At 36.9% G+C, this 72,089-nt stretch overlaps 1 pseudogene; it reads left to right on the top strand.

The window, feature by feature from the left end:
* Positions 1 to 16,238: 16,238 nt before the first annotated feature.
* LOC145980460 (26S proteasome non-ATPase regulatory subunit 11 pseudogene) lies at positions 16,239 to 39,105 on the top strand (annotated as a pseudogene).
* Positions 39,106 to 72,089: the final 32,984 nt, after the last annotated feature.

The following is a 72,089-nucleotide window of genomic DNA, read 5'->3' on the forward strand; positions in this document are numbered from 1 at the left end:
TGTCACCTATAAAAAGCAAAACACAATATCAAGTACATTTATTCTGTAAAATCACCCATGTTCTTCTACACGTATTTTTAAAAATTAAATATAATATTAAACTAATTTTACATTAACGTTAACGTTAGCCATTTACAACACACATAAACACATAACGAACAACGTAAACAACAAGCGCTAGTAAATATATAGCAAATACCAATATGCTAGCTAGTGCGTGTGCGTGATTTACGTCAATTCCAGGAATCATTGTTTACTTATAAGATATTGAATAATTACAGTACCTGTTTTCAGTAACACGAAAAGCATCAAAAATTTTGTTTTGTGCATGGTCATGAAAATGATAATTATTATGTGAATATTTACTTGACATTTTTGGAAGCCATTAACACTGATAATCATAATGTTTTAAGCAGCAAGTTATTTGAAATAGCACCTTATACATATAAAACTCAGACATTTTATAAAATAATGTAATTATTTTCCGTCCATTCAATCAGTTCATGTTTACAAAAGAAAATAATTATAGCGTAACATTCTCTAAAATTCATAGACTGACTCTTTGGATATAATACTTTACAATGATGTATTTCTTTATTACGTCATTTTAGTTATCAATGTATTTCCTTATAATTTATGTCCAGAAGCTCTTTCATCAAATCATTAGTAATCATTGCTTACTTTCACTATAACGTTAATCGCTACGGTAAAAATGAAAGGGCGGAGGAAATTTTCAGAAATGAAAATAGTGTGCAATGAAACGTTGGTGGTCTTGGTTAAGAGGTTCATTCCAGCATTAATCTTCCGCGAGAGGATAAGTCAGGAAGGACCTTAGTCAAAATGGCTGGCTTCCAAGTCATAGCTCACGTCTTCTCAAATACAAGTCCAGTATCTTAGACAAAGGGCTAACTTATTCGACCCTTCAAAGTCAATGTTGTTTTTTTTGGAAGATTGTTGGCAAATCTATCCCATAGAAGAAAAACTATCAGTTGGCGGTTGCCATCTACAGGTTCAGCTAAGAGTAGACCGATGACAAGAAAACGTGCTATGAAGTACAAACCAGTTAGGCCAGATGCGTGGGTGACCATCTCTCGATAGGGTTAAAGGCATCTTATACTCCTGTAAAGATTTTAGCATTTCTTCATCAAGCCTGTGTGATCTTACTTTCGTCACAATTATCTCGAGGACCAGCATGCAAAACGTTTTCAAATTTTACATTACTTATAAAGGCTATTTCTAGAGAACGATTGTTCGATGTATTCATTGACTGAAACACATTCCGGTAATACGTTCATTTCACCCTTGAAATTTCAAAACACTTTCACTTTTGTTGACATGGTAACCTTGCGGCCAACCACCGTGTTCTCTATGGAACCTCAAGGTCAACGAATAAGCTGGTAGCAAGTGGATTGAAACACAGCTGGTGAGTTCATACCAACATAAAACAAGCTAAAGCCTTGTCCACCTGTAATGTTTTATCGTCAGTCTTGCATGATCATGGCAGACGGATCGAACAAAACATTACTTGTGGACGGCAAGTTTGACTTCTTGCAAGTGTGACGTTTTTCTGCGCGAGTCGTAATAAAACTATTACGTTTAAAATACGCGTAGAAAAGCATCACATTTCCTCCTTCGTCGTACGCCTTGCGTCTGTTTTGTGGTTATTGGTTGTGCGACATACCGCTAGAGATCTCCTCTGTTTTTGCTCAGTGCTGCGATTACGAGCGTGCAAGCACGGCAGTTCCGAACCAGCTGGCACTCACGAAACCTGCCAGCGAGCCTTGGAGGAAAAGAGAGACGGAGAGTATGTTGCGTGTTTAGAACGGAATAGGAACTCGCGGGACGAGACTTCGCTATTCGCCGTTGACTACGCGCAGGGCTATTGGACTGTCTCTATATTCGGACTATTACACAAAAGTGCCTCGTTTTTGTTATCACGTCTCTTGGTGCAAGACATGGAAGAACAGTATTTTTCGTAGAGAAGCGAAAGCCGAAGAGCGGAGTTTCGTCAGACCTTAGGACAGCTGGATTGCCGTATTCTTCAAGGTACCATTCGCCGCTAGGACCATTTGATTGCGGAGGACGTTTTGACTGAGAAGGAAGTTCGAGCGAGGTATCCAGAAACTACGTGCGAGGATGATGAGCGAACCAGAGGGACACCAAATGCCTATTTGATTCTATGGAGCCGGAGTTTGATTGATCAGAGGGACGAGTTCTATCATGGTGATTGAGGTATGTACTTTATCAACACCCTCCTTTTTGACATATGGTGAAAAGCGAAATGTGCTGGATTCACTTAAATTTCTGACACGGGTCACGAATTTGAATATTGCAAGGAACAAGATACGAACCGAGAAACCTTCGAATTACCAGGCAATTAACGACATAAATATTGTTGGTCAAAAAATGAGTCGTCGTCGTTCTTCGTAATAAAGAAACGTAAAGGTGGCGTTCGAACTTTAAATGTTGAGCAAGCAAGGCGTACACTGGCGTAATTTGGTAAATCATTTCAGGGGAGGGAGAATACTGTTTGAATATAACGATTGATTGGCACACGTAAAAGATAAAATAAACGGGAGCACCAAAGTTAAAAGGGATAATTGGTTGCAATGAAAAGAGCGAACATTAATGTACTGTTGAAGAATGACTTTGTTAAATTTTAGATGTTATGAATACAAAAGTGTTTTTTGAGGATTGTATTTCTTGTTCATCTCTCTCTTACGGTTTAATGTATAAATCTCGTAACAAAGAAGAGATCAATGTTGAATCTATTTGAAGATTAATTGTGGGAGTTAAATGGGAAGGGTTGTTAATAATTATCCAATGTACTTGTTATTTGATTGAAACGTTAATCGAGCTTCGTTGAGTGATTAACGTAATAAATTCAGACCTGGTGTCTCAAATTGAATATTGCTCTATTTTTTGGACCCTAATTCAAACAAATGCAAATGCGCCTCATTTAGAATTTGTAAATTAATTGATTTGTATTGCAACCAATTGTTCGGAGACGGACGTGTTGACATACGTACATACATACGTATACGTATTTCCACTCGTCAAGCTAGTGTGAATTTTCCCAGTAATCTTGAATGTATTTTTTGCTAGGTGTCTTTTGATGTATTCCATATTTTCAGGCATCTTCTACATTAAGCTTGGTTCTCATTAGAGACTGAGGAGACAGTGCTAAACACTTGTCAAAGGCCTCAAAAAACCGCGACTTTTGTAACTGGTTGGTTCTTTTGTTTTTTAGCGTACGTTTATTAAATTGATCCCGGACCAATTACACGCTTTCCAGAAATTTTGATTGCTTTTTATACGTACGCAACCACCACGTTACACAAGATATGAATGAATTGAATGAAGTTTGACGACCGTTCGAAAGACTGGAGCTTTGTGTTCAAACAAAACTGTCAAACTTTGGATAATGTTTTTCAGGTCTCGTTCATATTGGATTCAATTTCTGGGTTTACTAGCGTTAATAATTTGTGGTAGGTGTAGCTACATATCGATACGTAATTAATTGTGCCTATCATTATGTTCCTGTCGTAATACACAGAGCAAATTGATATGTGACAATTTACTCCTCTTAAGTAACCACTCTCAAAACCACAGTGAGCAATGAATATTGTTTGTTCATTATCACCTTATACACTGACATTATATTAAGGAGTAAGGAGAGGGAAATCAGAATAATATTTTGTCCACACTTGAGCACACCGAAACTGATACTGACTTTTACATTATCAAGTTATTCTGTATTAGCTCATATCTCTACATTGGCTCACCGTGGACCAGAAGACCAATGCAAATGTTTTAGGTAAAAGTCTTGTAGTGACAGGAGTCTGGTGAGTCTGTATGTAAGGTTTTAGCCCAACACCTTTTTTAATTCTACCAAGAGGAGAATTCTGGAGCAGTAAAAAGCCATTCTCGAATTTCGCGTCTGATGTTGAGATTGGACCGGTGACTGCAGACGCCTTCGTACTTTAGATGAAAATGGATCCAGGCTGTGGCTTAGTCTGCCCACTGAAATATGAACGACGTTACCTTACGGGCAACCATGAAATATTGTGCGAAATAGGAAACCAGAAAAGTTATTCATATTCTGTCGTTCCCCTAGCTATAGACCTGGCTTGCTTCCCTAGCAAAACGTTTCCACAGGAGATGCACATTCTCATCTCATATAGAATGGTGAAGAACGAAAAAATGATTTAAAAAAATGACTGAGAAGATTGGCCGGAAACATTTAGTTGCAGCTAGCAACTTTTAACTCTATGGAGGTGACTTGCGCTTTGAAATGAATGGTTGAGTTTAGGAATGTTAAGCCGAAATCTATTAGTGAAATATGAAGGTAAAGTATGAACTAACGCTAGAAATAATGTGGCATAAATGTAGAGATATATTATTCACAATTGCTTCACGAGCCGCCTTGTTATTGGTAGTGATTAACGCTAGCTCTTCGTATTTAAAGGATTTTATTTATAGTTTCCGGTGGGTATACTGCAGGGTGGGTCGAATATAGGTCCATTTTTTTTCGGTATTCCAAACCATGTAAGGCAAAGAAATTGCTGTGTAACCCTCTAACCAAGCACAGAAAAACATTATTGCTTTGAAATGATTTCTAGTCGAAGCACACTGATATTAAATATTCATTTCTTTTGATAAATTTTACACCTCGAAATAAAACCAGATATTTATTCGTGAATTTTAAAGATTATATATCACAAATCATGTGATCCTAAGACCCCTCAATGAAATATGGTTTTCCTTTTTAAAAGGTATGCCTCCCCGATGGCGCATTGGTAATTAAGGGTTCCTAGGTTCGATACCCTGCGGAGGCACATAGCGGTTCGGCACAAAGTGGACTTAAAACAACAATTCAATTCAAATCTTTTAAAAAAATAGGTAAACACGTTGCTTTTAAACACATTTTAGTTATTTTCATTTTTTACAGAATAGGATACTTAACGTCCAATTCCGAGACGATGAAAATATCTTAGGACAGTATATAATATGTAAATCTTTAGGTTATATCATTGATAAGACGTAGCTGCCATGATGTTCCATACCAGGTAGATCATTCAATATGTTAAGGGATCCATCTCCTCCATAGCGTAGTGGTAATATCGCCAAACAACCAAATGGTTCTAGATTCGTACCCGGTCGCACATATTCGGATCTCACATACATTGCATTTCCAGTCTCGAGTACCTTTTCTGTGCATAACGCAGACTTTCAACAAACTCAAAAACTCGTTCATATTACGCATTAAATATTCATTTTAACTTTTGCTACTTATAGCCATTCATTGGTATTTCTCTTCCAATCTTGCTTAGTTTTCGTACACAGTGCAAGTAGGTTCTTTCAATTTACACCAACATTTGTCACCCTTTTCTTAATATTAGGTTGGTTTTACATTATGAATTATTAATTATTTGACGAGCTATGAAGAAATTCTTCATACCTCGTAAAATAATCATTTAAAAAGCTTTCAATTTATATCCAATGAAATTGGAAAGTAAACGCCAAGTTGCATAAGTCCATACTGCATTTTCAATTAAGAATAAGATAATTCATTGAAATCAAATGCTAAGATACCATTTTTTGAACATCAATAATGTCCTAGCACTGACGACAATATTAGTAAGTCTTTCTAAAATGTACATTGTTGGCTCTCATGGTAGCAAGTATAGAATTAGCCACGAATCTTGCTGCTGTTGTTGTAGTCATATTTAAGGATATTTATACAGGGGACGGACAAAAATATGGAAACACCACGACATCGGAACGGGTGCTATCAAGCAATTGTTTCACTTCAAATCGGACGCGGTGCGACATTCTTTTGTTTTGCGCCGTGAGATAGGACCCTGTCGGACTGGTAGGAGTTGACAGTTGCACTGTAGATAGTGCGCAGTGCAGTTCATACTGATTCATGTCCGAGCTGACAGTGTTTCAAGGAGGGCAAATTGTTGGTGCCCGCCTTGCAGGCGCCTCTGCTACCAAAGTAGCAATGTTATTTGGCGTATCGAGAGGGACTCTATCCAAGATCATGATGACATAATAGTGTGTCCGGAAAGATATCATCAGATAAATACCTGCGTGGATGAAAATGTACACTAAGTGACAGAGACAAAAGGACATGAAGAGGATTGTGAACATATTTTACATAAGAACTGTGCAAGATCCCATTATCCACCAACAAGGACCTGTATCTGTAAATTCCTTGGAGAATGCAGGCCGTTTTGGAAGCTAAAGGCGGTCCTGCACTTTATTAGTTCTAGCATTCCGACTTTTCTTCGCAGGTGTTTCCATATTTTTGTCCATCCCCTGTAGCTCGAGTAATTAACACCTGACAGGGGAAATGAGTTCATGGAGAGGGAAACACAGGTGCAGTTACCCCACAGATTTCCGAGTGAAGATGTAGATGAATGTTCTCGATTCTCGGAAGACGTGGTTCGGATCTCCCTTTAAACTGTAGGTCCAGTCCCGATTACCCTATCTGTGCATAAAGTAAACTTGTATGCAAAGTTTGACAGGCAAGTATCAAGTACAAACTAAGATAACTTTGTTTTCTGAAACTGAATTATCTTTGTGATTGTATAAAAGATTGCGATCCGAACCAATATGTGCCTCCACAGAGTATAGAACCCGGCACACATTGATTACAAGGCGACGACGTTACCACTACGCCATCAGGAGGCCTTGTTTGAGATGATTTCTTGAAAATCAAAAAGTCATATACATGCAAGGGGTGCTAAGAAAAGCCAGCCAAAACCCCTGCTCTCTACGACTGCATAGAACATAACGAAAGTCCTCACCACTTCAGTCGAATTATTTCACAAACTCTAGATGTGCAGAGAATTACTCGAATATTTTTTCAGTTTAATTCTGTTAATAAAGATTGCTCTAGAGAAAGTGCTTTATACTTGTGTTAGCTGTTGTAGAATTGTTGCTCTCGTGGGCGGAACTGTTATTATAAATTCAATTTTACGCAATCCAGTACTACAAATTTCAACATTTCATTTTATTTGTCGTCCGGTCCGGGATGAAGAACTAGAGTCGCTGATAAGTTCAGCAAGTTAATTCTAACGATGCTACGGTAACGATTTATTACCGTAATTCAATTACGCAAAACCGTAACCGACCAAAAGCTAACGACGGCGCATCCTGGAAACAAACGGAACTTGCAGAGAGTCTGTTGCTGTGCAGACTGCGTTATGACTTGCAGTTTACACGCTTCCCGTGCTTACGTGTGGTCTTGGGAACAGCTCGCCTGAACTGCAACATATCTAGCAATATCTCTCCCCCGGCAACAGTGTTTAGATTAAAAGACGTGGACTGTAATTCTGGGTAATGCAATCCTCAAGATTAAACCTTCCGCATTTAGCGCTCACGTGCATATGAGGAACCCCACAGCCAGCACCTTCTTGTGAAAGACCCCGGCAATGATTCACCAAGAATTGGAATCTTATTACAATAAAATTGTGAGCGTTAACGTCTCATGATGCGATACGATGGGGTACTTCCGCCATGCTTCTTCGGTATCTTCTGATATTATTATGAGAATTCAAAAGGCGTGTTTATGAATTTTAATTAAACAATTCAAGGAGCTACCTGAAGTGTCACCTTGGAAAACTTCAGCCTCTGTTGCTAAGTGCTTGTTGGTCCTATTAGAATCTGAATCGTGGAAGAGCAATAAAATAACTTCCTCACCTTTATCTTCAGAGAATTATTAACAATTCTCACACAAGATGGCAGTGTAGGAACCAGCCCTGAGCTGGTACTAAACATGGCATGACTTATTTATAAATCAGTAACATTTTGATGCAATTAAAATTTTAAAAAATTCAACTGTATACTGCTAACAGATAAGTTAAGCATAATTTAGAAATTGAAGAATATTTTGATTAACATTTGCTTAGCTGCAGGTAATTTTCTAAATCATCTGTATATTTGTGCACGATGTTTACATGATGCATATCTATGTATGTCTGAAATTTAGGTTTTACGTAATTTATGAAGAAATACTGGTTCTGTCCGAAAGTTCCAAAAAGCAAGCTTGAAGAACGGTCTTGTCGGAAGTGACGTCACCTTGTGATGTTCGAGAGAACCAATGAAACGAACATTCGAGTCTTCAACGCGTTCCTCTTGTGCTCGTTATTCACTTCTTGAAATCATGAAAGTCGAAAGTCGGCCAGTTGTTCGTTGTAGTTCTATTGTGTGGAAATGATGGAAATGGAAATATAACAACTTTTTAAAAAGTGTTTATAACGCGAGATAAACAATGTGTTGGCAGTTTTATCTGCTGAACATATTTGGCGCTGCCGAAGTGAAATTCGAAAGATTTCCGCATCGAGTCACATGTTTCAACAACGATCTGCGAGACAACTCTTGAAGTGTGTTCGTTTCAAGTAAGCTTTTGTACCTTTCCGACACGACCACAATATTCACATAAAACTTTGACTATGATAGGAATTTAAGGAGTGACACGACCTTAGAAGGTACCCAATAGTAGTCCTTGCTTCGACTGTAACTGCTTCTTGCAGGCAACAAGGCTCTGGCGTCTGGAACCACTGCCAGAAAAATACTCTATGGGTTCATATTGTCCTGTGTTTATCCTTATTGGGTGAGTTCCCTTGTACAGTCCCAGTTTTCAACTAGGGCATAGAAAAGGTGACCAGGTTTTTTTAAAAAACGGGACAGCTTTCATATTCATGAAGGAAAAACGGGACAAAACGGAACGGTAAAATGTACATACGCGTATAAATACAATAATAATGTAAGATAAAGTATAGCCTAAACCTTGGCTCTACAGTCCTGAAAGGGCTTTGGCCTATATCCCGACTGCCAGTCTCCCTCCCACAATCCTGCCTAGATATGTGAAGATATTCAAGCGGTAATGGGGTGACGTGGGGTCAGCACGTCCGACCCTCAGCCGTTATAAGAGATTTCCCGGATAGGACTACGCTACTCACTTGTAGTTCCCCAACTTCCTCACGATGGTGAGTTGTCACCGGTCCTATACATATGTTACAATCACAGAGACTGAACCTGTTATTCAGGTAACTGATAATATGAAAACCGATGTATGTACTCTAGGAAATTGAATATTAAAAATTTGTACCTTTTCGGAATTGTAAAATATTTTTTTTCGAAATCGTACAGGTAGCTGTCAGTAACAGCTTTGTTATTAGTGTTTCTTCCCACAGTAAATTGTAAAAGATTTGTTTTTTTTTAAATTTGTTTTGAATACATCTAATCTAAAAGTCAAACAACGTTTGAAGAGTTTCTGTTGAGACGGCCCCCGTGGCGGAGTGGTCAGAACCTCGCGCTACGATGCCAGGGGTCCTGGGTTCGAATCCTGGGCCGGGCATGGATGTTTGTGAGTGTTCATTAATAACTTTCATCATATCATCATTCATCCCCATCTTTGCAAATTCACCAAACGTGGCATAAAAAGCGACGTATAATAAGTAAACCAATCAATCAATATCTATTGAACAAACTTTAGCTGCCAATAACTTCTTCAAGCTTTCGTAGCCTTTGGTGAGTGCACTTAACACCTCAACCCATTCACAAAGGTTCACCACTGAAGAGCAGTAGTTTCGTTCCTACTGGAAGCCTAAAACGTATAGATTTTTTTTATCAAATGAATATGCATTATCTCTATGCATGACTAACACGCAAGCAAGTTTACGAATGGAGGGTGAAGTACGACAATGGCTTCAGTTCGCAGGCCAATGGGTGGAAAGACTTTCGCAATGGGCCATAAGTGACTGAATGTGCAACCCAAAAGATTCTCCTTCCAAGATATACACGCAATATCTCAAGACTTGTGGATCAGCAATGGACATATACTAAAAGCAGCAAACTTGTGCAAGTCTACATGCAGAATTGTACTACATAATATACGAAACAAATTAAGGTTTCATTTGATTGTTGCCTCGTACATCGTGTTTTATAATTAAAGTTTTGGAACATTCTTTGGAAATTAGAACATTGCTTTGCATGAAAAAATTATATAGAAATCCCTACATAGTACATATCATCTGTGTGTTTATGTAGAAATTCCTACATGGTATATCTCGTAAGGTAATAGTTTTGTGTGTTTGCATTCGTGTACTTGAGTGTCCAGAGAGAGAGAGAGAGAGAGAGAGAGAGAGAGAGAGAGAGAGAGAGAGAGAGGTGCATTTTCTTTGAAGTTGTACTACGTAGGCCTATATGTTTTCCTCAAATACTTCAACAATATTGCAAAATGAGAAGCTTCACTAATGCATGGAGCTAAAATATGAAGCCCTTTCACCACGTTCGTTACCAAGAAAGAACAACATAAATAAACACACCGGAGAACGGAGCATGGCTATGTATAGACTCTAGATGACAACAATCTCTCTCTCCCTCAGTGCTCAAACTCATGTGATGTATATCCGTGAATTGTACGCAACCCGCAGAACTGTAATATTTTTTGGGTTGTCTACAAGGAAGGCGTTACACGATAGGATAGTGATAGAGCCGGTACAACTAATATTTTTAAAATACGAACTACGAGGGCGTGCTGAAAGGTAATGCTTCCTTTTTTTTGTTACGGCGTAAATGTACTTCGGATTTTGAGCAACCATGCATACTCATAAGACTTTCCTGCTTCTCCATTGCGAGTTTCATACTTCTATCGCCAGGGGGTGAACTGTAGCGAGGAAAATGGCAGCCGGTGCGCCTGAAGCAGCGTGCGGTGATCGAGTTTCTAGCAGCAGAAAATGTGCCCCCAATTAACAATCGCCGCAGAATGAAGGTTTTTTACGGGGATGAATGTATAGAATACTGTACGACGTTGCGCTGTTCTTTTTTGTAATGAAAACATCAGCCTAAGATTTCACAATGTATGAGACTTGGAAGGGAGTGAAAGGCCGCGCACTGCAACTGATGAACCGTCAAATAACCCAGGCAGAGATTCCATTCAAGTGTGGCATAACACGGGAGCGAGTGTAGGCGATTTTGGCCGATGTGTCATATCGAAATCTTTGTACACTTTGGGTACCTTGGAAGCTCACTCTTGACATGAAACAGATGAGACTGGACATTCGTCAACAATTGCTTCAGCTCTACGAACTTGAAAGTGACGCTCCAAAGCTTAAGGGACACTTCAGAGACAGAAGTTCAATTTGATTTTGATGAACCAGTGCAAAGAGGAGTGAGGCTGTTGCTCAGTCTTCACCATCAACAACTCTACAGTGACAGCATTAAGAAACTTGTCTTTCGTTGGCAGACGTATATTGATCGCCAGAGTGATTATGTGGAAAACTAATTGTGTATATATGGACAGTAGAATTCTAGTAAAATTACTTCCATTTTTTATTCAAATAAATTCAACCGTTTTCGAATACAAAAATAGGAGGCATTTTTCAGCATATGTTAGGGGAAATATACATTTTCTTCTTGAAACATTTTTCGAATAAAGTGCATATACATATAAACTTTGAAGGAGTGACTTAGAAAATTTAAAATGTTAAGGGTATTATGAAAATTTACTTGATCCATACAATTCATCACAAATGAATTGTAATGAAAGAGGTTGAGATTTCGCCACTGAACGTCGAAGAGCACACATAGGTGCTTCATCCTTATTAACAGGTTTTGACAGGGAATTAGAAGTCATCTACATATAATTACAAATCTCACAAAAGTTAATTTAGATAAAGCATAAAAGTGTGAAAATTACTGGCTTTGAAGTAGTCTTATATGAACCTGCCGCCCCCTTGGCTGAGTTGTTAGTACGGCGCTCTAAAGTGCCAGGCCTGAACATGAGTGTTCTTGGGAATTTCGCTTCATCAATTTCATCATATCATCACTCACCCTTATCTTTGCTATTAGCTACAAGAGCCAAGTAAAATAGACCATATCAAATCTAAAATGGACCGAACTTACAGAAATTTTACAACAGAATTTTGCAACAAATCCGTTGCTAATTGGCAGGTTTCTTAATGACAATATCTTGTAAGAAATATTTATTATAATATAGGAAAGAGTGTGCAATCACTCACAGACTCATTAATGACCAGTGTTTGGAAGTAACTAGTTACAAGTAACTTAGTTACAAGTAACAGTTACTTTTCTTGAGAAAATGTAACTGTAACTAGTTACTTTTAAAAGTGAGTAACTGTAACTCAGTTACTTTTTACGATAGAAGTAACGTTTTAATAGTTACTTTTACAGTTACTTTGCAACGCTTAAATTGTTATATTCGCGATTTTGGACTCAAAGTGAGCCGAAATTTAGATCCTGCTGTGATATAAACGCTCATCCTTTGATACATTAATTTTTTCAAACAGTAATTGAAGAGGACAATAGAAAGTTGTACTAAATTTAAATCCTGGCGGTGGTCAGTCGGTAGGCTCCAGCCAGGTCCCAGGAATTTCAAGGTTCATCGTATGTTTAATCTTTCGTTTGGTAGACCTGAATTCCAAAGCGATGTACGCGCCTCGGAAGAGGGGTGGATTTCGCAGAAGCGGGAAGATAAGCCTCTAGGAGAAAGATTCCTTCCCATTGCTGACAGTTTGCAATTCTCAGTTGTGTGCTGTGAAGTGTCTCTTGTTTCTGTAGTTTGTTCTTCTGTGGTGTTCCTCTGTGACCTTATAACTTTCCCCTTCTGTAAGCAGCATCCGATAGCGTTTTGTCCCTTTGGTATAATATCGGATTAAGCTGAAAAGGGACTTAGTACAATATTCCAGTGTTTTTACGAAATAATTCAACGATATTGGTAGTATGAACGAAACTGAAGAAGACGAGAGTTAGCAAATCGCATTTGAATGGAAAACAATGTAATTGTTTCCATGTGACTTTATTTATCTCAGTTCCTCATAATTTAAATATGAAAGTAAAAATATTTCCGTATAAAAATTCGCTAATTTATGATTATTCAGCATTTCTGGACATTTTAAAAAGTAATGTATTTTGGTAAGTGCTATTCGTTTAAGATTGAAATGAGAACTTATTTTCTTACAATAGCAGATACGACAGATCTCACCATTAATATTGATAAGACAGTGAATTGAAACACTCTAGTGGCAATCGAAGGAATCAGGAAGACACTAGCCATCATTCTCGCTTATTCATGTAATCGTCTCAGAGAGAATTGAAGGGGTAAGTTCACCTTCATTGATAACGCACAATTATAGGCTACTACATTACATTTTGTATCATTTTCTTGTTCATAAACACTTGAAATTGTGCAACAAATTTATTTCTCTCTGGTACGCTCTTTATGCGAAACAGACCTCCCTTCTTAGAATATATTCTACGTGAGTAATATCTCTCTCTTTTTCTATACAGTTTATTGAATCCCACCCCACTCCAATGGGCATTCCTTAAGAACAACAATGATAATAAATACAAATGTTTAAGTCACAGTAGCTCCTGTCAACCTCCGTGGCGGAATGGTTAGCACAACGTACTATATGTTAGGATTCCCGGATTCTAGTTCGTTTCGGACATGGATGTTTGTGTTTGTTCCAATGAGAATACAGAAAACAGAAAATTGACATAAGTGAAAACTGAGATAAGGTTAATTACGGGGGATACTACTGCATATGGGTATTCATTAAAAAAAAAGAGTCGTTTGGATGCCAGACTACCATGCAAGACACCCCGGGTTCGATCCTCGGTGGGGAGAACCGAGATTCTTTTCCACCTGTTAAAGCAGCTCCAGCGACCACCCAGCATCGTATAAAGTTGGTATATCAAGGAAACTCTGGTGGATAAAGGATGCCAGGAACGTGATGCTCATCACATTACCCCCACCTTCGGCCATGGTCAAGAAAGTGTGGGGCTCTAACTCCACACCCCCTATATGCTTTCGTGGCGTGGTGCAAAGCACAGGAGAGCACTTTATTTTGTAATAAATATAAATATACAAAGACTTATATTATGTACCAGGACATGTTAGTCTTTACAAAATATTTTATTACAATCAATGATCGATTTGTGTAATTTTCAGCAGAAAGAAACTGTAACTGAGTTATTTTTTAAAATGAGTAACTGAAACTAGTTACCATTTTAAAAGTAACTTTCCGAACACTGTTAATATCCAACTCAAACACCTTGACCAAGAAACCTGAAAGTTTAAAGGATTCTTCCCCTCATGACCTAAGAACCAGCCAAGAATGGATTTTCTTCACATCAACCCCTAAAGGGGCGGGAACTAAACTTCGTTTTTGTTACTATGAAAATAAAAATAATACATTGTCATAACAACATATGAAAATAGTTAGGCTAAGTCCAAAGTTCCACATTTGTGCAATATTTATAATAATTTAGTCATATGATTACTCAAAATTTATTCATATAATGCAATTAAATGTCTGAAATTATTATTTAAACTAATTTTATTAAATATGATGTTTAAAAAAGCCAATTTGTATATAATGACAAAATTATCAAATTGTGCAATATGTTGAATTCATATTCATAACAGTTATTTTTGACTGACAAAATGAAAAACAAATATTTTAAATCATATGTGTTCTTTCAGACAAGAAAGATATGATACATTCAAATTTATAATTAAATTTATTGAAATTATGTACATTTGCATTGGCATCAAGGTTTATATACAAAGGTCAACTCTTTAAAATTGTTCAATGTATAATATGATGTCATACTTGGTATTTTGTATCAATATTCAAAAAATGGTAATTGTAATCATTAGATAAGTATGTTGTGATATACATAGTAAAATAGCTGTAACAGAGCAAATATGTACATTTACTACACAAACATTCAAGCTGTTAAGCACTTATGGACAAAAATATAAAACAAAAACAATTGAAGATAACTCATACTAAAAAATCTGGCTTGAACTAGTTGCTCTAATACTAGTTGTCTGGGACTTTAAAAGGATCTCAGGATGGAAAAAAGATAAGTACAGATTTAACAATATGGAATGGTGATATATTTGTACAATAATTGTTGCTTTTAAAGCATTAAACTGGGCAATGTTATAATAACTTGGATGTTTAAGTTATATAGAAGCCTTTTATGACTCGAATGAACTTTGAATATGATATAATCTTATAAAGATTCGAAAGTTGTGGAATGACACTGATATGTATAATAGATGCCATGTTGAATTGGAAGCAGTGAATAGGTATCTGTTTTCATCTTCCTTAACGGGCAGGCTTGTAAATGTTACAGTTCCTCAAATGAGTGCTTTGAGGAAGGTCGCATAGAGTGACACTTATATGTTGTACGTTTGGAGGTGATTTGATCAGATGATGAATTTCGAAAACTGAAGCTCAGAATTGTAGATACAAAAACTTGCTTTATCCTGGAAGGAGATAACAAAGATACATTTTTTTTATGTATGGCATTGATATCTTATAAATGTTCTTGTAAACATATGCATAATTTGATGCTATTGTAATTTTGTTGTTTCTAGTTTTTTTTATTTTTATCAATATAATAATTATAAAGTTATCAGTATATGTAAATTTAAATTTCCTTTTCAATATAGCACCATAGCTACCTATTGTTCTGATACTGAGTTTGAATTATACTGACAAAGTCGTTATATATTTAAGATTATGAGACGTCAGGTGATTAGTTGAAAAGGTTCAAGCTTATAATAATCTTTGAATTGTTTTGCTTCTTGTTCTGGTTTCTGAGGTTAGGTGTTTTTACCTTTAAATATGTCAGATCCAAAGGGTGATTTCTGCTTGGCAGATGTTATGGCTGCTCTCAATGCTATCAAGGATGGCCAAACAGATCTCAAAGCTAATCAGGAGGATCTCAAAGCTAATCAGGAGGATCTCAAAGCTAATCAGGACAAGACTAATGCTCAATTGATAGAGTTGAATGATATTATTAAAACTAGTATCTCAGAAGTCAGAGTGTTCAGAGGTGAAATCAAAGCTACTTGTACAGAGCTTAGAGAAGAGATCAAAGATGAACTCGAGGTGGGCAAAAATACAAAAATGGCAGCAGTTATATGTGTGGTAAGAGCCCAGTCAACGTCAGTCTCGAATAAGTTGGACGAAATAGATGATCTGTCCAGGCTTCTGGAAGAACAGGAATATGAAAGTGAAGAAGATGCAATTCGTCTCAAAGAACAAAGTATCTTGAAACTAGGAGAGACTTACAAGAGAGATGGCAAAGCAAAAGAACTGGCTGAACTTATTAAGCAGACGAGACTCTTCCTCTGCACCATTAGTAAGGCGAAGGCAGCAAAATTGGTTCGTGCTCTGGTTGACATGTTCTTGGATCTGGAAGCCAGCATGGGCAGTAAAGTTCCTTCGTGCAAGGAGTGCATCGAGTGTGCAAAACAAGATAAAAAGACTATCCTCCGGCAGTATTTGGAAGCCTGCCTAATAGCTTTGTATTTTGACACTGGAATGTTTACTGAAGCTCTTCACTTTGATCGACATTATTAAGGGATAGAGGTTCAACTTCTAGAAAGTAAAACTTACCATGCCTTGAGTAATCTTCCAAAAGCATGTGTAGCACTTACCTCAGCTCGGACTACAGCTAATTCAATATATTGCCCTCCAACACTACAAGCATCGCTTGATATGCAGTCAGGCATTCTTCATGCTGCTGATGAGATAAGACAGCATACTCTTACTTCTATGAAGCATTTGAAGGCTATGATAGTGTGGAAAGCTCAAAGGCTTTGACTGCATTGAAGTACATGCTGCTGTCTAAAATAATGTTGAACACACCAGAAGATGTGCAGCAGATCATAAGAGGGAAACTGGCTCTGAAGTATACCGGAAGTGCAATTGAAGCTATGAAGTTTGTTGCTCAAGCAAGTCTTAAGAGATCTCTGATATACTTTCAGGAGGCTGTGGATAAGTTTAAAGAAGAACTGGAAAATGATCCAATTGTTCGAGCACATTTAGACAGCCTTTATGAAACAGTGTTGGAACAAAACCTTTGTCAAATCATCGAACCTTATTCTCGTGTTCAGGTGGATTATGTTTCAAAATGCATTAACATACCTGTAAACCAAGTAGAGAAGAAACTTTCACAAATGATTTTGGACAAGAAGTTTCATGGTATTCTAGATCAAGGTGAAGGGGTGTTTCCCCAAAGTGTTTCAAATGTCCAGTTGAAGGATACAATTAGGAAAGGCACCAAACTTAAATTGAAACAAATTAATAAGACTGTTTTCACCAATTGCCCAGGTGCAAGGAGAAAAGTAACAACTCATCCTAAACATGTTCGTAAAAGAACATTCAGGCAGAGATGTTTGAAGTTATGGAGGAGAAAATTTCGTCATAAAGCATTCCATGCTTTCCCCTCTCATAATTGTATTCTGATTGTGATAGCATGCTTGATCATGCATCGTACACATGTACGCAGAAGATGTCACGATGATGTCATGAAGTTAAAGTTAACTTCAAAGTTGTAATGTCGGAGACTTACAGTTTAATCATTTGATTACTTACCTGTAACGTATCTTTTCAAAGGCATTGTTGCAGTGTGCAGACGTGTCTTACTATATTATATCAGATATGTGACTAAAAATTATTTGATCAGTAAAGATTGTTACATACTTATAAAGCTTATCATGTTACATACTTATAATGCTTATCATTTATGATTAAGTTTAGAATTACAGTAATATGAACTACAAGTGTTGTAACATTCTTATGTGGTTGCATATATTTGGAAAAAGTATGTTATGAAACATACATAGTTTTATTAGTAGGTGAATATGAAACATACAGTTTAGCAAAATAACTTTATTGTGTAAATGTAACATCTGATACGAAGAGTTATCTTGAATACTTTCACTATGACAGTATCAGTATATGTTTTAGTTTGGATATTGTCGATGGAGTTAGGTCAGTGGTTACATACATAGCTTGACATGTTGAGTCATGAATATAGTTCTGTTTCAATACTGAAATCAATCAATCACATATGCAAACCCTAAAATTGAAAAATATTATCAAAGATTCTTTGTTTAAAGAAAATAATTACACTTTACTTTGTTCTGTGTGAACATAAAGTATAACTTTGTGGCCTAAGGACAGGTTCACAAGCTTCCGATATCATGTGAAGTAAAGACATGTCGACTTCGAAGTGTTATAAGGGGATGTTGAAGAAACCGAAGACAGGTTTCATCCAAACACAGAAAAGTCTCGGAGCGTCAAGCCTTAAATGGTTCAATATAATAATTTGGAATTTAATATCCTTTATCTCAGATTGCACGGTGATGGTAGGGGGAGTAGTTAGAACACTCAAACCCGATGGTAACCTGTTGTCTAGGTAAAGTAGGGGAATATTAATATAGGGGTTCATGCATATTTATTCACTTCGTTCAGCAGCCTGATTCTTCTGTTGGAATACACTGTTAGCAATGAAGGTGCGGTAATTTGGGCACACGTGTTAACATTTGACCACATGTAAGCTGACAACTTATTATAGTTGTATACCCATCTGACTTTCAAAGCTTTTTAATTTTAACAAAGATTGATTTGCCATACAATTTAATCTATACTTACCATCCACAGAGTGAAATAACTCTAAGGGTTGGTTGGTTGGGAGTTTCTTATTGACTGAGTGTCAAGGGTGGTACATAAGACCTCAGTTCTTTACTTTTTTAATTATTCATATATTAATTTTGGCATGAAATTGATTATGCTTACACATTGTTTATTTTGTTGTTTTGAAGGACAAAATATACTGCTTCATATCACAACCATACCCATGAGAGTTGGTTGGTTGAGTTCTTCTCTTAGGCTGTTGGTTAAAGGTCTTACTGTGAGTCACAATACTTTATGCATAATTTTTCTATTGTCGGCTGTTAATGTCAAAATTTTCTCACTTTTCGTGCTTCTTTCCTTGAGTTTGAAACATTAGTTCAGGTGTGAAGTATTCCTCTGTAAAGTTTGCCTTAAGTTGATCTTCATGATCCGACATTGGTCCTCATTCATATTTCTTGATCCTTAGTTGTGTTGAACGGTGGAAAAATTTGATATAACAAATATTCTTTGTTATTTGTATTTTGTAGTGCAAAAAATGTATAATATAATGTGATGGCATGTGCATAATAATTTTGAATGCTAAGATTTAGCTTTGGCTTGAAAAATATTTACTACAGCACAAAGATTCCAAGAATTGAATCGTAGGCTCAAATAGAAATGAACTTGACAAAGAGCAAAGTGATTCACGTGTTGATCCAAGTTTCAGTCAAGTAGCTGTTTCCTTTAAAAATGCTAGAATGCATTATGGCTCCAAAATGTGTTCACAAAGGGCTGAATAGTAAGTTCGAGCCGTGACGCTGCGAGTACAGGAACAACAATTATTTATGATTTATAATTTTTGTGTGCACATCATAATTTATACATTTCTTGCATGAATTCATTTGTGATGTAAAAATATTATATTCAGCACTCCGTAAATCTGAGGATGTTTGCTTATTGATGCAGGGACTTAGATTTTTGTCTTGTTAGCTGATCTTACCAGATAAATGGATGAATTCCCAATGGGAAACTTAGTTGGATCAGATGTTACTTACTCTACATGTAGAAAATTATTATTAATATATTTTTTGGCTAAATAAAGATTAATATAGAAATTATGCTCTCAGGTTGAGAATGAAGTTCTGAATGGTGCTTCATGGGTTGACAATAAATAATAATGTTACGTAGGCACATTGTTTATGTAAAAATGATTCATGTGGTACTTCACTAGATAATAATTGTTGGTATGTCGAACTTGAATTTAATTTTTTCAATATTATTATGTACTAAAAATTCATTATGCATAGTTGCACTGTATTGGTTCATGATGAACAAGTTCTTGTTGTATTGTTGGAAAACAAATATTCAGTTATACTCAATTGATTATAATGCTAAACATGTAAACAGTTTGTAAATATAGAGGTATTATATTAATTATTATATGTTTAAAAGTCTCAGTAGTGCTCAATTCTGTTGTGGGTTCGTCCCTTGTTGAGCGCCAGTATGACAATAAAAATAATACATTGTCATAACAATATATGAAAATAGTTAGGCTAAGTCCAAAGTTCCACATTTGTGCAATATTTATAATAATTTAGTCATATGATTACTCAAAATTTATTCATATAATGCAATTAAATGTCTGAAATTATTATTTAAACTAATTTTATTAAATATGATGTTTAAAAAAGCCAATTTGTATATAATGACAAAATTATCAAATTGTGCAATATGTTGAATTCATATTCATAACAGTTATTTTTGACTGACAAAATGAAAAACAAATATTTTAAATCATATGTGTTCTTTCAGACAAGAAAGATATGATACATTCAAATTTATAATTAAATTTATTGAAATTATGTACATTTGCATTGGCATCAAGGTTTATATACAAAGGTCAACTCTTTAAAATTGTTCAATGTATAATATGATGTCATACTTGGTATTTTGTATCAATATTCAAAAAATGGTAATTGTAATCATTAGATAAGTATGTTGTGATATACATAGTAAAATAGCTGTAACAGAGCAAATATGTACATTTACTACACAAACATTCAAGCTGTTAAGCACTTATGGACAAAAATATAAAACAAAAACAATTGAAGATAACTCATACTAAAAAATCTGGCTTGAACTAGTTGCTCTAATACTAGTTGTCTGGGACTTTAAAAGGATCTCAGGATGGAAAAAAGATAAGTACAGATTTAACAATATGGAATGGTGATATATTTGTACAATAATTGTTGCTTTTAAAGCATTAAACTGGGCAATGTTATAATAACTTGGATGTTTAAGTTATATAGAAGCCTTTTATGACTCGAATGAACTTTGAATATGATATAATCTTATAAAGATTCGAAAGTTGTGGAATGACACTGATATGTATAATAGATGCCATGTTGAATTGGAAGCAGTGAATAGGTATCTGTTTTCATCTTCCTTAACGGGCAGGCTTGTAAATGTTACAGTTCCTCAAATGAGTGCTTTGAGGAAGGTCGCATAGAGTGACACTTATATGTTGTACGTTTGGAGGTGATTTGATCAGATGATGAATTTCGAAAACTGAAGCTCAGAATTGTAGATACAAAGAGTTGCTTTATCCTGGAAGGAGATAACAAAGATACATTTTTTTTATGTATGGCATTGATATCTTATAAATGTTCTTGTAAACATATGCATAATTTGATGCTATTGTAATTTTGTTGTTTCTAGTTTTTTTTTATTTTTATCAATATAATAATTATAAAGTTATCAGTATATGTAAATTTAAATTTCCTTTTCAATATAGCACCATAGCTACCTATTGTGCTGATACTGAGTTTGAATTATACTGACAAAGTCGTTATATTACGTTTCAAGCACAAATGTTGGAGTTAGAAATATAACTGTCTTATACGTGGGTCGTTCAATATATAAGTTTCCGTATGCTGTAAAAAAAAATATTTTTAAGATACATTAGAAAACTATACATACATGTGTAGGAGGATCCTTCCTCACTTCTCCACCTAATCCCCATAGAGATTCAGGCATTTGTCCCACCGTTGCACCAATTTGTCCACACCCTTTGCAAGAAAATCAGGGCTCTGGCTATTGAGCACTATTCTCACATTCCGCTTCAATTCTTCATCTGTTTCGAAACGGTAACCTTGCAATTCAGACTTTAAGACCGGAAAAATATGGAAATCATTCGGCGCTAAATCGGGGCTGTATGGAGGGTGGGGCAGCCGTTCCCACCCCAATTCTTCATTTTTTTGTTGTGTTTACACTGCCGAGTGGGGAGGCGAGCGTTATCGTCAAGAAGAATGACACCAGCTGACAGGAGACGTGGTCGCTTATGTCGAATTGCGTTTTTCAGTTTATCCAATGTTTGACAATAACGGTCAGCATTAATTGTTCTTCCTCGTTCCAAAACGTCCATAAGCTGAACATCCTTAGCATCCATGCTTCTGAACTCCTTATGACGCGAGCCCACATTTTCCGAACAAGATTTACTTTTCGCCCTTGAGCGCATGCGCCTTCATGTCTGATAATCTATCGATTGTTGTTTCTTGTAGACGAAGTATGGCGCTTGTCAACCATGTGCTTCTTTTTAATGGTATTGCTTTATACAATAGGGAAACTTATATATTGAACGTCCCTAATATTAGAAACGAAAGTTCAATAGATGGCACTGTGTTAGTAAAACAGCTCAATATGATTTTATTTTGCTCAAATCTATATAAACGGATTAATGAACATGTTTCTTATTATTATGAATATTAGCCTCTGATGTGAACTGATATTGTACTCGAATAATGCTTCACAATCATTGACATGATTACTACTTCCTCAACTTATTGATATTGTACTAACATAATGTTTCATAATTGTGTGCATGGGTTAATTAATTAATTAATTGTAAACTGTTTGTACAAGTTTGGCTATTTATGAAGTAGCATATAAATATAATATCAACACGGGCGAAACAAAAAGAAGGTAACTATTGTTTTACATTTGTCACATTTTTTAAAAAATATAAATAATCACTTCATAAGCATATTGTTGATATGGTTACGTACGCTTATAACATGATTGTATTTAACCTTAGCTTACCCGTACCATAGGAGAAACCTACTTATATACATGTGCAGTAATTTATTAATTATAATAATTACAAAAAAGTAACACCATTAATAAAAAATAATAAGCAATTAGTGTGGGAGTCTCTTACATTCATTTTATCATTCACTAAAACTCACAAAAAATACAATATCATTTTATTAATGCATTTTTTATAAAAATGCAATTGTTTATTAAAAATAATAATTGCAATAATTACCATTTTCCAAGTAGTTGTACACTGTCACTGCCGTGAGTGTCTCGAATAACACACAAAATAAACTAAGATGGCGCCTGATAGGCACTGTAGCGTATTTTGCCTCCTAATTAAATCATATTTATTTATTTGTGAACAAATGGAATACAGAAATATTGGGAACACCCTGAGGAACGATGTAATAAATTTTCATTTTTTATGAAAATTTACAGTTAAAAAATCGAAAATATAGAGTTGGTGGCCTGACAGCTTGAGTTAAAGTTTAAACCTGCTATATTGCATGGAAGGCTATTTAAATGCCTTTGTAAATGATTTAGCGTAAATTTTTTATCTCAAAAGTTTAAGTCGATTATTCCAGTGAGAGGAATAAAATTTCCTCAGTCATAAAAGTTAGAAAATAAATCGTTGAAACAGAAGGTGACGAACGAAATCTATTTTTCACCTCTTCATTTAAGCTAGGAGATTAAACAGCTTTCAAGGGTTCCTTCTCAAGTGCATTTTCCTCGCATGTAAGTGTGTTCTCTCACCCTCCCTCCCTCTGTCTCTCTCTCTCTCTCTCTTTCCCTCATTTTATGAACTCCTTATCACATTTTCGCGCTGCTCGTCTGCCGGTAGCTCGCTTTAATGTCCTGAACGTAATAATAAAATGCATGTGCTTTGTCACTATCGATTTAAACCAAAAGTAGGGGAGGAGGTGCGAGGGAAGGGGGCACAAGTAAGTGAAATATTCCAAAATCGAATTACTTGGTCCGAAAATAACAGGGTGCGGAAACTAAATGGGATTTAGCCCCGAGGTTCAGTCGACAGGCGTCCGTGGCTTCAGCAAATCTCATGTTGGAAATTTTCCTTCGAAAAAGAAGAGAGACGAAGGGGGCAAGGAAACAAGAAAAACCCGCTCACTTAATGAGAAACAACCATTTCGAATACGTATTAAGCAGAATAAAGAATTCGAAATTAGACAGTTTCGAATGTCTAATAAGTGCTCTTTCCTTTAAAGGCTTTTCACCGACTCCTGGACGAAGTAATATAATCTAGTTTAATCTTCAATAGGCTAACTGTGCGATTCTATATTCCGAATATGAGTATGCATTCGCGCTAATTCCAATCCGTGAAATATGAAGGAATTAACAAGAAAATTAACGCACAAAATTAGTAATGATTTTAAATGTACGGATGTATATAAATTGAGTAGACTGTTTCGAGGAAAATTTCAACGCTGCATAGCAATTACAAGGGTCTTTGCGTAAGCAATCAGTACGATAATTATGATTCGCGTAATGGTTAAAATACATTAGGACAAAAAGTGAATATAAGGAAAAGAGATACGAACGCAATGAAGAAGAGTAAAATAACGCACCATTTAGTTCAGTAAATTGCATATTAAAAAAAAATATTTCGTATTTTGCAGACTGATAATATTCTTATGCACTACTCGTGTAGTGGTAACATCGTAGCCCCGTAATCAAGGGATCCCCGGTTTGATACTTCGTGAACTCTCATAGTGGTTCTAATCCTACTTCGAACTGTAGGTCCAGTCCTGATTAACCCATCTCTTTATTAAATGGACTTAACAACAGCTCAGTGATACAAACATTTATCCATTTCCATTTTCGTGAATTTGCGCCACTTTTTATCAATTTCGTCAATCGCGACGATGAGGATAACTGGCCACCGGTTGAAGTCAGGACCGGACAATACAATGATGCTCAAATCGAGCCTAGGAACCTGGCTTCTTATTACGTTAAGCTGTCAACTGCGCAACAAAGACAAGAACAAAGAGTCAACTACCGCACCTTTACTTATTGTTTCTTCAAGTCCATTTTATGCACAGATAGGATAATCCGAACTGGACCCAGAGTTTAAAGAAATATCCGAACCACAATGTGCCTCCACCAAGTATAGAACCCGAAACTCCTTGATTACAAGGTGACGACGAAGGGGAGACTTGTAGTTTGAGAGACTTGATTTGAAAGCAATATGTTTGCACAACAAAAAGTTATATAAGGGTCATTCCACGTCAAATCATCCAGGCCACGTCACCCACCATCTCCGATTTTGATGAAATTCGGTATACTTATAGAACTTTTCATGCTAATTACAAAAATGACAACTTTTTTGAGATTGGTCGAGGGGTTCAGAAATTACGCGATTTTAAAAATCTCTGTGTACGCCACATGCGGCTCCACTTTGAATGACATGCATTAGGTTATAAATTCTAGTATCTTCTCTCAGGTTTGCCGTAGAAACTTCAAGTTTGATTTCTTTTGCTCAGGATACTGTACGCTTTCATTTAAATAAGTTTTCTGATCAGTGTATCAATAATCATGTATTTTATGTATAGTTTCATATATTTTTTTTAGAAAATAAATGACTAATTTCAAGAGCGAATTTCGTGCAATACCCCCCTTCAATTTCACCCAAATTTTATATACAGGTAGCTGAGAGTGGGTACTAATGCTTGATGGAAAAATTGGGATTCACAGACAGGGTGATAAAAAAATAATTTGCATTAAAAGTTAATCTTATTAAAAATACTTATGTATTTAGCACAAAGTCTGAAGTACAATATGTTTTGAGGTATAATATTCAAAATTTCTGTTCACTATGTGTGACGGTAAGCATAGGCGTAACCTGGTGGGGGCAAAGGGAATCATTTTCCCTATCCAAAATTTATACATTAATTTAAACCTACAAATAATAATTGCAGTGGAACCCTGATTTCAAGTTCCTCGATTTTACATTTCCCTGCATTTTATATTCAATATTGGTGGTCCCAACATAGCAAATTTTCCTCGGTTTTACATTTTATCGCATTCTAAGTTTTTTCACCTTGGTCCCCTGAACAACGTAAAATCGAAGTTCCACTTTATCTAAGTTAGTTGCAACTGTCTTCAATTTTTTTTTAAAAAATTATAATCATAGTCATTAGCATTCCCAAGCTTAGCAAATTTTCTTCGAGAACATTCTTCTTTTTGTGCATTTTATCTCAATATGGATCTTTTTTATACTGTAACGCCGTTCCTCGATGTCCCTAAAAATGGAAGCATGAAACAAAGTGGCCAATACGTGCAGAGGTATGTTTAGCGGTGAGAATATAAAATCGAGGAACCGCAATTACAATTTTTACTTGTTACGGGGTTTGCCGATATGTATACGGAATAATTCCCACAATAACAACAGTTTGAATAATACGTACGAATATCCTCACCCTTCTTTACCCTTCCAAAGTTTGGTAAGTTATACAACCAACCTTTACATCTGTTCCGTCGCCAATCATAACTCACACCAATGAAAAGGTATCACATTTAATTATACACGTTTATTTAACAATTTAGTTGTAGCAACATTCATTCACTATTTCATTCTAATTTTTAATACGCTTTCACAATAAAATTCAGTTTATGTACAACCGAAAATTCTCATTTTTTAGTATTTTTTTGGCCAGAATAAATTATAATAAAAAAAATAACAATCCAATTAAAAATACGCCTTTTTTGCCTTCGGCAATATTACAGGTAAAATTTTTACTTCATTTAAAATTTTTAGCACTTCAACATTCAACAGATGAATTTCACTAATTTGTAAATACATAAAACTGTAATTATTTAAAATTTAAATTTCTGCCTATTTATTAAGAAAATTAGATGCTCATGAAATTCTAGATACACTGTTGGTTATTATTCGTCTCGTTTTTGTTGTTGTTAGTAAAAGGACTTTCACTACGATGTCTTGAGGTAGAATGATTATTCATAGAATTGCAATGTTAGGTCAAACGTGTATCGGTTTCACCTTGGCTTACTGTTGCGACGCTGTTCATCACTATTACTTAGTACACGCACATGTACATATCTATTTCTCACTCATGATATTTATTTTATACACAGGATGCATTCAAAATCCCCATCTTTTATCACGTCTTTTTAGTAATGCAAAAATCACTTCCGCAATTCATCGATATATTGAAGTTCACAATTTTTTAACAACGATAAGTGGGCACGAAATCTCAAAGAATCCGCATTAATAGTAAAGTATGTGCCATTCAGAAAAAAAATCCACTGTTTGCAGTAAACAGGCAAGTATGAATTTGAGTTTTGTTACATAAGTTCAATTCACTATAACACACGTATTGTTACGTACCTTCGAAAGTTCTAGTTGCGAATTAGTCAGACTGTTCGTAATATCCAAGTCGTCAAATTGATGCGGTCAAATTCAAGCGTTATGGTTACGTAATAGATTTCGCCGTTACTTCCTGGTTGACACGTGCTCGTGCGGAAAACTGTAGCAAAGTGTATCGGATCTAGTTATTTCAAAGGTTCAATGCCAAGGTTCAATCTCCAGTTCATACTGACATCAAATACTTCTCACTTAATTATTTCGAAATAAATACCGGTCATGCAAATATATATATATATCTAAAAATGGTATCATGAAAATTAAAACAACTGGGCGTGACGATTACCACAAAAATGTCTATCGCAAGATTTTTTACATACAATGAAAGTTGGTTCTCGAAAAATAGATCCAATGCACAATTCCTTACTAATGTTTTCGTGACGTGACTCGTTGTTGCAAGAAACAATATAAGTTCAAAATCGCAACACGTAACGTTTAAAATGCATGCCGAAAAGTTCACAAAGTCTAAACTTACGATATAAGGTTGCACACGATACAATAAAGCTTGCCCCAATTGAGAATAAAATACAAATACGACGTTGAACCTTGAGTGGAATGTGACGAACTGTGATTTGCATACTTCCGTTGCTAGCGAAGAAAGAAAAAGGTGAAAAGTGACTGAGGAGACATCTATCGGTATAAATTGATAATGAGGAAAATAACCTCAAGGGGATTTTTGTGGATGCGAAATTTCCCGGGTGGGAAATTTTCACTTAATGTAATGGGATGACCTAAAGCGGGACTTACAAATGACAGATTCACGTCATCACCGTTACAATACTCTTCACGAAGATACGTAATATGAAGTAAGAATTAATAATACACATTTGTGCTGATTGAAGTTTTTCCAAATGGAGCTTTTCTTGCCACATACCAGAGAAAATCTCCTTGTGATTGGGTGGTTGGAACACTTAGAAGACTTGTATAGACATCAACAGTATCAAGTAACAAGTGCAGCAATGAAGTACCAATTCCATAGAAATAGCATTAGAGGCATAAATTTCTTATTGATCACGAAAGGTGAAATGATAACAACCCGCAGTACAATGTGTCAGCGATTGCAAAGTACTATACAACAGCACCAGGAAGATTAAGTATGCACTGTTTTGAACTTAGGCTACAGGTTATTTACAGTGTTCGGTAGGTTACTTTTTACAAGTAACCAAGTTTCAGTTACTCATTTAAAAAGTAACTCTGTTACAGTTACTGGTACTTTGAAAGTAACAGAGTTACTTTAGAGTTACTGTGAAAGAAACTTACAGTTAATGATCATTGATTTGTATAAAAATTACAAATTGTGTTTCTAGTACATAATCCGTATGTCAGCATAAACCTACATTACTACTGCAAATAAATGATGAAATACAGAATCAACTTTGCTTGAACGATTTTAATTAAAAAATCACTTGTATGCTGACCACGGTATTTTGAATATGGTGTCATTGATTCCACTTGCACCTATTTCTTTCTCCTCCATTACAAGTTCAACAAAATCCAAAGATCCACTCCTTCGACAATGACTTTTTCCTAGCTCGACAGTCCACCTAAAACACTGACATTTTCACCTACAAGTAGATATGAATTGAAGTAAATCGTGGATGAAGTTAGCATGCAACAAAGCATAGCTTCCTTGAAAGGCCGGCAATTCCAAGAAAATCCTTTTACGTAGCATCCAGAGAAGGTATAGATATATTATTTTTACAGTTGGGAACAGAAAATGTGAACGGCACAATTTATAGTGCATGAAATTTTGGCAATGCATAGAATACAATCGAGTAAGTATTTTTCGGTACTATCTTCATGGGCGTAACTTGGAACTTGGGAACTAACTTTGGTTGAGAGAATCAAAGTTTTCAGTCCCATAAAAATAGTGTCAAAGACTATTTGCTAAATACATTTAAAAAATCACAATAATTACTCTTTTTTCGTTTGTTCCTCAAGTGCCAGGAGGTTCACAAAATATATTTAACTTGTAGGTTTATACGCTAGCTAATAAAGTCAGCTCAAGGACTTATTTGGAATAAGGGCTAAGAGCAGATATTGGCTCAGTTATTATTACATACCTTTTGGTGTGGTACTTCGAGGCGCAAGCCGACAGACAAGCATTGAGGTTATGTGATAGAGTTGAGTCACGACACAGTTAAAGCGAAATCCTCACATTCATAAGAAGCATATTTGCATTATCGTAATTGTAATAAATAGATAATAAATCCTTTCATTTTACCTACGGCAGTAATGTGGTTTTATTCCTCTGTTCTGTGATTCATTGTCGTTACCTAACACTACCCCCTTAACCTGAGAGGAGTCTGTGTACTTCAGCGAGTCTTATCGTTCACCACTGAGCATTATTCAGTTGCATTATTAAATAAAATACAACCACTGAATACCAAATATAATGCAAATATAATGCACTTAAACTTAAAAGTTTTTATACACAGCAGGTCCGATTAGTCTGTCGTGAATATGAAGTGGACTTAAATCAAATTTTTTTAAAATTATTTTTCAAGCATTTCAAGCTTGTTAAATGACAAAACATTTAAGTTTAAAAATATAAAATAATTATAATATATATTAAAGTCTGGCAGTCAGGAAGGGCGATCGCCCTATCGCCCTCCCCGTGGATCCACTTCTGGAAACGCCACTGTTCACACAAACACACGTGTGGAATGCATAGAAAATCTTGCTTTAAAAATTCCTTCATTATTATATTTGAGACGGTAGTTCCCCCACTCTCTCCCCATCCTCCCCTCTCGCTTTCTCTCTATCCCTGTGTGTGTGTGTGTGTATTGTAATATTATGTAGACATCTGACTGCTAGCCAGGTTTCGATTCCCGGAGTGAGTGATTTAAGGTGGATTTTCTTCGAGCAATGTTCCTGTTTGGATCTGCTCGAGTTGCATCCAGCTTATAATAAATCGGTATGTGGAGGTAACCGTGCAGGATAAGGGGGGAGCGGAGCAAAGTTTCTGATCACATCACCTTCCCAAATGGCCGTGATTGTGAATGTGTGGTGCCCTACCATACACTACATCACACATGTTGCAATGTGGAGTGGTATCTTTGCAAGTTCTTCGATCTAATGAACCTTATCTCTAGCTAAAGATTGAGAAGTTAAATGTTGATAGCGTCTTTAGTGTAGATATGGTAATATATGCACTCCATTCTTGTTTAAATAAATACTCAAACTGGTACTATTTCTTTTCTTTGCAATTGAATCGTTCACAGGAACAATATTTTATCCAATAAAAAACAAATTCCACAAAACATAAAAACGATGGTAACGCATTTAACACTTGCGTCCATGACAGATAGACACTAAATATGCTGACCATGAAGTTTATATTTCAGAAAAATAACACTTGAAATGAGATATTCAATGACACAATAGAAACGGTACATGACAGAGTGGGATGATATTAGGCTGATTGGGAGGTAGAATAGAGAACTAGTAAGAAAATGGAAGGAGGGCAAGGAAATAGAGAAGAAAGGAGAAGACATAATGAACTGCAATGGAGGAATCAAGATCAACAAACAATCAAAGATTGTTTTAGAAAGAGTGGAAAGGATAAGAAACACGAAGGTGAAAAGATGAAGGAAGAAAAGCGAAGAAAGAAAAGAAGGGGGAAGAATGCCACGAGACGTGCAGACGTGAGAGGGAAATGGTGAGAGAATGTACAAGGCAATCAGAAGGTACCTGTCAATCACCTGTCAGGTGAGATGTCAGTTATCTGTCAGGATTCTCCACATGCAGAAATGCCTGGAAAGGAATATCCAAAATGAGGACTGGAACTTTGAGACTTTTTTATGTCTAAACTCTGTACTATGTGTATATGTAATTATATCCTCCTGTTTTAACTTTGAATATGCTTACAGGCCGAAACCAAGTGTTAGGTAAAAATCAAAATCTAATTATTGATAACAACTCGTTTGAACCAGTTTCCAAATTCAAGTACTTAGGAGTAATATGAACAAATGAAAATGATATTAAGTAGGAAATACAAAGTACGCTTAATTCAGGAAATGCATGTTACTTTTCTCTTTATAAACTTTTGTCTTCTCGTTTAATATATAAGAAACTAAAAGTTAAAATATACAAAATAGTAATTTTGCCTGTAGTAATATACGGATGTGAAACTTGGTCCCTTACATTGAAAGAGGAACATAAAATGAGAGTATTTGAAAATAAGATCCTTAGGAAAATATTTGGACCTAAAAGGGATGAGGAGACAGGTGAGTGGAGAAGGTTAAATTTAGAACTGCATAATTTGTATTCATGTCCAGATATTATTAGAATAATTAAATCAAAAGACTTAGGTGGGCAGGCCATGTGGCACGAATGCGAGAGGAAAGAGGATTCTTGTTGGGAAACCTGATGGTAAGAGACCTGTAGGAAGGCTAAGACGAAGATGGAGGGACAACGTTGAGATGGACCTAAGGGAAATCGGTAGGGATGGAAAAGAGTATATAGAACTTTCTCAAGATAGGGAAAGATGGAAGGCCTGTGTTTTGTTGCTGCAGCCATGAATATTCGGTTTTAAGAATGCTAGAGAGTTGTGTTAGTTAGTTAGTTGTTTGAACTTTAGCCGTATCCGAAAGGAGCAATATCGTACAATAATGATCTCGCAGTTCAGTTAAGACTTGGAATGGAGTGAGAAATCTTTGGGATTGGACTGCGACTGCAGCACCAAATAAGATCCGTAGATACAACTAAGGACACATTGTTTTCCCTGCGTTTTAAACACTTGTTTTTCACTACAGAAGTCACTTAACATTTTAAAAAGTAATTATACTTACATTTCCACACATCAACAAGAACTACAAGTAACAACATCTGCTGACTTTAACCTTCCACGATTTTAAACAAGTGAATAACAAGTTCAGAAGTCTAGTAAAGAAGACTGTAATCACGAGTGCTGCGCCCTGTACTTGGTGCTTTCGAACTTCACTAGGCGACGTCACTTCCGACAAGACCATTCTTCTGTTTGGACCTTTCGGACAGAGACCTTGTTTCATTTTAGTTTTATTTCAAGTTTGAGGAAGACCCTAATAGTGGGTTGACGTGACACGTGGTAAGTGTTTTCTTTTCATTGAAATATAGACTGTCTTGTTCAACATATTGAGTGTTTTCTTTCCAAGAGTAAATTATGTTGCTTTTTTCTATACGCCTTGACTCAAATATTAAGTTCCAGGCTGCAGAAAAGTATCCCATCTGTTCATTGTGTCACAATTATATTCTAGAAGTAAGATACTATTATTCCTCCAGTTTAATGTCTTTGCCGGCAACACTGTATGTTCCGCAACGGGGAAAATGCGTCATTCTTTGGGCGGCTCCGGCTACGGAACGCGCGCAGGTTCGAGTCTCCTAGGAGAAGCGTAACGAATTTTCTCCCAATATTTCTACCTGTGTATGGGAACCGTCGTCAGCCACCATCGTGAGGAATATAGAGAGCTACGAATGAGTAGCGTTACCTGATTATAAAAAACCTTCAGCAACGACTGGGGGTTCGTCGTGCTGACCACACGTCAGCCAGTAACTGGTTGGATGATCTACAGTCGGAAGGTATATCCTGGCCCTCACGGGTTGTTGCGCCACGGGTTAAGTGGGCGACAATACTGTAACAGGGTATAACTTCCTCCTCCCCCTGTTCAAAGCTGTGCTGTAAACAACTTGGCAACATTCACATCACATTCACGGGTTTGAACAAGAAAATCCGAATGACCTCTTGGCCTCGGTAGCGACGCAACATACACCTAGGGAGACGTCCATAGGAGTTAAGTATAAAAACTAGACTATATAATAATGAAAGCCATTAGCCTATATGATCCTCGTTACTGAGCTTATCGGTGTTCTAGGTTTAATAACAACTAATTATAATGGAGGGCTTATTTTCTGTATCAATTTTTATAGCTTACACTTGCTATGGTTCATGGTGTTACTTACGATTACAGTAAGGAATTATCTCCCTGCTATAACCACTTAATATATACACGAGTGGAATACGGAAGCTGCAGGCAAGTCCAGGTTATTATTTAAGGGTTATTAATTTTAATGTTGGTGTGATATTTGTTAGAATTCTAGTAAATTTAATGTTTATGAAATGTATGAATATGGATTGTGCAGAGTGACGCACGAAATGCTCCCCATTTGTTTATTTATTTTTCTCGTATCTGAAATAAGGAATCATCTCGTATGTGTCAACAGCAGTAGCAGTTGTCATTGTAAAAGTTGTGGATGAAATGTGAAGCGTAATTCATGATGCTGCCGCTAGGGGGCTAGGGACGACAACATGGCGGACAATGGAAGACTTACGACACAACAGCGATCAGCAACTTAGAACCCTGGCGTCGTAGCGCTATGTGCTAACCACTCCGCCATAATCTTAGAAAGTGGCACTACTGTATTCTTGAAGAAAAACCATTTTTTCCTACAGTTTAGTGTTTCTGTCGTCTCTGCTGGCAACACTGTTTAAGAGAACATCGTGTGACACATTCAATTGTTATTGTTTTCTGTGTGTCTAATTGCGTCTATACCATAAATGTTTTCCCATGTAGGAAAAAGGCCGTATCTAAATAATCAACTCAAACACCTACTATCTTAGTTACGTCACCCTAGCGGTATACTTGGAGGCTGAAACCCAGAACCGTTACCAATATCAGTGCCCTTCATTGTCTGTCTTTCCTTGCAACGTTTTCCACTTCCTTGTCTATCATGCACTGACGTTTTCGCTTGGTTTTGGATGTCTTACAAATAATCTCCCAAACCTCAGCGTTTATCTACTCTACCTATTACACTTTCAATATTCTCCTACAACCCAATAGAACAGACGTAATTCACCTAGTAGCTTCAGCGCCATTCAATCTCATGCGGCAGAAAGACTTGCTTAAAGTTTGTAAATATCAGCATTACGGACGGAGACACAAAACCTACCATTTCGCCTTAAAACTTGCTCTCATAGTATATGTTCTTTATTCATGCAAGCTCATTAATTATTAATGTTAGATGAATGAATTCTTCATCCTACTTTGTTTCGTTTCGTGTGAACCAATGGAAGAAGTCCCAGGCACACATCCAACAAAGTTCCTCGAGCGAAGGAGATGGGGGAGGGGGTTGTTGCTCCAAAAAGGGGATATTGCGTGAACATGAAAACAGTTCCATTTTCATCTAATTATGTACTCCTCACTCCACGCTCGTATCTCCCAGCGTCAAGTTTCTGAGGGATCTGCCAAGAGATTCTGTCTTCATGCGCGCCAGCCATGCTTGCACTGGCTGGTTAAGAAGCGTGGACGAACCTCCGTGTACAAGGTAGAGAAACTTGACCATAAAAATGACTATTAAATAAAGACGACGGATTGTGGCATCCTTGACACCGCTTCCTGGTGGACAAAGCAGTCAGTTGAAAACCTTCTCGAAACTGAGAACGAGGATTGTGTCGCACGAACAACAGATACTGCCACTACATAACACGTAAAATTTTAACTGAGATTTTCAGGTCAAGAACTTATTCTCTTCTTGGCATAAATTTATCCGTTATCCAGACAGTCTCTACTAGCTCATCCAGAATAACAGTAACATAAAATAATTTGTTGTTGTCTTACGGGTACAATTCCAGGTCTGGCATATATAGAAGAAGTCCAGAAGCCAAGCAGGTACCTTAAGTTTTGAAATGGCTCTACAAGGGCAAACCAATGAAATAAATTATAATAGTTTTCAAGTTGTTTCGAACACATTACTTTCACTTTAAGAACGAAGGTTGCAGTTTCCTTTAGGATGCGTGAGGAGGCGAGCAAGGGAAATAGATAGGAAGCTAGGAAATTATTTTCCGCTTATGATAGAATTACTTTTTTTTTAGAGTGCTCTAATTAACATGTTCAGTAATATACAGTGTGTTTAATAATTTCTTCCTGAGTTTTGAGCGCTTATAGTACAATCATTTTAACACATACAGTAAAGCATATCAGTACATAATGAATCTCTAAAAGTAGCACTCGTAATAGCCCCGTCACAGAATTATAGATTGAGTCGCAAGGTGGTTAGAGTGTAACGCTGTTAATACAAGCATGTCTGTAATGGTGGCAACAAATTGGCCTGTTAAGACAGGTATCGTAAAAGTGAAGGTCTTTATCCGATCACTTTCCATTCATCGGAACGCAACAATGAGAAGCATCAGCATCCGTTTAAGCACACGTCTATGGACTCTATTGTTTGCCCAGCTCTGTAATGTCTCGCAATGCTTTATACTTGGAAATCCCCATTAGGCCATCGTCGGTGCACCCTGCACTGCCAATATTCCTGTCATGAGCTCAAACAGATTTACTAACTGGCATTTGTATATACGTTACGAGACACCCTGTATGAGTAGAAAACCAAGGGATGGCAATGTATCTTGCGGGCCGACATCTTCCCACCGACAAATCCACAAATATTTCCCATTACACTACGCATAGCCCCCGCCCCCAGCAACTATGATCAATACGTAAATACAAATCAAAAAACGAAAGTATGAATGAGTAGATCGTACTTACAAAAGAATTGATGAGCTACACAGCCAAACTTACCCGAAATATTCCCGCCAGTTGCTGCTTCATTAATGTTAGGAACCTTAGGGTGTGAGGATTTATCACACTTCAAAAACTAGAATGAAGCTGTGACATTCAGACGTAGCCGAGGTTTTTTCAGCTAGCTGGTTTTTATCCTCGGAGCATTTCTTTCCTTTCGTTTCTAGTTTCTTTATCATATTTACCAGGCTTGGAGTCCCAGAAGATATCAAACGATGAGAAGGGGTAGTTTCCTTTTGACGAAGATCGGGCGAGTACTTTTGGGGCAGGATTTTGCTTTCTTCCTTGTTTTTCTTGCTTATAGAAATTAAAACATCACCGAAGAATCGATTGAAATGTAGGTTATAATAACATGTAAAATTGAAAACCAATGAAATCCATCGGCAATTTGAAATGTTTGCGACCAAATATGAACATTTATCATTGCTTGGTATTCCACGCTCAAATTTTGTCTTATCAGGTGGATTGCAATTTTATGTTGATACTCTTCAAAGGAACTACGTATGCTGCAATATATTGAAAGTAAAGCAAATAACTTAGTTAATTGATTCATTTAGTATTGTTCTTTTGCACGTCAATCGTGAGAAAGAGGTGACAGAATGTAGGATGGAATCAATCAAAGGATCAATAGCGTTGTGTGTTTGGAGGCAGAGGAAAGTTTAGGAAACTATTATCTAGTAAAGGTGGTCAACTACGAAGGTTTTAACTATCAGATAGCAAGTCCATCAACTTAAACACTCATCAAAACTCTTGTTATACTTCAATATAAACTCACGTTTAAATGTTAATTACGGATGTGAAGTCATCCGCATATGGTGCAACTAAGGGACCATGAAAGTTTAAATTACACTAGTAAAGTCAAGAGATGACTTGTCGCAAAATGGGCCTCTCTCTCTCTCTAATCTAAGTGCCCTGGGTTCAAATTGCTTGTGGAGGAATCATCCCACAGGAATTCACTTATATATTTTTTTCATATTTTTTTCGAAAATCATCAATGTATACTAAATTTGGAAAATCGTTTCTGTTTTAGTAACTTTGCTTTCTTTATATCATACTACGGCACGGAAACATGATTTACGAATTCGAACTCTGATTACAACGTCCACAAGAAATAGTGTAAAAATTGATGGTTTCCAAAGGCTCTTGAGACGAATGAAATTCTAGCTGGTAGTGCAATCAGTCCCGATATTACTTCCTACAAAACGGTAATGTAGGCTTGATTGATTAATGATATTCTCTTTAAATTTGTGAAGGCTTTTAATTTTTTATACGCACTCAAGTTTGTAACGAAAATATCAAACTTACTTGTATAACACAAATGCAGAGTTTTATGTCCCGAGTTAATTACATAAGGGTTACAAAAATATTCATTATGTTCTTGTTGTACGTAGAACCATAGCCTGCTACAATTCTTCCAGTCCACTCTCGGCGCTTCGCCGTCGCAAATACAATTTTCTGGCCTGGCTGAAACTCCACATTTCTCCGCTAAAGGCGCTCGACCCCGACTGATGCTGAGCGGACTATTCTGTGCATTTGTGTGCATTTACGCTGTAGATGTTTAATTATTATGTTGTGTATTTTCGAAGTTATGCTTACTTTTGTTTCAAAGTGAGAAGACGAATTTCTATTAATAAAAGTTAAAACAAGAATTGCCGTAAATATAGCCTAAGCTTTTTAGAAACACTAGTTTAACTTCCAAAGTATCGGCGAAACGCTACAAGAATGAATGAGTCAATCAATAGTCATGTTAATCTTGGATTTGTTCGAAAGGAAACTTAGAATATTTATATCCAAAGTTGTCGCTGGAAGTTGGCTAAGCAACAATTATCCGTGCTTTCATAGCTTGCAGAAGTAACCTTGGAAAGTTTTTGCTGCTCATATTCTTCTATTATTGTGTATTATTTTAAAAGTAAGAGAATTCTTTAGCCTTGTTGTTAATTTCTGAAACGTTAATTTTGGAAAAAGAACCGTGGTGGTACAGTCGTTACAGCTTCAAACTACAATGTGTGGCCCTAGTTCGATTCCCTGTTTGTACGATTGATTGATTTAGTGTTCTAAGTCCACTTCATGTACAGTAACGGTAATTGGAACCGGACCTACTGTGTTAAAAGTTGGATCCAAACCACTATGTGCCTCCACCGGGTATCAAAACCGGGATTCCCTTCATTAAAAGCCAATTCGATGGTACAGTGGGATCCATAAGTATTCCTGAGCAAATCTTGTATGACTATTCTCATTGGTTTTTATCCTCATCTTACGTATTTTTATGGACTGTACTGGTTCATAGGTATTAGCATATTGTTTGGTGTTTTGTGTCCATTCTTGAAGCTTACAACAAAAGGAGTAAACGTAGTGATAGGCAATTTGCTTGGAAATACCTATAGATCCCACTGTACGAGTTGAGGATTTAAATCCTTTGCAAGGAATGGGCGTGTCTCTGTCCTGTCAGCGATGTAATCAGTTCACCTTTTGTTCATAACGTTAACGCTAAAAAACTATAAACAATATGATATCTACACTAAAACAAGCAAGTAAAGTCGTTGGTTTATTTTGTGTTCAGATTTTTATCATTAAATCCGTCAATAGAAGAACAGAATTCTTTCACAGAGCAATTCTTTTCTGTGAGTTTGGTATAATTAACAAGAACTGAAAATATTTTTTTAAGAAATTTTATAATCTTTTGAACAAATATTACATGAGTTAGCTAACACGTTGGGAAATCCACAATGTCTATTGCTCGTGTTGATTTCGTCTATAGAAATCCCCAAGTCTATAGAATTTCCCTTCTTAGTTAGTGAAGTACTTACATGACGGTCGTTAAATATTTCCTAGGAATTTTACAGTTTCCAGAAGTTACTCTCACCCATTCTCTTCCAGTGTCCTCACAAAAGAGACTACGTCACCTTTCAAGCAAAAAGAAGCATAGGAAATTAAGATTACCTGTTACCTTAACTTTCAGCATCTACATATTTATTCTGAATATACTCAGATCTCGAGTGTGCACAAGAAACACGCGAGAAAGGTTTTAAGAGGGTCGTTCTGCAATATACAGTTGGATTCAAAACTCCCTTACAACCTCTATAAAATGTAAATGAGTTAGGCTGGGTACAACTGGTCATAATTGAAACAGGTTAAGCCTAGGGGAACCATACTGGTGTGTTCCAAGCGGACTTCCGCCATATTGGTGGCCGCCATGTTGAATTCACTCAAAGAAATGAATTGAGAAGGGCGTGATGTGGTATATCAAATCAGGCTACAATTTCACGAGAGATGCAATGGTGAAGGTTTCCTTAACCTGTCGTTAATAAAGGAAAACATTATGACTGCATGATTGTAACAAATGTCTCATTTTCCAGATGTGAGGAAACAGTGCCAGAATGCTCCTAACGCGAGATCGTACTGCTGTCTGGGGAGAGTAGTTCCCGTGCCAAGTGATTTTAATCAACTACACCCCCGACGAGATCCACTATCGCAACTGACAGTTGCACAATTACTCCTAAAGTTCAGGGAGACAGGAGCAGTTAAGGACAGGCGACGATATACAAATAAGGTAAAGCTGTGCGTGTGCACACCTGCCATGCCGGCACCCATGAGGTGATGCGGAGGTATAGATCTCAACATGTTCTTGATCTCGGCGTAAGTTGGAATGATGTGATCAGCACCACAGCCGCCTTTATCCACAAAGGTTGCCCCCAGGTACATATTATACGAAGCTGGGTGGGCCTCAGATCCCAGCAGAAACAAGGAAATTACTGGAAAAATTCCTGGTCTAGATCACCTTGACGGTGATTCGAACCCGTGTCTTCCGCGTGTTAGTCAGAATCTATACCAACTGAGCTGCCGTGGCTTTTGTATACACACACACGCGCGCGCGCATAAGAAGAGTACGACAGCAAAATTTCCATGCTCTGGTCTCTTCTACGCAGCACTCCAACTCTCCCTCTCCTTTCGCGGTACTCTCTCTCTCTCTCTCTCTCTTTCTGAGTTTTTTCTCTCTTTCTTTTACACTCAGAGAGGAGCGCGGTGTGACTCAGGTGCTAAATATTTTAGTGGTTCAAAACTAAGTTTTCCTTATTTTGTAATGGTTCATTTTTCTTATTTACGCAGGAAAGTGCGTACATTTCTTCAATCTTTTACTATAATTTCAACAGAAAGTTTTCAGTATATTTTTGATGAAAATTAGTGGATTTCTTAGCTAGAACCCAAGTAAGATATTAATGATCATTACTTTACAACATGTAAATAAATTTCAGCAAAATATGCATAGGGAAATTAAGACATCCAATATACTTTGCATATGTGCCACCGAATACCTTCTACTACAATTCTATGTCGGATAGCTGTCATAGATTGTAAGGTGAAACGAGTGATCCTTTGCGAATACATGCAAAAGTCAACTCACATCTACGTAATACACCTTGGCTTTTGCACACTAGCGAGGATCTGGGAGTCTGGATTCACGGCCAGTATAATTTTCGGTAAAGATCCTGTTGTGTGCTGTCCTTTTGTGTTTGTTCTTGTTGATTTGCTTTAATTTACTTCGCTTTTCCGCCAGTGTTGGCTAATTTGCGAAGATGGGAATGAGTGATGATATGACGAAATTGATGAATGGACACTCACAAACATCCACGCCCAGGCCGGGATTCGTACCCGGGACCCTTGTCGTCGTAGCGTGATGTACTAACCACTCCGCCACTGAGGCGTGTGTTGTGTGTTTGTGATTGACGCTTCATCCATTTAATCTTATCACAATTCGTACTCATCTTCCCAATTAGTCAAAACTGGCGAAGAAGCGAAGTAAAGTAAATAAAATCAACAAATCAATCGCTATGGATTGTTACATAACTTTCAAAGAACACTGATAATCGGATTCCACAAAAGAGCATGAAAGAGTAATTATATCTGCCAACCTCCGTCGTGGAGTGGTTAGCATAGCGCGATATGATGTCTGAGGTCCCGGGTTCCAATCTCCGCCTGGGCATATGTGTGGTTTGTGAGTGTTCCTTCATCAATTTCATCACATCATTCCACATCTTCATCTTCTCGATTGGCCAAAAGTGGCAGAAAAGCGAAGTAAAAAATAAAAATGAAAAACTGAAATATTTAATTATTTTAATAACGTAACTTATTACTTTCTAACAAAACTTTTGGGAAAATATGTTAATCCGTGTGGGGGTAATTTAAAACACGAAATTGACCACTAACTAACGCCCAACTTGCAACAAATTATAGTATCTTACAGTCAGAGGGTTTGTACTAACCATTGTTAAATTCTCTCTTTTTCTCTCTGTATCCCAAAGTCAAAATGAAGTTATAAGTGTTTCCAATCAACTGCCGGATTTAATACAACGAAACTGAAAATTAAACAAAACATTCAACTTAAAGTTGAATTGTTTATGGCTTGATAATGTTTAAAATATTTGAGAAGATAAAGTTACCATATAACCGTTATGATCCATGTGATCAAATCAGAATCGATGCAGCTATATTCTGAAGATAAAAGCTATTGTAGTTTCAATTAAATCACTATCTCAAATATGTGTAAAAGTACATCGAATTTTCTTGTAATGCCTTCATTAAAAAGCGAATCTACATGAGCTATACGAAAATAGCAGATTCTTCCCCAAAATTGTACCTACGAGTTCTAGCTGCCAATTAGACATCAAATTCAAGTTAAATTATATCAACCCCTCCTATTAATTTTATAATAGTAGTGTGTTTTATGCTATGGAGAGCGCAAGAAAGGAAGAGCTCCCCCCAAGCAGAATTGTCTACACTTAAAACTAGCTCAACATGCCCATATGAGCTTCTTGCTCTAGTGTGGAACCCCCTCTAATCCAAGAATTTTGTAAAAAAGCCCTCATGGATTCCATGAGAAAGGAAGAGCCCCTCAGATTGATGTGCCTATACTTACAAAAAAGCACTTCTGTGAGATTGTTGTCCATAAACTTGTCAAAAATATGCCCCTCTTGATATTTTTTTGGCCACACTTAAAACTAGGCCAAGACACACACACATACACACACATACACACCCACACCTACACATATTTACTTCCAATTTAAGTTTAATTGGACCTCAGCCTCAATCCAATATTAAAACAATGCAATATGCAGAGAACCTCTAGAATTGCTCCGTGACTCTCTCATTTCTTACATCATAAACATATGATTTTTCTCCTATGAGAATAACACTACATATGGTGTCATCAGGTAAAGCCTCATGAAATTCACAGATAATTTTAATATTTGTTCTGTCATTCACCACAACCTGTTTCCTTTTTGAAGCATTGATTACAAACATAGGTCTCTGTGCTTTGAATTCATCTGGTGTGTAATACATGTCAGTATTGCCTGTAGTGACCCTCTTGAAAGCCGAAAATGCCTCATATAATTTCAGGAAATCATCCTTGGACATGTCTAAATTGTAATTCTCTCTAGGAAAGACCTCATTTCTGCCATTTTTAAGATATATGTTCTTGATGTTGCAGTTATCAAATTTACTTGAATTTTTTTCCTGATTGTTGTGTCTCCCAGTCTGAAACAATACCACTACAAAATCAGGCATGTCATATTGAATGCTGGAGAATGAATTTGTGGCATCAAACTCATAATATGTACCAGATGCGGGCTTCTGTACGCATTGATATGTATAAAATTGCAAAGGAATCTGTGGATATTTTATTATATCTGCTTTGTATTTAAGAGCATAACTGGCCTCGTATTCAACAACAGGGATTCTTAACTCCATAGTCTGAATAATGCATTTGCCTGCATCTGGTAGGGTATTAGGCAGAGCTTCTCCTGTAGAGTTTATTGTGCTGTACCTCATCAAAGCATTGTTATCATTTGCAGCTCTTCTAAATGTGATTCTTAAACCACCCTTCCACATAATTTCTTTGAAATCTGAGAAGAATCCTGGCAATAGGCGCATAGGGAACAGTACAGTGTGATTTTTAGATAATATCTTATCACCAGCCTCGAATCCTCCTATTTTGTAGTATGAAGCCTCGGTTTTGGATAATTTTAATGTAGCCAAAGCTGTGGAGGTAATGCCGGGATAATCCACTCTGTTTATAACAACGCCATGCTTTCTGATCTCAATTTCAGAGAATAGATGGGGCACAAAATTATCTACAAGTCTTATATTTGAATTTGCCGGATAATCTGTTCCATCGAGCTTTACAACATCAAATTTGATGTATAGATCTGCTCTGTGGGGGTGTATAAATCCATCCCCTACATCAAGATCAACCTCAATCTCTGTGTTGGGTTGATTTAAATTTGCAAATGTCCTCCTGTTTGGAGGGAATGATTGTAGCTCATAACTCTCAATATTTTCCATTGTATGTATTTTTATTTAAATATTAATCTCTATGATAGCAGTTGTTGTGGCTCCAGCAAAATCAACTAATTCTTCTTTTTCATTAGTGACCATCAATTCAATATAATCTATTCTGTTGTGGCACACAGGAAAATATAATGTTGGTGATGGATTATAGATGATGGGCTCCATGAATTCAGAATTAGGTTTGAATGTTGCAATGATGCCTGTTTGTTTGTGAGTGCCTATGCCATTTGATTTGGTGATCATACCCTCAGCCACATTACAGTGAATATTCAGAGTTTCTATAGCCAAGAATTTAGGTATATTCATAGCAGTGTGTTTGATGCCTGGTTCAAGTTTTGTGTTGTTCTCAAATCCCAACAGCTCTCCTATGGTACCCAGATCCACTGTTTCTGTAGCAGATACAATCTCTACTCTGTGAGTGACAGAATTTTGACTTAACACTACACCTCTGGGTAATTGAGCATTTAGAGTGGATAGATTATATTGCCCTGGAGTGATGACAATTTTTTCATCCCCAACTGCAATTGTGTTGTTGTGGTGTGTAATATTTGGGATTAGGTACATGCCATAAAATGCCCTGAGAGCTATTGTTTTGGGATATACTATGTCATCATGCAATTTGAGTTTCAATATTGAATTTTGGCTGGTGAGATGAAATACCCCCATGATGTTTTAAATACCACAAGGCTTTTTGAAAATCTTCAATTGATGGTTTATTTATTTGAGACATATATCTAAGAACAGATAAACACAAATGTCCACAATTAACATCTTTGAAGTTTTGAATACGGGCATTATTGTAATAAAGTTTAGCTGAATTTAGATATTTTATTAAATTTTCAGGTGGAACACCTCCAAATGAATCAAACACAAATGCCTCATTTTTAAAATATTTATGATAACAGATCCAGTGAGTGCCCTGATTTTTGTACTCATCCAAATTAACAATGCCACACTCTTTGTTGAGTGGTTGTTCTGGTAAAGAATCAGACATGTACACACCTCTAAAATGTTTGATGCCCAGTAGATTGATTAAAGCTTCAATATCTTGGTTTGTAAGTGCTTCTTGTTTTTTTTAAACTTATTCATGGCTCTCTTAACACCCTTGCCTTTTTTCTCCATTGCCAGGTTATGGCGCTTCTGCTCATCTAATTCTGCCCTATTTTTCTTGGCATCTATTACTGTTTTTGCTATGGCAGCTGATCCCCCCGCCAAGCTCCCAACAGCCCCGAGAGCAGCTAAGATGGCAGGGATGGTAAATATAAATCCCCCTACATGTGATTTTTTTCTTGATTGCTGTAATTTTTTTTAATTGGGGGGTGCTAAGTAACAATTTCATACCATGACTCTTGGCAATACAAGAATTTTTTTTCTTGCGCTGCTTTTTTGTTAAAAGGCTGTCAATAGTTTTAAGAGATTTGAGACCTGCATAAGGTATTTGATACATAACACCCTTAGCCTTCATTGTAGGTTTATTATATACATATTCACAACCCCCACCCCAATTTTTGTTTGGTGTTCATAGCTATGGTGGTCCCCAATGCTGCTATTTTTTCACTCAAAGATGCATCTTTGCTTACAAATCTGCCAAATGCAGCCTCTTCTAATTTCTTATCTGCAACATGTCTCTTGTCAAGATCAGAATGTGTGTTGTATGCAATATCATGGTCTCTACAAGCAGCATCTAAGGGATTAACACCAGGATCACCTCTGTTTAATCTATGGTCCAATTTTGTGCCTGGACCACAATACTGATAACCTGGAATATGTAATTCAAATGGCAACTTGTTTATAATGTCATTAACAAGGCCCCGACCCTCAGAAATATTCCAAAATTTAGGTGGTAGAGTATTAATAATTTTTATGAGATATCCAATCCCCTTAGTGTCATTCACTATAAAATTAGACAATTTGGTGCTTATCATGTCCATAATTCCAACCTTTTCATTGTAAAAATTGTGGTTCCCAGCATTTTCCTCCCCAGCTATCACCAATAACCTATCTACAAGTTTTCTGACATCATCAACCCACACAAATTCTTTAGGCAGGGTGTTGTATTGTTTGATTCCACTGCCAGTCTTGATTTGTGACCATATGGGCTTGATTAAATTGTTGTATTTTGCCCCACTGCTCGACTTGACTCTTTTTTGTGTGGGATCATTGTTCTGGTATAGAGCATCTGATTTTATTATATTTCTTTGTAATCCTCATAATTTTGATCTGTATAGCTGCCAGGCCTTTTCCTGGTCATGAGTTCCCACATTCCAGGTGTTCCGAGATACTTAACAAAAGCACCTTTTTCTCCAAGTCGAGATTCTGAATATACAATTATATCATCTCCCATAAATGTTACTCTGAAATTGCCAATTCTATGAATAATGCTACCATCAAGCTCTGTGTCAGCATATAAGCCAAAAACCTCATCTTTATTGTCTTTAGGTGTAGTTAAATATTTTTGAGCAAGAAGACCCAATTCAATAGGATCCTGACTAGCCTCAATTCTTCTAGGAGGACTAGGTGTATGAATACTGGACAGTGGGGTGAATGGATAATCTAATATGTTCCTTGCAGCTACAGGTACAAGCTCTGTGAGCAAATTTTGATTTTGCTCTGTAACAGTTTTGATATTTTTACCTAAATTATTAATAGCATCAATTACAGGCTGTTCTGTTTGTTTGTGTTTTTCATAAATTCCACGGTTCTCTGATTTCCATCCCTTAAATCTTTTTACAAGATAATCTCTTAATTTAAGATCATCAATGATTGGCCTTTTCATGTTTATTTATATATGTTTCAATGTCTAGAAAATTGTTGATTTTATTTCTGTATTTGCCACTGTTGGGTGTTCTTGTCATATCAATTGTGACAAACCCATAACTGTCCTGGTTCCAGCACTTGCTGCAAAATTTGGAAAAATCATTGTAGCTCAAGTCCCCACCTACATATTCGTCATGTATGTGTTTGAGGTTGGTATGGTCTTGATGAAATACACATATAAAATTGCTATTGTCCCGGATCAGTTGCTTGGGTATTTTTGAAAAAGTCTGTGCCAGGTAGAAGCAATCAATGTTTTTGTGCCGGCCCTGTGTAAAGAAATTTCTAACCTTGTTTTGATTATCCAATATAATGTCATCAAACACAACAACAGAATTATCGAGACATTCATCAAGTGGCTTAACATCTGGTTCAAAAGTGGCTATATCCAATCCATCATAAAGCTTCATCAGCTGCTGATATTTTAATTGTTCCAAGCTCTTAGAGAAGATATACAAGTGCCTGTTTTTCCAGTCTAACCAGTTGGGTGCCAATAAAAAATTATCAACCATTAGTGTAGTTTTACCACAAGCAGATGGCCCAACAATAAGACACCTAATATTATCAGGTAGCAGCTTGCCATTTCTCTTAGTCTGCTGTTCAGGTTCTGGCAGCCTCTTTATAACATCCCAGGTGTTCATATTATTATTTTGTTTGCATCGATCCAGCTGTGTTCTGGGAGTCCTAGCCATTTGACAAGTAACTTGTTGCCTTTTCTGCGGATGATTTTTTCTATGAGATATGTGTCAGGCTGTTTAGTTTTGCTGAGCTCTTCTTCATAGAACCGGCCTTTGAGAATTTCTCCTCGGTGATCCTTTATTATATAAGTGTTAAGGGTCCCGGGTTTAACTTGAACCACTGTAAATAATTCTGTGCTCCAGTTTCTTGTAAAGCCTCTCTTGAATAAGTGCTTATATTTGCTGATTCTTACTTGATCCCCAATCTTGTATTTGGCCTTTCTTGTTGTTGGCTGATATTTAGGATAATAAACAGTGCTGATCAATTTTTGCTCATCAGATGAGCTCATTACTTCAGAGGGTTTCATGTTGATTGTGGAATGGACAGAATTGTTATATTTTTGTAGAAGTTCTGGAAGAATATTAATCCATTTATAATTACCCTGCAGTGTAAATTGTTTATACATAAGATTTTTTAAGGTTCTGTTGAATCTCTCTACAATTGAGGCCTTGAGATCACTGTAACTCGAATAATGTTTTATTGCCTGGCTTTTAATAAATTGTTGAAAAACTGAATTATAAAATTCTTTGCCATTATCTGTTTGCAAATAGCGCGGGGATCTTCCACTCTGATTGATGATTGTCCTAAAAGCTTCTGTAACACATTTTCCAGTCTTGGATTTGAGTGGCACAGCCCAGGCAAATTTTGAAAATGTGTCTATTACAGTGAGTAGATACTTGTAGCCCTTGTTGATTTTGTCTAAGTTTTTCAACTGCCCACTTGCCATTTCAATCAAGTCGCTTTGCCATAAATCATCTATGCCCTTTGTGACTACTGGGAGTCTCTTAAAATTATGTCGGGCTTGTCTGTGTAATTCATCAACAATAATTTCTCTAGACATAATATGTAAACAAGAATATTGCAACTATGGGGTGTTCAGCAGCTGAGACTGCAGGATTTTCTAAATATAATTTGTCCCCTATCTGTATTTTAAATTCCAGAGTGCCATCATCTTCAGTATAGGCTGTTTCTAATGTATTGGGATCCGTAAAATCCTCCAATTCTACACTGGTGATTTTCACTTTGTTATCAGCATTTGTTATTGATAAGGTAGGGTAGTGGTGTGCCTGTGGTTGAAGCCAATATTTGATCTTGATTGGTCTCAATGTGCCCCCAACAAAAAATTGATAATAAAATTGTGCAGGGGACAGCATATATATTTTGCCTCCTGGTGTAAATGGAGAATCATATTCTTTGTTGGGGATGCTGTACAATTCAAGAATTACTGTATGTTTAGGATTTTCAATTATGCCTGTTATTTCTTTTTCTGCTGTGAGCAATCTGCTTGTTACAGATTCAAGGTGCTCATTGATGGTTCTAACAACATCATCATGGCCCGGCTTTATGTCCACAACAAGTTTTTTGTATTGTTGCACAATTTCTTGTAGCTGGGTGGCAAAAACAGACAGAGCATTTGCTTGATTGGATTCCATGGTCCCTAGCTGTTGCTTGATATTAGCTACAATTTGTTGCAAATTTTCAACAATTGCCAATTTTGAATTTTGAGCTGTAAGATCATGGACCTGTCTTCTGATATCCTCAAATAGGGCATGCAGTTCATTAATATGTTGATTGGTTGGTAGAGTGGCCACTGTCTGAGTGAGATGTTTGATCTCTGCCTGGATATTCTTGATATCTTCTGATTTCAATATCCTATTCACTGTTCTCTTAATATTTTTAAGTTCCTGTGATGTAGGAAGATTTGATACTGTATTTTGCAAAAATTCAAGTGCCAATTTCACATCATTTAATTCATAAGCATGAGCCACATTTTGCATAGCATTTTGGAGCAGGGTTATATCTGCCTGAGAGGGTGTGGATTGTTGTAAAATTTCAAGTTTTGTTTGGATATCATCTATCAAGTGATGAAAATGAGATAGTTCAGATTCAGTGTTGAGGTTTTCAAGCTTTGTGATTTGTTGCTGGACACTGACAAGGGTATCTACAATACCGGGCAATCTGGATTCTAGTACATTTGCCAAATCACTTTGCACTGCTGCTATTGTACCTTCAAGATGGGTTATGGAACTTTGAATTTTTCCAAAATCTTCATATGTTTCAAGTTGCAGCTTAATATTTGCTACACTTCGAGTTATTGCATTTAAAGCATCAGAAGATGGCAAATTGTTCATAAAATTTTCAAGTGTCTCAATTTTTTCTTTAACCTCGGCTATGGCATTGTTCAGAGGGTCCAGATTAGGTATTTGGAGTGACTGAATCTGTTCTTTTAGAGTGGAAATCACTAGATCAAAATCTTCTTGTGATTTTATGCTTTTGACAATTCTTTGGAGCTGTGCCTGGACATTATTTATCTGCTCTTCCAATTGCTGTTTCAATTGCTCAGAGTTGTTAGCCTGGGTCTTAAATTTGGCTTGAAGAGCTGCTACAGCCTCTTCTAAACTTTGAAAATTATCCAATGTAGCCAGGTCAGTATATTTCTGAAGCAGCAATTTGAGTTCAGAATCAATTTTAAGAAGAGGGTCCATGCATTGTGATTGCAAATTTGTAATTTCTAATTGAAGACTGGCATTGAGTGTTGTTTGTAAAGCTTGTAAATCACTTCTTAATTTCTTGACTCTGACATCAAGCATCAGAATCTCATCACTGTGATCTTCATGTCTTGTATGGCCAAAAATATCATTAGGCATTTTTGATTTAGTAGTTATTTATTATAGAGTATCTGATTCTTAATTCTATAAAAAAGGGTATAAGCTTATCATAGGATCCAGGGACCTCAATATATAAGCAGTCACCAGCAGAAACAGTATAAACAGTGCCAGAAATCATGTTTGAGTGCTTAATTCTATAAATATTTCTCCCTACTGAAATTTTAACATCACCCTCAGGAGTTGTAATAAATTGCAATTGCCCACCTACAGGTAATTGGTAATGATTTAAATTATTGTTAAATATGTACAATATTTTGCCTGTTTCATCATCAACATCTGTAAGTATGCTGTTCAGATGAATAATTAAGAAACCACTCAGTTTAGACATCATATCAGAAGAGGGTTGTGGTGTTGGCAGGTCCATAATACCTTGTTTTTTGAACCCAAATAAGTTCATAGGCATGTTTATTTATTTCAAATCATGCTCTGTGATTGGGCATTGATTCCCATTTTTCAAATCACAATGACCCCATGGTAAAGTATGTATGCCACATGATAAAATGCATCTCTTATCATCATGTGGGTCCAGAGCCACTTTTCTTACAACATTTGAAGTCAATAAGTGATCCACACTCTGAATTCTGGATTCTGATGTTCTGATTAAACTCTGGGATTTGAGGCAATTTTTGTAATCTTCAAATTTAAGCTCTTTTTCCACAGCTACTTTGCCAATACCCTTGGCCTTTTTGACAACAGCACTACATGTTTTAAAACTGTACATCTTGGCACTTAACCCAGCAAATTCCACAATAACATCACCAAGTGTCTCATCTTTTAACTTGCCGGGCACTTTTTTGTTGTGGTGTTGAATATTCAAATGGCTTGGCAATTCACTGGTATCAAAGTATTTGAACAATTCAGGCTGTGACATATCTTGATAAACATCTTCTGTTTGAATATCAAGAATAAAACTATCCGTGTCCATGTACATCAATTTTACATTATCACCATAAAAAGGCTTCAACACATCATAATACAATGTTAACATATGTAATTTGGACAATTCCAATATTGCAGCCCCTACATAAATAGGTTTATCAAACTTGATTTTGGTTTTTTTCATGTTGAAAAGTGCCATATTTTCATCATAAATTCTTCTGTAATTGAAATTAGGCTTTGCAACCAATTTTTTGCTCAGGCTGGGGTCAGTAATTATTTTAACATCGGTATGTTTTCTGACATTTTCAATTGCTTTGCCATACACAGAATTGACCATCAATTTAAACAAGCCCTTATCAAATTCGCTCTTTGCAGATGTTCGAAGCTCCGTGTTTGTATTAATATATGGTTTCAACCATTCTGAGTGCCTGAACCTCAAAACTTTTCCAAGTTTGGTCACTTGGACACCATGTTTCATCAGGAACTGGAGGTTCTTGTAATATGTAACACAACTCTGTTTTGACTCCAGTGTCATCATGAGCTTCTTCTGTTTAGAGCCAGGTGAGCACTGAACCTCGGGAATTGGGGGCAGATCAGAAAATTTGTTATGTAAATGATCTGGAAATATCAGATCAACCTCTAAGAACAGGCCATGTTCTCTGTCATCATAGTTCTGAAGATCTTCAATATTGAAATCGATCCATTCAAGCCCTGCATATGGCAGTTTTTGCATCATGGCATGACCATAGAGGCTGTTTGCATCCACATACACTATATAATTTGATGGCCGTGCTGGATCATAATCAGGCATATATTTGTTATTTGCTCTGGCATATCTCTGAGAACATTGCACCATCCCTCCTCTTATACCTTGCTCCATAAACAGATACATATCTTGATCTTGGATAAGATCCAATTGCTTTTTGGTATTTAAAAACATTGCAGCCCATGTTAGGCCCGGGGCACTGTAAAAATATATTGGGTCCAGTCCATAATTTTGCATAGAAGATTTTCTGAATGTCTGCATTATATCTGCTAAGATGGTCACATCAAGTTTTAAATATGCCATGTGATAATCACCAAATGTCCGGCATTTTAAATTGTTCCACATCAATTGGACATGGTGATAATCCTCATCAGTGATTCCAGAACCTCTGATTTTGCTGTAAAACTCATGTTGTGGAGGCAGGGAACACTCTTCAAATTTAGAAAAATCTGTAACATAGTCATATGGATATACACCCTTCCGCCTAATTAATTTCAGGTCCTGATTTGGAAACACTGCACGTGTGATTTTGAATCGATCATCAGGTAATTGAGTGGCCAGTGTATCCAGGCTAGCAGGTAAAAATCTGTAAGAATCAAGACATCTTATTTGAATAGAAACTCCATTAACTTTAATTGTTTTGCTAATAGATATATATTTTTCATCATTTTCAGCTAAAATATTTAAATTCTGCTTCTCAAACCCCTCATATCTGATCAGATGATGGAAATCATAATTGGATGCTCCATGGCAAAATATGGGGACAAATCTTGGTCTCTTGATCTTAATATTACAGCTATTACACAGGGCCATTAAGAATTTACCATCTGTATGAGAATGGTGTTTCACTTTGATATTTGTATCTGAAAATTCAGAATCACATACCGGGCATTTTTCTGCATTGTTGAAATCTTCAATCTGTTTCTCTGTTAAAGGCAACATGGGTTTTGGTTTTAATAAGATGTTAGATGCTATGTCACGGCACTCAATTTCCATTCTATGTGCAAATATTTTGATGGCATCTGGCCCCATGTATGAATATTCTTTGGTAACAACACCATCCTGTACAACCACATAATAAAAGCTGGAAGGTTCATGTAGCTGGTATGGTGTAATAGAAGATTCTTCAGGATCTGGATTGCAGAATGCAAGAGATTTGAGATTCGATTCAGAATCCCAGACAATATATGCTGGGTGTTCCAACAAGGCTTCAAACTTTTTGAATTTGCAATTTTCACTTGGATTGGGCATCACCATATGAACAGGTTTATGATTGCCACAGTATTTCAGATGCCCAATTAATTTGTTTTTGGCAATTTCTGCAATTTTTTCCGGAACCCCCTTCACCATTTTTTGACCATCAAGTACAGTTAAACATCTTCTGCACAACTTGAATATTCTATTAGATTTGTCTAATTGTGTTCTGAATAAAGCTTCAAGATTATGTATCAGAGTGTAATGATATGTGCCATCCCCTTCAATTAAGAGCAGATTAATTGGAATAGCAGATTCATCATCAATTGCACTGATTCTGAGAGGATCTATGGAGTAATTGCCAGTGGAGCAAATAAATACATTAATAGATAATTGTTTGCCATTCATATCCCTGGCCCTTTTTTCAAATTTATCAATATTCTGAACAGACATTGGATATTCTAAACCCTCCATTGCATCGTCAAAAAGATGTTCATGTTGTTTGTAATAACTTATTCTCTGAGGATCCCTTGAAATTGGATACAAAACAGCTAAAATACACCACAAAAAGCATTTCTGGTCGGTATTTTTAATATTAACCACGGCTCTTTTGTTTTTAATATTGGCAGGTAATGGCAAATATGTAGAGCCTTGTAATGGTCTGAATTCAGAAATATTAACATAGAGCCTATGCGGCTCTCCACACAGGCTCCATCCAGACTCTTTTGCCTCAAATTCAGAGTGCTTAATATTCAATTGATCTATTAAACTGCTTATTATTGTGTCTGAATTTGCATTTGAATATACAGGTACAGTTTCTGTTATGTGGGGCTGTGTAAATTTAGTGCCATTTGGCTTCTTATATTGTGTAAACAATTTGAGGGACAGCTTATAAGAGCCATTTTGTGCATTTAGAATTGCCTGCAGATCAGGATTTACACTGTTCAAGAAATTCTCAATGCCACATCTTGGCTCTGATACAAACCGGTGATCTCTTAATTGGCCATTAAAACTGCTATGGATAGGTTCATAGCGTGGCTGCTTTGCTGCTCTGGCATTAAGAGGTGCTTCATGCTTTCTTTTCAGACCAGATGTGGATGGTTGTGGGGGCAATGTTGATGACTGTGCAGAACAAGTATTTTTATGTTTATATGTGAAGTATTGCATGCTGTATTTTCTATTGCATTTGGAGCAAATTTTTGTGGGAGCTCTGCATTTGTCTGGGTTACAAATCTTTTGGTGTCTAGCCCAATTAGAGCTAAATATATTTTTATTGCATTGATTACAATATTTTTGATTCGGCATTTTTGCTATTGTTTATTATATATATTTTCTGGGTTTCAATTCAAAACTTTATACTGGATCAGTTGGGTTCAGCACTGTGCTTTGTGTATGTGTGTATGTGTGTATGTGTGTTAATATTTATCGCTTTGGTATTTATATAAAATTTCCTGGGTTTTAAATCTAATCTCTATACTGGATCAGTTGGGTTCAGTGCAGACAAAAAAAAAACTGCATAGCTCTATGTCAATTAGTTCTTGAGATTTGTATTTAGGAACCACTTTGGCCCCCCCTGCCAAAAATTTGGCTTTTATTGTATTAGTGTATATTGTTTCTATGACCTTACTTGGGTTATTCCGCCAAATTATATGCTTCAATTCTCCTATACTTTGGTGGAGCCTGTTCAGGTTCTGCCCCCCACTTGTGGGTGACTCTACATGGCTGGAGTATTTTCTCCTGTGCGTACCTCCCATTTTTCTGCTGGGTGTACATGCAATCAGCACTGCACGCCATACCCTGGCGCTCGCAGGAACTAATCCATCAAGGCAATTGCTGAAGGCAAAAGAACAAATCAATATATTGATTCCCAGGCCGGTTGAGAACCGGGTCTTGAGAAGAAAGCAGCGGCCTTCAGAGGCACTGACCTAGCACAAATGCCTGCACGAACATGCATGTCCCAGAAGGCACTGACCCAGCACTGAGTGTTATGTATTGATTTTTGTATAACAAGCTGTGACAGGTATAGGCCCGACCCTAAATAAGAGTGGATTACAACAAATAAGCTAGATGTAACAGATTTTGTATAAAAAAAAATGCAAAATATCCCAGTTTCAATTCGATCCATTTATCTGAATCGAAGAAACCAACAATTCACATATCCCCATATCATTGTATGCTTGCCCTATTAGTACCTCTTTTGCTGTTGTGCTCAATTAATTTTCACTAATTGGCAATTTTCTTGAAGAGACCTAATAGAACAAGATACGGCGGTATGAGAAATATGTGAATTAAAGATATTTTAGTAATATACGACGTCTTAAGAAAGGCATATTCGGCTCCAAAGTACTTTGTCTAATGCTTACTACCATTCCCTATTACTAACAAAAAGAGTTAAAAATGATGTAGTATTGAAAAAAGTTGGCTTGTTCCCAAGTGTTCACCGAGTTCAGACATTTGCTCATAGATGGCCCCTGTTGTTGTTGCTTATATATTTTTGGAATATCTCTAAAACAAGCAAATTTTGTTTACTGTTTTCTACAATTGGCAATACTGACATGTATTACACACCAGATGAATTCAAGGCACAGAGACCTATGTTTGTAATCAATGCTTCAAAAAGAAAACAAGTTGTGGTGAATGACAGAACAAACATTAAAATTATCTGTGAATTCCATGAGGCTTTACCTGATGACACCATATGTAGTGTTATTCTCATAGGAGAAAAATCATATGTTTATGATGTAAGAAATGAGAGAGTCACGGAGCAATTCTAGAGGTTCTCTGCATATTGCATTGTTTTAATATTGGATTGAGGCTGAGGTCCAATTAAACTTAAATTGGAAGTAAATATGTGTAGGTGTGGGTGTGTATGTGTGTGTATGTGTGTGTGTCTTGGCCTAGTTTTAAGTGTGGCCAAAAAAAATATCAAGAGGGGCATATTTTTGACAAGTTTATGGACAACAATCTCACAGAAGTGCCTTTTTGTAAGTATAGGCACATCAATCTGAGGGGCTCTTCCTTTCTCATGGAATCCATGAGGGCTTTTTTACAAAATTCTTGGATTAGAGGGGGTTCCACACTAGAGCAAGAAGCTCATATGGGCATGTTGAGCTAGTTTTAAGTGTAGACAATTCTGCTTGGGGGGAGCTCTTCCTTTCTTGCGCTCTCCATAGCATAAAACACACTACTTATAATAATTTTGCACTAATTGTGTAATCAAAGAAACAAATCTCAAAATTGGTCATATATTGGTTGAAATGGCTTTGAAACTTCGTGCTGTGCGTGAACTTAATGTTATGACTGCTTATATTCATTTTAAAGATATTTCCGAGGAAAAATCTGATACAGTGGAAAAGCAAATGTTGCACTTAAGAGAGTTTAAAATTTCTTGAGCAGTCAAGAATTAGAAACAAGAAACGACATTATGAATAGGGCCCAGTACTAACTCAACCCTTTAATTCCACAGTCAAGATTTTCAAGAAGACCTCATCACTCTTCTCTTCTGTGAGTTCCATTGCGTTCAATCTGCAGAACTCCGGAAGAAAGGAACGAAGGGCGGGGCCAGGCGGATTGAATTGCAGCGAAGTTGTCCTGTTGCCGAAACTTCCACAAGAATTCAACCCCTGTTTATCTACGCCCGACGCATTCCCCGTATATTTACATTTTATTTCTCCGCTGCATACTAACATAGCCTATATCTTCCACGGCTCTCTATATTTTATCCTCAAGAACCAATTATTATGTTGTTACGTAAGAAAAAATGAGATTTTGTTAATAAATCAACACTCGCGCATGCGCACTTGTTCTCACGACCATCCAAAGGCGTTCAGTATCTGCTCCGGCTGTCCCGCGGTACACACCGGGGAGCCCGCTGCCAGCATTTTCTCCGATCGGTGGTTCGGCGCGCGTGTTGCCACGGTGACTATGAACAGGGGAACCTCTCCCCTGGCGGAGGAGGCGGGGGTGCTGCTGGAGTTTGCCCCGTGGAGGGCCCCGTGAGATCGAGGACGACGAAATGACGGCGAAGAAATCTCCCGATTGCGAAAATGTGCAGCTGGATTTGGATCTAATGGAAAGAGTCACAGAATACTCATCTCCCTCTCCCGTCGGTCTGGAAATGGAAACATCGTGGGGATTTAAGGTGAGCCAATTTTAGTCTATACTCTGTCCCGGGTATCTCTGGGGCAAGAGATCGAAAATACGTTTCTACGCCAGTAGTGACGCGAGACGGATTTACCAATGAACACGTGAGAGGGAACGGGGTTGCGTGGAAGAATGAAAGCACTGCTGTTACAGGCTTGGTAGCAGCGTGTACTGCTTCGCTCTGTCCACTCGCTTTCCTCCACTTCTCTGCCGTTTTGCGCGGCATTGCTCCATAGAGTCCGGGGATAAAGTATATACTGTCCGTATTTCTCCTCATGAATTTCAAAATACAAATTTTAAAATACACATTTTTGCTTCTATCTCTTATTGTAAAACTATAGAGCCTGTTTCCATATTAAAAACACTATAGGTGCTGACTAAGGCAATTTTATTATTAACTAAAAACACTTTAAAAGTTACGTTTCCACCCTATATCAGGGTCTTCTTCAGACGAAGAACTAAACTAATTAATACCTTCCTGGTGGTGTATTCCATCTTTTTACTTTAGTTCTCCGTCTGAGAGAGACCCTGATATAGGGTGAAACGTTACGTGTAAAGTGTTTTTAGTTAATAATAAAATTGCCTTAGTCAGCACTTATAGTGTTTCCTATCACTTGTAGCGCTTTAATGAAAACTTATTATTTTAACACTATTTCGTTTTACAAATATTTTGGCTGTATTTTATATTATTCCAAATAACGTTCCGCATATTCTTATAAAATGTGCCGATGTTATTTTCCTCAACAATTTTTTAAGGCTCCCAACTGTTTATCATCCATGCTGGGATTAGATGAGAGCGGTTTAACAAATACATTTAGCTTGTTCATAAGATCGGACATCTTACACTGTTTCTGAGGAAGTTTTTACACTTGCCTTATATTTATAATGTGTTTTGTTTCTCCTTACAACTTTGCACTATAAACATTTCTCAAGGGGCTCCTTACACACCTTTCTAAACTATAAGTAAGGGGTTTAGGTAAAACGATGTTTTCCTCGTATACTCTGATTAGCGCAAAAATATCAATACTTGCCAATGCAGCCCAAAATTTTAACTCACTCATTCATTAACATACATAGGTAATACTAAACCGCATGTTCAGGCTTTCTACCGGAAATAACTGTAGTCATTTTTTAATGCCTGTCTTACCACTACTGTTGTTATTATTGTTTTATAAATTACGTCACACCAATTAAACTCATTAGAAAAGAATACTGAGGTACTACTCGATACTCTATCAGAATGATATCATTTTCCAGATTCAAGCGGAACACTAATGACGTATGAAGTAACATGTTCACAGGTATCCGATATAACTGATAAGGGTTCACCTGACCTTGTAAATGTGGAAAACACGTTTCACGCTGGTTTCCAGAATGCAAATACGTGGTGGCTGTGGCTAAATCTGGAACTAACGTGAGATGAGAAATCGTTTGTAACATTTAACAATGAGATTTTGCATTTACAAAATATGTGATATGTAGACTTTGATTTATTTATTATAGTAGACGGTAGAGAGTTACTTACCACGAAAGTCAAGTTCTAAATTGCAGACATCAAAATCCACTCCAGGTTGTAAAATAAATTTGTGACAGACAGCAGATAGATTAATAAGGTTTACAAAATTGCTAACGGCTCTTAAGATAAACGTTCAACAAAGGTTATTGAGTGAGAAAATGGGAAATTGTTAAAAATAGCAGCCTAGTTGAGTGAATATCGAAGGTTCGAATCTCATAGAACCGGCTATTTTTTACACTAATTTTTGGTGCGTAATAGATTTAATGTATTGTCGACATTTATAAGAAACAAAATATGAAAACTCTCCTCCTCCATAGCGGTGCGGTCTAAGACTCTGTGCTTTGGACTCCAGCGGGACTGCATGGATTCGAGTCGTCCTGGATTCTCGGCCTGTTATGTGTATAGGACCGGTGGTAACACACTAACGTGAGGAAATTTGGGGAGCTACAATTGACTGGTGTAACCCGGTTTCAGATATCTTCTATAATGGCTGAGAGTTCGACGTGCTGGCCAACGTCACCTCGTTGCCAGTTGAAGATCTCCACACCTCTAGGTAGGATTGTGGAAGGGAGACTGACAGTCGGGAGATAGCCCAAGGCTCTTCGAGGTTTTAAAATATGAAAACTATTCCGTCCGTACATCTAATTTCTCGTCATTGTCACGTGATATTTCTTTTCAGTATGACTCCTGCAATACTAATTAGTTCCTAAGTGAGATAATGAGATGGACAGAGAGATATTAAAATATGAGTTCACTGTTTAAAAAATAAGCATTAACACAATTTTATATTCACATACCTCTTTAGAAATTCCTGAATACGTCACTACAGATGAACCAATCTATTGTACACTAGAGCCTTGGCTTATCAATACCTATGGTGCGTCCTACAATTACAGTCAAACCACAACCTCAATTTTCAAAGCTATAACCTCTTCATGTAAAACGATTGCGTCGTAAATATAGTAGATTTTGCCTAAATATTTTGTGACATTCATACCACCTTTATTTCATTTGCTACAAAGGAGCGTTTGGGTGTGTTGTTTATAAAGAGGCAGGTGGGGATTATATTTCTAATGCACATTGAACGAATTGGTCTTAACTTATAATCATTCCGTATGAAGGAACGAACACGTGGGGTACTTGTTATCGCACTGGGTTGTCACTCTAATGGTCAAATCCCCACGGTGGCAAAAACTTTTCGTAAGCTTTATTCTTTCCCATTGTTACTATTTGAATTAGCCTTCTGTGAAACTAACAACGAAAGATTATACAATTAACTCTATCCCTTTCAAAATGGTAAGATGAGGACAGGTTTCTTATTATAAGAATTGGTAATTTTAGTGGTCTCAACGCATCTAAAATCCAAAATACTAGATCGACGTTATTTTCCTACTGAATTCTAAGTCCACTTTATGCACAGAAAGGCTAATCGGACCTGGGCCTACAGTTGTGTGTAGACCACTATGTGTCTCCACTTGTTATCCTACACTGAACTTAAACAAAAAGCTCCCTTCCCCCATTTCTAAAACAAATTTACATGAAATTTATAAGATAATCCTTATTGATTTGATTGTTTTTATTACTGAACGTCAAATAAAACATTTTCTACAATCACCTCTTGGTCCCATCTCTCCCAATATCTTTGTGTCCCTCTCTTTTCCCCCTTCCCCACCCCTCCCACACACATGTATCAAAATAAATATTTTCTTAGGTTTGTATGTGTATAAATATAACATTAAATACCCCCAAAATACTATTTATTTTCTACTTTCCGTCACCCCTCTCCCACTCCCACAACCCCCCATTATTATTGGCGTTCGCCAGACCACGACGTCTTGTAATCAGTGTGTCCTTTTCCGAGTTCCAATCAGGTCGCATTATGTTTCAGATTCCAATTTAAATGTATCCCGAGTCGTGATTAGCCTATGTGTGTAAAAAGTGATGTAAAAACGAACTCTTGACCTCAATAATGCAATTCCAGCTCTGGTATTTATATACAAATTTTCTCCGGAAAAATATAAAATTCAATACAAATACACATTTATACAAATTCAATCTGTGTGAAAAACGACTTGAACCACCTTCAAAATAAAATAATTGTAGCTATTACGATAAAATTTTCAGCTATGTTATTTATACAGAATTTCCAGAGACAACAAGTAACATCTGATCACATCAAAACTCAATCTGATCGAAATTACTATGAAAAAAACTCACTTGATACACTTTTTTTAAACTTAAAAATAATAAATAGTATGTAGCTTTAAAATAAATTAAATACTTAACTTTTAACACTGCAACAACACATCCGTACTTTTCAAAACACTTTCACAATACTGACTGATCTGTAATGCGAAAACCCTTTAAGTAACCTAACCGCGGATGAAAACATCCGAAACAGTAAGTCAATCAGAAGACACCCATTACGTCATAACCAATAACACGCTAGATACGGGTCTGCGTAATAACTTGTTGCGTAAACATTGCGTAATAACTTGTTGCATAACGTGGGTGTGCGTGGGTGTGCGTGGGTGTGCGTGGGTGGGTTTAGGTGTACGTGGGTGTAGGTGTGGGTGTAGGTGTGGGTGTTGGTGTGCGTTGGTGTAGGTGTGGGTGTGCGTAGGTCTGCGTGGGTGTTACGTACTTTAATTCGAAAGAAATTATGAGACTCGTACGAAGTGTGAGGTGAAAAAACACAGATTTGCAATAGTAAAAAATCAGCAAAAACATCCTCAAAATAGGTTTTCCATTGTAGTTAAATTAATAAAAACAATAGGCCTCGTACCAAGTACGGCGTTGAACCCCTAAAATGTATGTACTTGTATACTTAAAAAAACTGGAAAAACTCACAAGTTTCTGTCAAGTAGACCGGAAGTGGACCGGAAGTAGACCGGAAGTTGTGTCGCCCCTGTCAACACATGCTTTTTCAGGCACTAAACTATTCAATCTGTATTATATTAATCTATGTTGAAATCTTTTCTTTAAAAATGTGTTATTGTTAATGTTACAATGGGTAATGAATTGTTTAACTTAAATGTTGAAACTATAGAAATATTAAACAACTATGTAATAACCATGGTAAATTGTAAACAACAATATGATATAAAAGAGCTAGACTTTTGTGAGTCTGCGGGACATTCTCCTGGTTGCCGAAAGGTTGATGATTCAGGGGACGTTGGGGAATATCTTGCTTCAATCTTCGGATTGGCTGGTGTACTTGTACTCCATTTTGGCAGATATTCACAAACCCAACTCTGAATAAGGTGTTCTCCTGCATCATCACAAGACCAGGGTTATAAACTTCGATATAACTAATAGGTTTAGGCCTACAAGTTATACCGGGTGAATTGTCTGTTTGAAAAAAGGGTTTGTATATCATCAGGAAGTTTAAATAAATCTTCGAGAAAAAGGTCTTAATGATCTTTAATTTCAAACCTACATAGGTGATAATTAAAAATAAATCCTACACCACAGACCTTGCAAGGGCTTGGTCCTACTAACCCTTAGAAGCCTCTGAGAAGTCCGATAAAAGGGTTATAACAAGACTAACATAAAGCCCTAAAGGCAGAAGGTGCGTGTCAGTGATTTTTGGCGACCGTGACGAGGACCATCGAAGCAACCACCTGTGGATCTTCGTGGCCCAGCAGAAGAAGAAGAAGCCTGTTCCAGAAACTGAAGCAGAAGCTTGTTCCAGAAACGGAAGCAGAAGCCTGTTCCAGAAACTGAAGAAGAAGCCTATTCCAGAAACAGAAGAAGCAAAGATGATAGGTTCCCAGAGACCTTTGACCAGACAGCAAAAGGAGAGGCTCGTTTGCTGTACGAACGAAGAAAAGAAGGAGGAAACCTTATTACCATGCTCCGGCTGCAACAGATACGTTCATGAAAGTTGCGCACAAAAAAACCCAGGATCTGACGTAGCAGCAGAGGTAGAAGTTAAATGTAGACAATGCGTGGAAAAACAAGTTACGCCAACCCCAACAGATGATAGTTGGAGGGAAATGATGATCTCCTTTATGACTGATTTCAAGAAAGAGAAAGATGCAGAAAAAGAGCAAAGATTAAAGGACAAGGAAGAAAATGACCAAAAGTTCGCACGTTTGGTTGAAACCTTGGGTGAAAGAGATGCTGAACAGAAAGCAGAAAGAGAAATGAGTGACCAAAAATTCGCACGTTTGATCGAGAAGCTAGAAGAACGTGAAGCTGAACAGGGGATGCAAAGACTGATAGAGAAAGAAGCAGAAAAAGAGCAAAGATTAAAGGACAAGGAAGAAAATGACCAAAAGTTCGCACATTTAATCGAAACGTTGTGTGAACGAGATGCTGAACAGAAAGCAGAAAGAAAAAGGGAACGAGAAATGAGTGAGAAAATGTTTGAAGATTTTAAAATAAATCTAGGAAAAGAAATATCCGAAGCGATAGCTGAAATCAGAAAGGAGAGAGACGAAAAATACGAAGAACTAGTGGAAAGAAGGAGAGAAGATCGGCAGATAGATGATGACCGTTTTAAACAGCTACCAGAAAGTCTGAACCAAGAAATAAAGAATCGAGAGGACAAGGATAATGAAAACTGTGGCTTACTAACCGAACTGAAGGAAAGTCAGAGGGAAGTATCCGTAAATTTAGAAAATGAAATAAGAAAAACGAATGAGGTCCAAACACAACAAGTGGAAATTATAAAAACGATAAACTCTAAATTGGAGACCTTGCAGCTAGGCAGGGAGAATAGGAATGAAGAGATGGAAACTCTGCCGAAGAAAATATGTGTACGAACCTCTTGCTCCTCTAATTCTTCCAGTTCCGAATCCCTCGAATATTCTGAACCATGCCAAAGAAAGAAACGAAAAAGGAGTGGCGGAACGAGACAAACAAGAGAATACACTACGGAAAAAATGGTAGAAGATAATTCCTACTTAAACCATTCATCCAATCGGATTCTCCGAATGTCTGACGTCAATTCCCTCACCAAGTTTAATGGAGAAATCAATTCAGTATCTGCTGAAAGGTACCTGGAGGAGATAAATACTTATATGGATTTAATGAAAATGCCCATGATGTATCGACTAAAGGTCCTTCCTTCGCTAATGGTGGGTAAAGCCAAGGCTTGGTTTATGGCAAACGAAAAGAGATGGAAAACTTTTGAACATTTCCGCTCTGCATTTAGGAAGCAATACGCATCACCTGAAGCAAAACAAAGGGAAATGAATACCCTGAGGAATAAACATTATAGCAAAGGTGCAGGGTTATCATTGGAAGAATATTGCTGGGAGGTATATGCAGCATACTGCAATCTGACGGAAACCATCAACCAATCAGAGGTGCTGAACTTAATCATTGGCCAATTACCTTCACGAGTGCGACAACTGGTACTAACTCGAGATCCCGCCAACACAGACCAACTCACGAATTTCCTGGGAAATTTCGAAGCGTCTGAACAAATGGAAGGATGGAAAGCCGATTACCAACGAACTGATGAACGAAGAAATCCTCAACCTCGAATAAGGAATCTAGAGCTATCCCGGAGGAATGGAGGAGAAGAAGATAAGAGGCCCACACCGATCAACCAAAGGTTGAATGGAAATCTAAGGTTCCAAAGGAAGGATGCCAAGAGAAGGACGTTCTTGAATAAGAACCAGAACCAAAGAAACTGGAACCAGTCTCCCAGGAAAGATGGTGGAATACAGACTGACGAAATTCCAGAAGACTGTGCTTTGAACCCTAGAGCACCTGTATGGGAAATTCCTTCCACTATTAAAGCTCCTTCTTGGGAAATTCCCTCTACCAGTCGAACAAATTTAAACCAGAGGTCGTTATAGATGAAGCTCTCCCTTCTACAACGCGACACAATCTTGATGTTTGTGAGAGCGAAGAAGACAAACTAATTACTAATGAAAATTTAGATGTTTTATATCTAGATCTAAATTCTTGTCCAAATTCTGAAGAAGAGAAATTGTTTAATGTTTTCGAAGTAACTGGGAATTGCAGCAAGAAGCCAGAAATTCTAATAGAAGTTTTGGGATTAAAAATAAGATGTACTTTGGATACAGGAAGTGGATGCGCAGTCATGAATTATAATGTTTGGGTAAAGCTCCGAGAGAGATTACCAGGCTTGAAATTGCAAAGATGTCCAGGAATAAGGTTAAAAGATTTTGTTGGACATGAGAGGTCCCGAATTGTGGGATACCGAACCATTCTTTTTGAAATTGCAGGACACACGTTTGAAGATCAAGTCTACGTAGTGAAGAATTTAGAGGCAGATTTGTTATTTGGATATCCCTTCTTCAAGAGCTATCGAGTCAATTTGGATGCAGGTGCCAACAAATTATATTTAATGGTGAAGGGACAAGTCATTGAAGAAAGTTTGATTCCAGATGACCAAGAAGATAGTTTTGAAGCTATTAATGGTAAGACTTCGCGTGTTAAACTATCGATGGCTGAAAGGGAATCGCATTCAGACAATAGGTCCGCCGCCGAGGAAGATATAAGAAAGAAGGTTTTCGCTCCAGGCTTGCTGAATCAAGAAGATGAGGAGACACTACACTGCCCATTATTTTCTGACAAACAGAGACTTGTAAATACTTCAATCTGCAAGATAATTGCAGAACAACCTGTATTTAAAATCCATCTCCCATTCCAAAAGAGAAGAATCTAGAAGAAGACCTAAATGGATGGAAGACCTGGCTAATGGACGTCAAGAAGTTTTACGAAGGAGTGTGTTAAACAAGATGTAAAACCATTTCCTGTTTTCTCCAGTAGCTACATGCAAATGAAGAATGAAGTCCAAGAAGACGATCCCAAATGAAACATCGCCTCACATCATGAAGAAGAAGAAGAGAAAGAAAAATAAAAATATACAAAAAGGGAGAAAAAGTTATAAAACAAAATTAAATAACGTTCACTTATATTTAATTTTCTTTTCTTCTGGGGAACGCTATGTGTCGCCCCTGTCAACACATGCTTTTTCAGGCACTAAACTATTCAATCTGTATTATATTAATCTATGTTGAAATCTTTTCTTTAAAAATGTGTTATTGTTAATGTTACAATGGGTAATGAATTGTTTAACTTAAATGTTGAAACTATAGAAATATTAAACAACTATGTAATAACCATGGTAAATTGTAAACAACAATATGATATAAAAGAGCTAGACTTTTGTGAGTCTGCGGGACATTCTCCTGGTTGCCGAAAGGTTGATGATTCAGGGGACGTTGGGGAATATCTTGCTTCAATCTTCGGATTGGCTGGTGTACTTGTACTCCATTTTGGCAGATATTCACAAACCCAACTCTGAATAAGGTGTTCTCCTGCATCATCACAAGACCAGGGTTATAAACTTCGATATAACTAATAGGTTTAGGCCTACAAGTTATACCGGGTGAATTGTCTGTTTGAAAAAAGGGTTTGTATATCATCAGGAAGTTTAAATAAATCTTCGAGAAAAAGGTCTTAATGATCTTTAATTTCAAACCTACATAGGTGATAATTAAAAATAAATCCTACACCACAGACCTTGCAAGGGCTTGGTCCTACTAACCCTTAGAAGCCTCTGAGAAGTCCGATAAAAGGGTTATAACAAGACTAACATAAAGCCCTAAAGGCAGAAGGTGCGTGTCAAAGTGCACCGGAAGTAAATAGGTGTAGGTGGGTGTGGGTGAGTGTAGGTGGGTGTGGGTGTGGGTGGGTGTAGGTGTCTGTGGGTGTAGGTGTGCGTGGGTGTAGGAGTTACGTACTTTAACTCGAAAGAAATTGTGACACTCGTACGAAGTATGAGATGAAAAATCACAGATTTGCAATAGTATAAAATCGAAAAAAAAAACATCCTCAAAATAGGTTTTTCACTGTGCTAAAATTAATAAAAATAATAAGCCTCGTACCAAGTCTGACTTTGAACCAACCTGATTACACTACTGTCATAGATAACACCACCTGCTTGAACCAATAGATAGTTTCTGTTTGCAGGGGCATATTTATTTTTCCTACGCGCGGGCTCATTTTCTGAAGCAGTATTTAGTTGTTAATGCTGAGAATAATATCCTATCGTAACTAATAAATGACTGAAGGGATTAGGCGAAATATTGCCAAGCCATATGTATTTGTACTATACCGTTTCATAGACGTTTTTAACTCAACAGAAGAGATACCTTTTGTAATGAGACAAACTTTACACACCCAATAATTGCAACCCTACACGTTGAAATTTATAAAACACAGCCACCTTCAGGTCTTCGATATTACGTCTGGCAGGTGATCGGACATTCTACGAAGAAAGCAGTGAGATGGATTCGTATTGTAGCTGTATTTACCACGAGATGGCCGCTAATCAGAACAATGGCATATTCAAAACTTATTGGTTGAAGATTTGGAAGAAAATATATACCCATCTCAGGATTAAATAGATACAGTTCTTTAGTATTCCACTCTACAATTACAATGAGTGCTGTAAAGCTTTCAGTTAACTCTCTTAGTGCACTGCACTGGAAAAATTTTCTTTATTAGCTGTTAAAGCAGCAACTGGAAACACTATTAAACTGTACCGGAAGGTGTGCCTAGTTTGAGTAACATCAAAATATTTCTATTAGTTAGAATATTCATTTACAGTACTTCATTATTAATTATAATAATTACATCAATTGTAATAATATCAGTTAAGATCAGTGATGTGCGTCTACGCGTAAACAACGATAGTCTATATTCTGCACGTAGACTATTTAACACACGTAGATTACGTAATCTATGTAAACAACATGGCGAGAGGTGATATCAGATGCTGATGTGAGAGAACTTTTCATACTATTTCTTCCAAATTCGAACAATTTCTCACCTAGGAAGAAACCTAAAATAGGAAATATTCTAGTGTTTTATTGGAAAAAGATCACTCTTGCCTCACGACTGCCATCTATTGTTGTTTTTTGCATACTATTTATCTTCTTCCATAGTTCGTAATAGAAGGGAAGATAAATTTTGTTGTAAATAGGATTATTTTCATTTCGTTAGACACCAATATAGTTGAAAATGTCACTTTCCTTTCATGAAAGCTTCAAAATTATTTTTAATGGACTTTAGATTGTCTACGTAGTCTATGTAAACTACAACCCTATGTAATCTACGCGTATGAACAACGCATGTAGACGTTAACGTATAGTCCATGGCACATCACTGGTTAAGATATAGGACAATTTCAAAATTCATCGTCAGCTTTCTTTGCATCTACTGAAGCTCAAATGTTCAAATGGTATCGACAGACTTCGCAGCTTGATTTCCAAATTAAAAATCTACCTTTCATTTAACAGTGATACGTTTCGAGAATAATATACAACTATTAGGCTATGGGATATTTATTTCAATATATTGTTATCTTAAAGAACGTAAGTACTTTTGAAATATTTTAGCTAATTATTATATAGCTAAACTTATGTTGTGTTATAATATTTGTATATGTATCGGAGCAGTGGCGGCGATTAGGGGGCGTGTTGGACAGTAGCCCCCCCCCCCCCCCAACCACACGTTTTAACACTTTTGCCTCCGCACTATGCTAAACCTTATCTACAAAGAGAAATAAACTGTCCTTGTCCCCAGTTATGGCACCATGCACCCTCGGTTTTGGAGCCCAATAGCCGCCACTGTTTCGGAGGTAGGAGTATGTTATGATACTGATTGATAATATAAAGTTTTACCATTTGCACACGGACAAACTAACGAATCAAACATGAATATTTTGTTGAATGATATGTACTGTACAGTTTATGCACCGAAAGGTATAAAACATAGTCAAGTGACACATTTGAAGAATATGAATAAAATAACAGAAAGACATCACAGACTGCATAATTTAGAGATTGATAACTTACTCACTTTGAAGTAGAATGGCTGGAAAATGTACCCCCATCGAGGATCGGACCCAGAACTCCTTCATTACAAAATTACAACGTTACCACTATGCCATTGGAGATGTCCTTTAATTGGATTGTGATTTTTGTTATTTAGCGTCGCTTTTTTCCACTTTTAACTAATCGTGACGACGAGGATGAGTGAGGATATGATGAAACTGACGAAGGGACAATTTAAAAGAACACCTATGCCCAATGCGAGATTATAACACTCAAGGCTCTTTGCATTGCTTGTCTATGCTATCGGTATAGTTTACCTTTGTATTACATTTTGGCGTAGAGACACATGTTATTAAAAGTTATTTGGAATTTTGCTACAGACACTTTTTTATCACATATTGCGTTCGTATGATGCTATTTTTGAATGACAGAAGCTATGCTGGCGTTCAGTGTTGAATTATCTCGATAATGTTAACTGATGAACTGACGACGTAATCAATTATAGGAAGGTGAATGGCGGATGCCATATGTCAAATAGCACAATATCTTAATAGTCAAATAATTATTTCAATTACAAGGTGATGAATAATACGTTGCTGGTTTTCAAGGAAGCGAAGCCGAATAACCATTTTATGGTGACTGTAATTTGTTCCTCGAACGTGAGCTTATAATTCAATATGGTGTCTGATATTCAAGTTGATCTCTGTTATTTTTACTATGTGTTCAGCCATTATGTTCCTAAGAAGTATGTGCTGCAGAAAAGGGGTTCTTCTGTTCATTCAGCCTCTACCTGATTCAAGAAGTGGTGTTAATCACATCGCCTTCAAGAATTTACCGAGATCGTGCCTGTATTTGGAATCTTGAATCATGGAACGGACAGCTTCACTTTTTAGTATACTCAATCCCGAGTGTCTCTGGAGGGAGCGAACGAAAACAAGACTCCGCGCAAGTAGTGGCTCCAGAGGTCTCAGCCAATTAACTCGTGAGAGGTCAAGTGAGCCATTTGCAGAAGCGCGCACGGCTTCGCTCCGCCATCTAGCAGTCTCCCACTCTCTACCCTCATGCGCGGCCTTGCTCCACAGAGTCCTGGGACAGAGCATGTTTTTTAGACTAACAATTGTTGTGTTATCCACACCGCACACACACCGCTAACACCCTGAAAATATCATGTTTTTTCCCCTAAGGCTCAATTTAGGGTCATTTTGGCTCACAAATGTACACATCCACCTCTCCCAGGAACAGGGTTTGTTCCCAGCGGGGAGAACCAGAATTTCTTCCACCTGTTCAAGCGGTTCCGGCGCTCACCCAGCGTCGTATAATGTGGGTACGTGGTGGAAACTCTGGGGGATAAAGGCAGCCAGGGGCGTGGTGCTAATCACATCACACCCAACCTTCGGTCGTGATGAAGAAAGTGTGGAGCCCTAACTCCACACACCCTATACGCCCTCATTGCGTGACGCAAAGCACAAGGCGCAGTGATAGCGTCGTCACCTTTTAATCAAGGGATCCCGCTTTCGATAAGCTGTGGAAGCACAAATGTTTCGGATCCCTCTTTAAACTGTAGGCGCAGTCTCGATTAGCCTTACTGTGCATAAAGTGAACTTAACAAACCAAATCAATCAATCAATCAATCAGAAAATGGAAGAAAATCGACGATAAATAAATCAGATCGAATTTTTAAGCTCATGCAGCAAGTTTAAACATCCTATAACTGATTTTAGTCTGGCTTTGAGTGATATACGCAGGTTAAAGCGCGTATTAATTTTACCCCTCTCAGTTGGAAAATTCTTTACAAACACGTGCTAACGATGTTTAAGAATGGAAGTGATTTAAAACTTCATTGTAGTGAATCTATAAGTCAAATGAAGTTTAGGGAAGAGTTTCTGCTCAATGAAGCTACTTCGACAGTTAAAATATACGGACGGCAAAGAGAAACGAATTACCAGGGTTAGCAATTACCTGGAGGTTTTCTGGAATTGGATAATGGTCGGATCAAGCAACCACGGAAAGGAAACATTTACCACAGACCCGAAGTTTTCTTCCCGCACTGTGATAAATTTAGTTTTCCTGCCACCAGAAGAAAAATAAAAGCATTTCCGAAGCATCGTGGCCATCGAAAGGCAGGAGAGAAATAATATCCAAGGGGATTGAGAGTATATTGAGTCAAGCTGTTCGCCTTGAAATATATTTTTTCCGCTTCACCTGAGTGCTCCAATCCGATTCAGACACACGGCAGCGTGATATCGTACCTTTTCTTCTCCTCCAGTCTCCAGACTCTTGAGAGAACGGACTGAAAGCAATGTTGCCAAACCCGATGAGCATAAAAGAGCGACGTGGCACCTTAATTTTAGGTATCAAGTGGTGGGAGTTAACTTTAACCATTAACTAGCATGGACCGTCTCCCAGACGGCGCTGAATTTATCGTTTACGTTATTTCTTGCACCACACGTGGACCATTCTGCATACCTTTCAGTTGGGGATCTGGCTACACGCTGTGTAGATCATGAGGCCTTACCTTTGTCTGTTTAAATCTTATTGAATTCTACTTTGGACAAGCTGTTTGATAGACGTGCTATAGTAGTTGCGTGTGTCTTTTGTTGCTTTGTGTTTCATAACTCAATATTAACTTCAGCAATATACTACTACTAAATGAAAAACTCAATATGATGACCAAAGCAGAAATTTATTTTATTATAAAACATAAACTAAGCGTTTAGTTTATGTTTTATTATAAAATAAATATCTGCCTTGGTTAGCATATTGAGTTTTCATATCATGGAAAAAAGGCTTAATGGTGTTACTACTACATATTACTCTGATCTAGGAATTTTAAGAATTTTTAATGATAGAAAATAAAGTAGCTATTGTTGAAATTTCTGATTGATTTTCTTTCTCTTTGCATAAATTAACGTTGGATTAACTAAACGATAATAATTGAAAACTATTTTACAATATTTTTCTACAACCATGTCAAGTCACGTTAAATGCGTCAGAAATTGAAAATATCAAACCAGCTAAAGTTCAAATCACAAACCCTGAGACCTTCTGTAAACAAAACCACCTGCATGCAGAAAGCATTGCAAACTCATAGAACTAAAATAATCCACATGAAAATCCAGCGTTGTTACAGGATTCATTACGTAAGGTAAAACAATGGCCAATTTGTAGTATGGGATACGCTGCCGCAAATGACGTCTCACTTTAAACCTAATGCTCTTTCATTTTTTACTTATTGCTTCACCTTTATGGTTAACTCTTTGCACCAGTAATCATTTTCGATAAATTTGGCTTCTTTCTTGCATGTGAATTGAATGTATTTTACTCGCATTTTTTAGACAAAATGATATAACATTGTAATGTATATTTCTAAGGATGATATAGATAGGAGTGTATTTGAAATTTGTTTGTAGATTTTATGTAAATTGTATCTTATGTAAATAAACTATATAATGGGCATAAACAGCCATATGCATTGCTGTAAGTCCAATAAATATATTGATGATGATATTCAAAACAAGACAAAAAGTTCGTAAATTTATTGCGGTTGGAAACTTTGACAAGCATCCTAATAACGATTTTTGTTCCGCCAAATATAGTGCACTTCGTAAAATAACTTGGTGACATGGCAAGGCAAGATAAGTGTGAACATTTTGTAGTAATATGCATTGTGACTTTCAATGAGCTTAGAGATTTGGGTACATAATGATATTTTATAACATTGGTTATTTTCTAAAAATCATGTGAACAGCAAGGAAGTAGTGTAACTTAGTAATATTGCCTGACTTATCCTTAGAAAAATAACATGCCGAGTTCTATGCGTGAGGGAAAGTCTCCGTTTACTCCGAGCTTGTTTTCAAAACACCAGCAAGGACAGCCTTTGAAAAGTGGTGAGAAACAGATTCTACTCAATATTTATGTAACGATCTGTCAGTGGTATCCTGAGAAACCAGTAAATGAAGTGGTTAAGTTGGTATCCCAGTGCAGTGGTGTTTCAGTGTCTGCAGTTTTAAGGGTTATGAAAGAGAGAATGACCGGGAGAGTAACAATGTATGCGGCTGCATATTCGTCTGATGTTTTGAGAGCGGGTTCTCATTCAGAGGCTCTTATATAAAATGAATAGCTGCGGCGAACTATGAGTGTAACAGCAGATGATTGCGGTCATGAATCAGCTGACGCGGAGTGATACATTGAATCGGTGAGACCGTTTGTTTACAGAAGGTCTCAGGGTTGGTGATTTACACTTTAGTTAATAGTTAAAGATCCAAACGGGGGTCGGACAGACCCTTCGACATTAGTTATGTAAAACGTCCATAGTATTTAAGGTTTAAAATGATGACAATTTACAAAACACTTACCATCATTTCCTCTCTCTCGCAGGAACACGCATACACACTCAACACTCGAACAATATTGCAGAACACCAAAACGGAATAAGAGGCTGTTCATCAAAACAGAACAGCACAAAACTACGTTGAATCAAGCTTACTCACGAAAACATTATCATGGCGGGTTAAGTTATTTTGAAGATTTCGTCAACTTTGTGCCCTGCCTTCTAGTCCGTGTTGTGACCTTATATCTATATCTTGGTGTAAATTCTTATTTTTGTCTCTTCTGTTCCATTTCGCACGGCTGTCGTGTTACTTGGCTAAGGGAATCTTGAAACAATGTATAGTTATATTTCTATTG

This window comes from Lepisma saccharinum, chromosome 27 (assembly GCF_977018435.1).
Source record: "Lepisma saccharinum chromosome 27, izLepSacc3.1, whole genome shotgun sequence".
NCBI classification, from domain to species: domain Eukaryota; kingdom Metazoa; phylum Arthropoda; class Insecta; order Zygentoma; family Lepismatidae; genus Lepisma; species Lepisma saccharinum.